General features: G+C 44.1%; 1 long non-coding RNA gene and 2 other non-coding genes across 3 annotated transcripts; 2 read left to right on the top strand and 1 right to left on the bottom strand.

Moving 5' to 3' along the window:
• Positions 1–30,241: 30,241 nt before the first annotated feature.
• On the bottom strand, positions 30,242–71,638 carry LOC126272924 (uncharacterized). Its single transcript, XR_007549278.1, has 3 exons — positions 71,538–71,638; positions 44,479–44,580; positions 30,242–30,689 (listed from the first exon to the last, which is right to left on the bottom strand). It is a non-coding gene; the product is annotated as an uncharacterized LOC126272924 (long non-coding RNA).
• On the top strand, positions 54,294–54,368 carry Trnas-cga (transfer RNA serine (anticodon CGA)). The gene has a single exon. It is a non-coding gene; the product is annotated as a tRNA-Ser (tRNA).
• Trnar-gcg (transfer RNA arginine (anticodon GCG)) lies at positions 55,665–55,741 on the top strand. The gene has a single exon. It is a non-coding gene; the product is annotated as a tRNA-Arg (tRNA).
• Positions 71,639–72,089: the final 451 nt, after the last annotated feature.

Raw genomic sequence — 72,089 nt, 5'->3', positions numbered from 1 at the left:
ACTGCAACAAAATCAAAACGAGGATAATGGAATGTAGTCGAACTAAATCAGGTGATGCTGAAGGAATTAGATTAGGAAACGAGACAAAGTAGTAGATGATCGTAGCTATTTGGGCAAAAAAATTATGATGGTCGATGTACAGAGGATATAAAGTGTAGACTGGCAGTGGCAACAAAAGCATTTCTGAAGAAGAGAAGTCTGTTAACATCGAAAGTACAGTTAAGTGTAGAGCACGTAATTAATATGGAGGTACTGAACAGAACTGAAAAGACAAGAAATTTGTGGCACAAGTTTATTAAAAGATGGGTTCGGTTGATAGGACACATTCTGAGACATCAAGGGAATACCTGTTTAGTACTGGACGGAAGGGTGGGAGGTAAAAATCGTAGAGGGAGACATGAAAACAGTGAGCCGCTTCAGAAGGATGTGGATTACAATAGTTATTCGTAGATGAGGATGCTTGCACAGGGTAGAGTACCGTGGAGAGCTGCATCAAACCAGTCTCGGGGCTGAAGACCACAACAACAACAATAACAACCACTAATTTAACGTTTTGTAATTCATGAAACTCAGCAGCTGCTGAACCGTCAAACAGAATTGGGCCGCTCGCAGCGACGGCCAGACCATCTACGGCCTCTTTTTTGCAGTCCATTCTAGTAGCCTTTAGACTTGAAACTGTGGTGTCACCGCCAGACGCCTCACTTGCTAGGTGGTAGCCTTTAAATCGGCCGCGTTCCGTTAGTATACGTCGGACCCGCGTGTCGCCACTATCAGTGATTGCAGACCGAGCGCCGCCACACGGCAGGTCTAGTCTAGAGAGACTCCCTAGCACTCGCCCCAGTTGTACAGTCGACTTTGCTAGCGATGATTCACTGACTAAATACCTCTTATTTGCAGAGACGACAGTTTAGCATAGCCTTCAGGTACGTCAGTTGCTACGACCTAGCAAAACGCCATATTCAGAAATTAGAATGAATTCTGAACAGACAATATTGTGAATCATGTACTGTCAAGAGCGACATTTATCATTAATGGATTAAAGTTAAGTATCAAACTAATTGCTTCCGCTTTCTGAATTCTAATTCCTTGTCATGTTCCAGACTTCACATCAGTACAGTTCTTCCCTCCTCACGCCAGCTTGCTTGAACTAAAACGGGTGAATTTCGGCCTCCACTAGTAACACGATGCTGGCTGTTCTGCCAACAGAACAGAAACAGTAGAGCTGTTGTCAGTTATGTGAGACGCCAGGGGACAAGAATGCCAGCTGAGGCACAGTAACTCGCCACTTACTCTTCCGCCACAGAAGGCTCCTATGCTGGTGCAGTCCAAAATGTCGGAAACCGACTTTCCACGATGCTGGCTGTTCTGCCAACAGAACAGAAACAGTAGAGCTGTTGTCAGTTATGTGAGACGCCAGGGGACAAGAATGCCAGCTGAGGCACAGTAACTCGCCACTTTTCCGCCACAGAAGGCTCCTATGCTGGTGCAGTCCAAAATGTCGGAAACCGACTTTCACTCTACACCTCCCACATGGAAGAACACATCCGTTTAAATCTGGGTCAGTTTTTAACTGTTGCCATTTTGGAGTGAATTATAACTCCTAACAAAGTGACAGCACCCGAAATCTGTTTACAGATTTCGGTAGGTCAGCGTTTCAACAATCACCAGCAACTTCCCCAGCCCCGATTCTATACAGAATTGAACACCCATATGTGAAACACCTTCAGACTCTGAATACTTTACAAATCAGTGAATGTGATTAATATTTGACGTCAAGCAAGCAAACAGGAAATACTTTAGAAGAGGTTTGAGACTCTGTTTAAAGTTTCTCGGAAGTTGCTAAGTGCTCTCATTGTCAAACACTAGATGAGCATAGTACGGGCAATTTGCCTTCTGTTTTTAAGCGAAAACTATGTTTTCACGCATCTCAGTGTTTACCACGTCATATCTCCCACGTGCACTGCTGAGCCAAAACATTATCAAAACTGCCCACCGCGACGTTGGATGCCTCCTGCTGGTACAAAGATATGTAAGCGGAACAGACATGGACTGCGGATCACCATACCGAAGATACAGACTGCAAATGGGGAAACCCATTGGGAAAGCGACTTCGACGAAGGGCAGATTATTGTTACCCACTGCCTGCAAAAGAGTATCTCTAAAACGGCGGAGCTGATCAAATGTTCACGTGTTACTGTCGTGAGCAACTAAGGAAAGAGGTAGAAGGAAACTATCTCTAGGCGTTAAATGGTTGGTCGTCCACGACTCTTCACAGAACGTGGGGTTCGGAGGCTTGTCTCCTCTTTAAAGTGGGATGGATGGTGATCTGTGGTATCTCTGCCGATAGAGCACAGTGCTGGTGCACGGACAAGTATTTCGCAGAACACTGTTCATTGTACATTGTTGAACATGGAGCTCCGCAATAGACCGACCCGACCCTACGTGTTCACATGTTGATCCATCGACGTCGTCAATCGAGATTGCAGTGAACACGGAACCATCGGCGTCCGACCGTCGATCATCGGAATCATGTCGGCTCTTCAGGTGAATCACATTTTTGCCGGACTAGGTCGATGGTCGTCTCCACAATCGTCGTCATCGAGGCGAACGGCGGATCGAAACGTCCACAGCGCAGAGGACGCAGACCGGTGGGAGCAGTTTTTTACTACGGGAGACGTTCACCAGCGCTTGTATGGGACCTTTGGTAGTAATCAAAGATACGCTGACACCTGCGAACGACCTGTATCCCTTCATGCTTGATGTCTTCGCCTACGCCGATGTCATCTTACAGCAGTACAATGTCCGTGTCTCGGAGCCAACATCATGATACAGTTGTTTTAGGGTCATTATAGCGAACTCACGTTGACGCCTCGGCGATCAAATTTGCCCGATGTAAAACCAATGGAACCCTTCTGCGTCGCTATCTGGTGCCATCAATGAGTACGGAAATCAGCGGCCCGTAATCTACGCAAATTACATGACCTGTGTGGGGACAACAAATGCCACCTACCAATAAGCTGTCGGATCCTCGATACGCAGAATCAGTGACGTATTTCGTTCCAAAGACGAACAAACAAGCTATTACGCAGGTGGTCATAAAATGTTTTGGTTCATCAGTCTACTTATATGTTGTAAAATGGTTCAAATGGCTCTGAGCACTATGCGACTTAACTTCTGAGGCCATCAGTCGCCTAGAACTTAGAACTAATTAAACCTAACTAACCTAAGGACATCACACACATCCATGCCCGAGGCAGGATTCGAACCTGCGACCGTAGCGGTCGCTCGGTTCCAGACTGTAGCGCCTAGAACCGCACGGCCATTGCGGCCGGCTGTATGTTGTACAACGATATAATTGTGCAGGTACATTCTGCGATATGTGTTGCCAATACAGTTAGTAGTAAAGAAGCTATAAATAAAAACGTCATGACTCATGATTAAGTTTTACCAAATGAACAAAGAAAATGCATTAAACGATAAACTTTTTCGCTTTTATTTCTTTGTGGAGCTTTCAGCGAGAAAAAGTTTCGCGAAGCTTTGAAATTACAGGTATGTCTAAAGCTTGTTGGTTGTGCCTAAGTGTATTTATTCTCAAGCACTGGGTGAATATCGACTGGGAAACTTGCGCGCCATGAGTTACAGTGGCTCAAGATATGCAGGGTGTCCCTGGAGGAACTGTCAGTATTCAAAGATACCACATGAGTTGTCACTCGAAACAAAAAAATCTACTTAGCATGGGTTCTTGAATGCATGTCATAAGAACTATAAGCATTTATCTCATCTTAGATACCGTGAAACAAATATCCTCCCTCTTTGCGATCTGTTTTATGACAGGTGGTATTGTGTGCCAAAACAAGGAAAAACTTGTCTTGTAAACATTGGCACTACAATGCATATCTTAAGAGCTACTCGCACTTGTTCAGTAGAAGACGTATGTTTCACAGTAGCGAAGATGAACAAGTGCTCGTAATCCTTAAGGTATGCAAATTCAGATCCTATGTTTACTGCACTGTTTGCTTCGAATGATCGTTCCTGTCGTATCCGTAACTACTGACCGTTCCATCTGAGACACCATCTTGACAATTTCTAAATATAAGACCTGTCTTATTACGTTAAACTTTTAACGTAACAGCATACTTATTAGTGAGCAGATTTTGACAACAATTTAGTTTATAAATTTGGTCAATAATTAATTTTGATATTGAATATCATGTTTTTGTTGCCCCTGAAAGCCATTAAATAGGGCACCGGACTCCGGGTTAGCCGTTTAACAATGTATAATTTAGTTTAGTGATATATAATATCATGACCGACTTCAAATTTGGAGAAGATATAGACATAATACTGTAGACGTCGTTTATGAAGAGATTTTTCGAAATTCCAACTTTACTGGAGTGAAATTGGGATGAAAGTTTTTTTTTAGTATCGCTAATAAGAGAATTTCGATTCTTGACCTACGAACATCGATATTTGGTTTCTCGGTCAGAAACAAAGAAATATGTGTTTCAGGATTTTCGGAAATTTAAACCTATGGGGGCATTTGACTTCTCGGTTAAAAATAAAAAAAATACGTATTTCGGTGGTTTTGGAAATTGAACCCCTAAGGAGTCGGGGGGCTGGAATAGGGGGTGAAACATTATATGACAATATTTCATTGTCGAAGCATTTTTGAAACTAAATCTTTGAAAATTGGTGTTTGGCCTCTGCGTTGGAGATGAAAAACATATTTGTTTTACTGTTTTTGAAAATTTAACCCCTAAGGGGGTGATATAGGGTCAGACTGATAAACTAATTCATCATCGCGCAGCAGAAACAACTAAGGACAGAAAGTTGAAGTCTGGAAAGGGTCTGGATTTTATACACTTAGGCATCGTTTAAGAAAGTGGTGAAAAGCTTTTTGAAGGTATGCCGCTATTTAGGGACTGTTAAAGCTACAACTAAGGAAACTGGTATTTGGTTTCTTAGTTAGGAAATAATAAATTCAAGTTTCAGCGTTTTTGGAAATTCATCGACTAAGGGGTAAATAAGAGGGTGAAAGTTTTTGAAAAATAAATAATTACTGATGGACAACTATAGGCTACATCTGTGACAATTGGTAATTGTATTCTTGTTAGAAATAAAATAAAGGAAAGGAAGCGTGTTTAAGTGTTTCTGGAAATTCAACCGCTAAGGAAGAGCAATAGGGAATGAAAATTTTGAAGAAATTATTTCGTTACATTGAAAAATTTTGAAGCTAAATTTATGAAAATTGATATTTCCCGTCTGGGTTAGACATAAAGAAATATTTGTCAGGGGATGAAAGTTGCTATGGGAATATCTCCACAAGGCATGATTAACAAAAACTTCGTACTCCAGCTACCAGAATCGCTTTGTGGTTAAAAGAACATTCATGAAAGACGGTGCTTAAGTAGCGTGAAAAGCTTGGAAAGTGTGCAATTTGTGAACAACATAAAAAGTCGACTAAATAAAAACAAAAAAGTCTCTGTGGCCATACAGTCTACGCGATCGAAGCTGCGGAGACTAAGCCAGTTATGGAACGCCGGTGGGTTGTTTATTATCGAAGGGTCCTGAATTTATCGCCTGATTCCTTACTTATTCCTGCTCAGCACTCTTTCCGGCCTTGTGCTGCCGATCACGTACGTCTCGCTACGTGGCGGTCCTGCTTGAGGTTCGTCAATCCGACCTCACACGTGACGTGTTTCTCATCGCAGAGCACTCCAGACGTGTTGTCCTCCGTGGCTGCTCCACGGTCTGAAACGACCTGCTACATCCCACGGAACGTGACGTGCTCCTCACCGTGATCTGCGACCAGAGCCCTGTCCAGCGGCAGATCCCGGCTGCATTTGGCGCGCAGATCACACTGTTTATTTACGAAAATGGAGTCTCGTAAGTGTGCTACGTGCACTCTTATAACGACTGACGAAGGAGAGAGGAGGAAATGGCACTGAAGCTTTTAGGCCGACGGGTGGCTTGACTAGCCAACTGTTGGTACAGGAACAGTACATAATGCTCTACGACGACGTGAGAGCCATACTACTAGAAGTTATTCGTAACTCAATGGAATCTACATTTCATTTTGGTTTTAAATTGAGTGTAGTTAACGTATAACGTTTAACGTCAGTTTTCACCTTGATAATATCGATGTTGTAATGACTACCATCACTCTGAATTATCGTACGTCAACGCGTATATTTCAACATCTGGAGATCTGGATTTATTTCGTAATTTCATTTGAATGGAAAAGGAGAGCTTTTTCGAAGGTTCTCACCGTCAATGAAAAAGGTACAAGGTGTTCGGGAATTCCCGTTACAGGCTTCTAGATCTTGTAGAGAAGAGTGAGTACATAATATTTTTAACAGAAACCCATGTCTGTGAAACGTCATCCAATGAAGCTGCACAGAGTCGAAGTTACAGACACCGCCGGCTGTAAATGTGTGTATGTACAGCGCGCTTACGTGGTGTTGTTGCAAACTTTCCAGGATGATGGAGGCGGATAAATGTATAATTTGAGGTAAGAGTCTTTGATTCGGAAACGAACGACTCGAAAGTTACAAGCAAATATCCTTCTGATACCTCTGACAGTTGGATACATGCAACGCTACTGTTATGGCTAAGAATGTAGAGCAGTGAACTTCCGGTGGTGGTAGTACGGGCCAAAACAGTAAAAAATGTCCAGTAAACATAGACCCTAAAATCCGTATCTGAGGAGCTATGTGCACTCGTTCATCTTCACTACTATGTAACACGTGCCCTCTACTGAAGAAGTGCTCATAGCTCTTAAAGTATGCGTTTTAGAGCCCATGTGAACTAGACTTTGTTTCTTGTTTTGGTCCATACTACCAACTCTGAATGTTGCATATCCTACATTCTTAGCAACAACAGTAGCGATACACGTAAGTCACTGACGCAACAGAACTTCTAACTTTCTACTGATCTTTTCCGAACCAGGGACCCTTACCCCAAACTGATACACTGGTCCGTCTCTGTCTTCCTAGAAAATTTGTAATATTATTTTTTTTCCTTTATTGAATTTCAATTTCCCCCGAAGGGGGCGGGCTGGCAGCAGCTTAGTACGCTACTCTACAGCCTACAGACTTTTTAAAAATGTAAGAAGAAAAGAAACAAGAAAAACAGGCCTTAAAACGGTGACTTAAATTGTAAAACGGCGGAAAATTATGAAAAATTAAAACATAAAGCAAAGGGGTTGGCAATGTTAATAAAATACACAGGAATCAGACAAGTAACATAGTAGACATACAATTAAAAAAACATGGCGACAGTCTGGGTTCTATTCGCAAGAGATTAAAAAAAATCACACCCAGCGACAGTATGATGGCCGTTCGCAACACTTCCCAAAAGACACATAACACGGAACACTCACTGTAAAACACTGCACGAAAATGTCGGCACAAAGATGACACTCCCTAGCCAAGGGCAGATGGGGGAGGGGAGGACCTGGATGAGGGGGAAAGCAAGGAGGGAGGGGAGGAAAAAACGAAAGGCAGGGGGGGGAAACCAAAGGAGGGAGAGGACTCATAAGGGGGAGAGGACTCATAAGGGGGAGAAGAGGGGCAGGGTAGACGCGAGAGGGAATGGGAAAAGGCAGAGGAGGGAAATGCAAATGGAGGAGAGAAGGGCAGAGATAGGGTAGGTGGGGAAAAGGAGGATGGAAGGGGGGGAGAGGGAGCCCAGGGAAAGGACAGAGGAAAGGAGGGGGAGTGAGGATCAGAGTTGATAGGAGGGATAAATGGAGGGAGAGAGGGCATCATCTGGGAGGGGGAGTTGATGGAAGCCACCTTGGCAAAGGAGATGATGGGTGTAGAGATGGAGGGTAGGGGGGACACAACAGTGAAGATGTGGCAGCGGGCAGGGATGGGAGAGGAGAGGAGCAACCAGGGGGTGACGGGGATTGAGGCGGTGGGAGGTGTAGAGTATGCAGCTATGTTCGAGGAATAGGAGCAGAGGGGTGAAAGGAATGAGGTCATACAGGATCCGCGTGGGGGATGGGAGACATATACGGAAGGCGAGGCGGAATGCATGATGCTCAAGGATCTGGAGGGACTTATAGAATTTGTGGGGTTGTAATATTATCGCAGAATCACCTTATATATACACACACATTTACATGTGCCAGTACCTACAAATTCGACCCTGTGTAACAACGTTGGATGACGTTTCCGGCTATGTGTTTCTGTTCAAAATATTATGTACTCACTTCCCCCTACAAGACGTCGAAGTTTGTAACGAGAACTTCCGAACGCGTTGTGTCTATCGGCAAGACACAAATAAAAGGCAGTCGGTAGAAGCAAGAGATTAGTATACACAGTGTCCCAGAAACTCTGTGGTTCAAATGGTTCAAATGGCTCTGAGCACTATGGGACGTAAGGACATCACACACATCCATGCCCGAGCAGGATTCGAACCTGCGACCATAGCGGTCGCTCGGCTCCAGACTGTAGCGCCTAGAACCGCACGGCCACCCCGGCCGGATAGCTCTGTGACAAACTTCTACAGCAGTTGGGCACTTCATAAGGATTGAGACTTGCATGCCAACTCATGGCCGCAAATGCCGTAGTGTAGCACTAGGTGATGCTGTACTCGAGAATGCTCGAAGGGCTTTATCGAGTCTTCATTTCGTTTTGTGGGGAGCCATGAAATCTCTCATGTATCGCGGTACATTCAAGTCTGAAATAGATCTCGTGTGCACAGCCGCTACAATCGAAGAAACTCTCAACGTGTTCGAGCGTGTCCGGGAGTCGATGTTCCGACGGTGCCAGGCATGCGTGGCGTCTGATGATGCCGAGTTCTAGCACCTGGTGTAACGTTAGAACTGTATTCGAGCTGTACACCGTCTTTACTCGTAATGTAAATATAACTTTTCTTCAATGGATCACTGTCTTGTTTCCTTTCCAATCTTCCATCTCTGCTACCACCTACCCCTCACGATTGCAGCTAAGGGCTGCTGTGCAATTCTCCTTCTCCCCTGGAAGTCGGTCCCAAAATTTCTGGGACACCCCTTATATATCACACGCAAAGTTTCATAATAATTAAAACTCCCAGTGCGTTAAGTGAGTTTATTTTTTGACATAGACTGACAGTCGCATAAATATACACTGAAGCGCCAAAGAAACTTGTATAGGCATGCGTAATCAAATACAGAGATATGTAAACAGGCAGAAAGGGGCGCTGACTCAGCAACGCCTATAGATACACTTACGCGTCAAAGAAACTGCTGTAGGCATGCGTATTCAAATGCAGAGATACGTAAACAGACAGAATATGGCACTGCGGACGGCAACTCCTATATAAGACAACAAGTGACTGGCGCAATTGTTAGATCGCTTACTGCTGCGGATTTTTCCTTACGACCATTTCAGGAGCGTACTGTGAATATCATGAATCCGGTAAAACATCAAATCTCCGACATTGCTGAGGCCGGTAAAAAGACCCTGCAAGAACGGGATCGACGACGACGAAAGAGAATTGTTCAACGTGACGGAAGTGCAACCCTTCCGCATATGTCTGCAGATTTGAATGCCGGGCCAACAACAAGTGTCAGCGTGCAAACCATTGAACGAAATATCATCGATATGGCCTTTCAGAGCCGAAGGCCCACTCATGTACCCTTGATGACTGCACGACACAAAGCTTCACGCCTCGCCTGCGCCCGTCAACACCGACATTTGACTGCTGATGACTGGAAACATGTAACTGGTTAGTCTCGTTTCAAATTGTATCGAGTGGATGGAGGTGTATGTGTGCCGAGATAACCTCATGAATCCACGGACCCTACATGTCAGCAATGGAGTGTTCAAACCGGTGGAGGCTCTGTAGAGTGTGGGGCAAGTGCAGTTGGAGCGGTATGGGACCTCTGATACATCTAGATACGACTCGGACAGGTGACACGAACGTAAGCAACCTGTCTGATCACCTGTATCCATTCACGTCCATTGCCGTTCCGAAGGGCAATTCCAGAAGGACGACCCACATGTCCACAACTGCTCCAGGAACACTCTTCTGGTTTTAAATCCATCCGCTGGCCACCAGACTCTCCAGAGATGAACATTATTCCACATATGTGGGATCCCTTGAAATTGTTCAGAAGAGAACTCCCTCGTACTCTTTCGGATTTATGGAGAGCCCTGCAGGATTCATGGTAACAATTCCCTCCAGCACTACTTCAGACATTAGTCGAATCCATGCCACAACGTGTTGCGGCACTTCTGCGTGCTCGCGGGGGATCTACACGATATTAGGCAGGTGCAACAGTTTATTTGGCTCTTCAGTGTATCTGGTCACTGAGGAAACACTCCAGCGGTCGGCCCGTGCTAGAAGAACTGCAGCAAATACATTATTTATAATAAATAACATTGACTACAGTAGATAAAAGTACTGTTAAATTAACAAGAAAGACGCAGAATGTTTTAGAAAACACGTTCCTGTCCACGAGGCAAAAATCTGGCATGACAAATTGCATGAAAACAAGCGTTTGGTACAAAATTATTCTGTAGCATTCAAACGGTATAGTTTCACAGCACACAAGTTATAAAATTGTGATCATCAAATGAAAGAAGCATTTAACTGCCGATATATAGTTTCCTAACATTTTGTTATAGTAAGTTGTAACTACTAGTAAGTAACACAACCCTTTTTTCTGAAAGCAGGGAAGTTTTATTCGGAATTCCAATGCACCCTATTATTCCCTTATCCTCGGGGTATAAAACCCTATGTTTCAACGTAATCCCCCATTCAATGCGACAGCCTTACTGACACGGCCTATGCGTCCGCATAGTACCACTCCACTGACCGATGTAGAGGCCAACGTATTGGTGCTTGAGTAACCTCCCAGTCACTCACATACTGCTTCCCGCGGAGCGAATACTTCACTGGGCCAAACAGATTTAAGTCGGAGCGAGTCAGATCCGGGCTATAGAGTAAATAAAGAAGAACAGTCCAATGAAGTTCTGCGAACTCCTCTGGGTGCGCAGATTTGTGAGACACTTTGCATTGTCATGGAGGAGGAGAACTGCGTTTACATTTTCGTGGCTACAAGCACTCTGGAGGTCAACACTGCTGCTGTCACAGCTGCGTGCGGCCGGCGGCACGTGGGATATCGGACAGATTTGCTCGACCTTGTTGCGATGGCGAGAGACGGCTCGGCCAACTACTCACCGTGCTTTTGTTTACTGTCAAGATACCTCTAAGCATTCCGCAAACGCCCATGAATATTTGAGATGCTCTGGTTTGGCGTGAAAAGAAACTAATTGACAGTTCTCTGATTGGAACTGGCCTCCCTTGCAGACGCTATTTTGAACCCTAAGTATAGCACCGCCACCTGTCGGAACTTCGTTAAGACTACAGGGGCTGAAGCGGGAATATTCCACGATGTCCAGCAACAAACTACGCACTTTTTCAACCGAGAAAAGTGTTGCATTAATTATTAAACAGGCCTCTAGAGCGACGCCTTTTCGAGATATCTTCAATTTTCTTGTCCTTTGAAACAGGTTGTGTTCTTACCATTTACTCTGTAATAAGAAAAAAAACACACACGAGAGACGAACTCCACACGATATGTCGGCTCCTATGGTCCGCCTGTGACTTAAAAACTTTGTCGAATGTCAATGGTCACGTTCATCTCCACGAGACAAAAAATCTGCCACGCCAGACACTCGATTTCGTGCTTGACAGTGTAGTGGAACTCGTAATTGCACCGAGGCTCTCGAGCCGTCACAAAGGTAGGCCTGAATTCGCTCGCTCGCTCAGCTCAGCACACAATCTGCGCTTTTAAACCTGTTAACTCGCAACTGGGCGTGCACTTACCAACGAGAGTTTCATTTTCTACTGGAATCTGCTATTATGAAATCCTACTGCTTAACAGTTCTACAACAACGTTTAATTTAAGATCAGTACTCGATATAAATGGCTTGCTTATAGAATTTAGTCTCTTCTGCTTAACAGTCATCATTTCATACAAGAAGTGGTGCCTTATGCAACTGATAATCATTTTGGCATGATGTTAATTTTATTGCACCCCTGTACAGCCGTAAAAATTTATACATAGCCCCATCGACTCGCGAACATTGTAGGACTAATAACAGTGACACTACGTAATAGCGGATTCCATTACAAGATGCAATTCTAGTTTGTACTATACCGTCTCCCTTATTCCTCGTCTCACTGTTTTACTTCTGGAGTTAATTTTATTGGGCTCGTGGTTTTATTTATTTAGATATGATTATATATGTGTAGCAGCAAGTAAGTTGGTACATGGTAACTAGTAACTTTGCTTTACGATATTAAAGTTTGGATTTGCAATGTTCAGACTGATATAAAACTGAAACTAAGAGCTGGGGGCAGTACACAAAATTATTTGTAACAAGCTGCTATGGTTCTGATTCAAGGTTTTTACACAGTCTTTACTTGGTAATTCTTTCTTCATAAAAGCAAGTAACTTTGAGTAATGTTGAGTAAATATTTCACTTTGGCTGTATGAGTCACACTAGCACACATACGTTAAGTTCAGACATGGAGTGGGAGAGGGAATAAACACTTTTATCATAAATTTGGCACACCGTGGATCAAGTTACTGCTTTTCCACATTTGCTCTGGATAATCGTATAGGAAACACTCACTTGCTACTGTAATGTAATCAAGAAAGAAAGAAAACTGTATCTGAACTCACTACCTTGCATCGTATTCGGAAAAGTCAGTAATGAAATTCAAATGATCGTCACAGAGAAAAGGCGCGCGGCTAGCCCGTGTTGCCTTAATCTCAGGGGAAAAAATGTTAAATATTGCTTTAGTTTCACAGAGCAGACCTTGCCACAAAATGTGAAAATGATAAAGTCATAACACAGTTATTCGTTATATTTTTGTGATCGCATAGAACATGTCGCACAGTACCTTCCAAATCAAACTGAGAAATGCACTGAATAATGTAATATAGTCTGCCGGCATTGCTGGAAGTTGTAAGAAAATGTTAAATATTGTTATGATACCTCGCTTTACCGGCGAGACGACTGCGATGCATGAAATAAATATTTCTTAAATGTGCCGCGTCTGCGGCCGTTGCCCTCGCAGATTGGTACAGCGGCTCCCGCTAAATTAAATGCTTTTTTACAACAACTCTCCTAATGGCGGATCTCAAGCTTCATGAACAAAAGACTCACGGCCAGCATATACATTTGCTTAACACGCAAATGTTACTCTTAACGAAACCCAAAGAGAACAGAGAAATTATTACAATGCTTTTTACTATTTATACATGTGCTGAATTGTCCTTTCTATCTGAGGTGCAGACCATAATCACTAATTCATTTAACAAGAATACGATTGTCAAAGATAATAATATGTCATGGAATCAAAGTTAAAAATGCATAAAACGTCAAATAATTATGACTGTTCTACATACACACATAATATATTCGTGAAATGTTTACACAGTCTTGCTTTATTGCTTCACTTGGTCATGTTTATTCGTGTTTAAATTATTTCTCTTTCGCCGTTTGCGTGGCACTATATCGATACATGCTAACTGGTCTTACACACACGGAAAAAATTGTGTGACACGCTTTTTACGACGATTGGCCAGGAGAAGCTACAGTACGTACACACCCAGTTACGAGTTAACAGGTGTAGAAACGTAGTTTGTCTGCTGAGTTGAGCGGGCTAGCGAGCGGAGGCCTTCCTTCGTGACGTACGCGCCACGGGCTGTCTTTCTCCTGGGCCTCGAATTGCACGTCATGGCGTCACCAGCTGATCGTCCGTGTGCATTTTGACGCCGCGTCCGAGAACGGCTCAACACGTGTTATTACGGGGTGTTACAGCTTGATCAGTGCTGTTTGAGACCGGCCGTGACACACTATGTCGGCTCTCCCTGTTGCAGCTGCCGCTCTTCTGCACCGAGGATCTGTGCGACCCGTCGCCATGCAAGCCTGGCGAAACCTGCCGGATGTTTGGCTACATGATGCGGGCGCTGCCCACGTGCAGATTCTTCTGCGCGCCCTCTGCCGTCGCCGGCGGACCGCCTGCGGGCAGCCTCCAGTAGGACTGGAGCTGGAGAGGACTGGAGCTGGAGAGGACAGCGGCGGAAGGTGCGAGCTGCCGGCGGGAGACGCTGGAGCTGGTCTCACTTCCCAGCCATCGCACGGCCCTCTGCTGGTCCCAGGTTACCGACGAAGCCGACTCACTGACAGTGGAAAACATCTCTGACGCCTTGCTCTCTACCTGACGTAATGACACTCGCCTTATAACGTTTTAATTCCTAAGCTCCTACTCAGCTGATGGAAAAAATTATCAGTGATTACTATTGTCATATTTAGAGATAATGACCTTCTCCTTCCTACACTCTTCTTCAGTATTTTCATTGTTATCGTCTTTCTGTATCAATATTAAGTGTGTGGGTAATTTTCTTTGAGTGACTATATACTCGCAATTATATACTCAAATTTCGACACAAAAGACATATCTGTTGTGCACGTCAACACAAACATTAACAGAGTGAAGCTACATTGAGCCAATAAATTCTAAATTTTAAAAGAAAAGGAATTTATTAGTAACTTCTTTGGAACGTCGCTGAACCCAGCTGTGGGTACAGACCTCGCAGGTATGAGCAAACAATCCATCGGGCGTTCGTTGTCTGTAGAAAGTACACTTAGATGCGGCCAGAGACCGTCACACTTTTACATAGGAGGTCGCATGTAAAATTCAAGGCAGTTGTCCACCAGCATTAGAATTGATTTCTCCGTAAAGACACAGAATACAGAGTATACTACCTGTTCTGTCGTACAGCGCAGGAATGAAGGAAGCTGGCTTTAAAAGCACATTGAGGTCATTAGAGGCGGAGCACAGGCTAGTATTATGCCCAGGATGGGGAAGGAAATTGGTCGTGTCGTTTCAAAGGGACCATTCCGGCATTTGCCTACTGAGTTTTGGGAAAATCAAGCGAAACCTGAATCTGTGTGGCTGGACGTGGGTTTGAACCGACGTCCTCCCGAATGTGAGTCCAGTGCGCCACCACGCTCGGTAGTACAACGGAGACCTCTCCTGTATTCCTGGGGAAGATTATTACGTAGAATAATGACTTTTCTAGAAACTAGAAATCTACTCTGTAGGAATCAGCATGGGTTTCGAAAAAGACGATCGTGTGAAACCCAGCTCGTCCACGAGACTCAGAGGGCCATAGACAAATCTCCGGGTGTGTTTCGAATCACATCACAGGCAGCTGTAATTCTGGCAACTAATTTCACCTCCGTATTCACTGGGGTCTCATACATAAGTGACTTTAGACATCCAAATAGGAAGGAAATACTGTATCGGTACTGTTCCATCGTATTGTATTGTAAATCTCTGAATAGCACTGAGTAATTAATGGGTCTGCCGTTGATTCACAGGGCTTTCTGTCGTGGGACAATGTAAATACGATCAAGTAAAGTAAACAAAACCTGCATCATGACTTCCTACTTATCAGGCTCGTCCTTGTTTCCTCCCAGGAAATACGTGTAAACGTGTATCCATGTTAGCTGTAAATAAGCTGAAAAACCATAATTCTAGACAAAGCGGTTGATAAGTTTACTTCCACATCTCCTTAAGCTGGCTTCTCCGAACCCAGGTTTCCTACCACAAATCGTTCAGTGGAGCATTCTCTCTGTCCTGTTACATTTTTGCACGCTCTTACGGAAACACCCTCTATGGGGCGATCAAAAAGTTTATGTTTGAGGACGTTGCCATAGTATATAAGCAATGTAGCGCGACTTAGATGCTGGTATGTATGTACCGATATGTAGGCAAGGGATCTGTGTGGCCTTTGAGTCTTTCCGATGTGCGTGCAGTAAAAGCGGGAAAGTGAACTATAGCGACGTTATTACCAAATGCTTCCAAACAGGAAATCGTGCTGTTATTTTTTTCTTGGCTGCTGATGGACAAACAAGCGTAGAAAGCCAACGGACAACGAAGAATATGTAAGGGACCGCATCTCTTTCAAAAACCACCGTTGTGTAATAGTGTGACAAGGGGTGCTGTAGCTTCTTGGTAACCCACGTCCCCATGTGGCAAATGGCCTAAAGCAGAACTTTCACCAACGCAACTGGGTGACGCTCGAGCACCCGCCCTATAGTCCTGACCTCTACCCATGCGATCATCGCGCCTTCGGTCCCTAAAGAAATACCTTGAGAGATAGCCGATTCCTGTCGGATTGGATGTGCAATACGCAGTTACGGACTTCTTCACGCAGCAGGACACGGTGTTCCACGAAGCATCTCACATGTGTTACATGGGATCTGAGTCAGGGGCCAGCCCATTCCCCGAAACTCCTCTTAGTTCGAGAACTCCTCCACTTACCTTGTTCGATGTGCTCGCACATTGCCATCCATAAAAATGAAGTCAGAACCGAGTGCACCTCTGGAAGGACACACATGATGGAGTACAATGTCGCAATAACGTTGACCGATGGATGTACCGAGTTCAAAGATGTGGTTACCAGTATGCCCATGTAACATTAGACCTCCCCACACCGCAATATCTCAACCGTCACAGCGATTGGGTTCGACGGTGCTGGACACACCCACATTTGGCGAGAGGTCGCAACACGTAATGCATCCAGGAACATTGTCCATCATGATCGTTTTGGTGGTGCAGGTATTACGCAGTGAGGAGGCATAATGTGTCAAGGGCAGGCTTATTCAAAATAAGGATATGCTGGCTACAAGCTGCAGCCGTGGGTTAGTCAAAGCATTGCAAACAAACTGAGAGGTATTGGCAAACGAAATCTGCCACCATCTAGCATTTGAGTTTTCGCTATCTTGTATGGTAAACTTTCGCCAACTTTTGCCAAGGGAAAAGGAAAAAGACTTACGACACTCGTCATACATTCTAACTGAAGACCGGGTGTGCGTCAGCAGCTAGAAAGTGCATAATGGATTTGCACGTCTGTCTCTAATGGTTTTAGGGAAAAGTCATCTTTTGTCAATTTTTCGGTGTTTTCTGTCGCTGGTCGTGCAGATTTGAAACGTTATAAACAGTATTCTGACCCGTTTTTCATTCATATTTTGTGTGCGTATTAAGCATTACGCGGGTTAGATTACTGTGTAGTAGGCATATTTTGTCTCGCAGTATTAGTGTAAAACAATGACTAACCAACAGTCATACTCTATTTCCTTATAACTGTTTATATTTACAAACATAACAGCAATTCTCAAATTCCTATGTTCACTAGAAATGAAATAAGTGATATAAGAGAATGGTTTCCGTCAGTACAGTTAACTAAGAAAGTAGCAAGTACTGACAGGATTGAAGTATTTGAGAGGACAGCAATACGGTCAGTTTTTGCGAACATCCCCTTATAAATGTGTCCACACAATTCTGACAGGCTTTCTGGGTAAACAGAAACGCCTGCCATAAAGATCACTTTCTTAAATTTATATTAGTTTCAGAGAAGAACTTGTTCTCCCTTTTCCGCTTGTTCATCGGAATTCTCAGCAACTTAACTACCAAGTGTGTCACTCCTTTTCTTGTTACATTATGGAGCAGATCATTCGATGAGGCTGCGCCAGATTGGAGTGAAACATTCAGGTACCATGAATTCTTCATGATACTTTCAAGGAAACACTTCGTTGAAGGAATAATGGGCCATATGAAGTACTGACCTACTGAACACCAACCTGGGGAGTGCGAAATACTAGGTTTGAAATTGACACAGTGGTACACTACATTAAGTAAGTTCCGCTGCACATCGTACGTTGATGGTACTATAGCTTAAATGTAAGTGAAAATAACTTTGTCTCCCAATAGGTACTGAATATAATAAATAAGAAGCTCTATTGTCCTGAATTGTGCGTGTCGAATTATTTTGGAACATGTTAGTAGTCCCACAAATAAAAGCTATACAGTGAAACCATTTCCAAAAGGCTGGGGCGAAATATCGCCAGCGGAGAGTGAAACTGAGAGAATCACGTAATAAAATCATGACAACAGTACTTGTGAGAAGTGGTATCAGTTTGCAATGGCACTTGGTATGTCGGCGTACACTACGTGCTTAGTTATCTGTGCGTAATTTTTTACACTTCGTAACGTCCCCTTTGGAAAATTATAAACGACTGTGCTGGAAAACCTCTAAGTTATTTGATTTTCAAACACATGAGTAAAACTGAAAGTACTCAGACATTTCTCTGTTTACTTATTCTGATCATCACTAAACTGACACACAATATTTTTTAGCGCAACGCAATCTGACTTTCAGTAATCCCTACAAAAGAATGGTCATGGCTAACAATAACCTATACCTTTCATGAATCACTTACCTCACAAAAATCTTCGTTACTCGAACTACTGCAATACAGCGAGCGCCAATACTGCCAGCTAAATAAAAGATTCTAAATAATGAAGGCACCAACTATTGATAGACATAGTTAGCAAATGAAAGATTTTGATATAGAACAAACAAAGGATTTAGCTTAATAGTGTTCAAAAGTCATAATGTATATATCAGTTCATGACATCCAATCTTACAATTTTCCTTTTTCTGACGGACACACGCACAGATCGTCCGCTCTCAAAATTCTGCCATTTCTCTCCCCACATCCACCACTGCTGGCGGCTCACCTCCAACTGCCCAACACTACAATATCGAATATTCCAACAATGCCACCCAGCCAGAGACTGCACACAGCGCAGACAGTGATTTTCATACAGAGCGCTACGTGGCGTTACCAACATAAAAACCTTAACAGCCTACTTACAACATCAGAATCTTCAGCTTTCTCTGTATGTGGCATAAATTACCTCTATGAGAGAACACGTTAAGTTTCCGGATACTTTTAATCAATGTTAGCAACCATAAGTTAACCACAGACAATGAGAGGAAGAAGAATATCCAAAGGTTATGAATACGTGATGCGCTTCCAAAATTGATAACTACTTTAAATGTTATTTTAAGTAATGAAGTGTTTCAATTTTAATTATTTGAAGTATTCCATATGTAAAGTAAATGATACATCTACAATCTGTGACGCACGTTCTTGATAACACAGAGATTCTTCTTCTAAATTTCCACAGAGGCACCAAATCAGGAATATCTAGAGGTTCGGATATATTTTACACTTAGTGCGCATGAAGATGCGCAGAGAAAGAGTTACGTAACGCAGCTACAAAGAAAACTGAGCAATTTCATACCGAAATGCTCATGGCGACACAATGAAATGATTTTATCTCTGACCTACAGTTAAAAAATATCTTTGAGCAACAGAAAATAAGTACCACACTACAGTGTGTAACACGCAAAGAAGAAGAGCTGGTAGGTGATGCCTGATTGTCTTAAAAGACACTGAGGTGACAAGCATACCTCCTAATATCTCGTCGGACCTCGTTAGTGCAGCTACTCGACGTGGCATGGAGTGAACAAGTCGTTGGAAGTCCCCTGCAGAAATACTGAACAATTCTGCCTCTACAGTCGTCCATAATTGCGGAAGCGTTGTCGGTGCAGGATTTTGGCCACGGATTGACCTCTCGATTATGTTCCATGAATGTTCGATAGGATTCACGTCGGGTGATCTAGGTGGCCAAATCATTCGCTCAAATTGTCCAGAAATTTCTTCAAACAAGTCGCGAACAATTGTGGCCTGGTGACGTGGCGCTTTGTAATTCATAAAAATTGAATTCCATCAACGGCTGCAAATGATCTCCAGATAGCCGAACACAACCAGAGAACCCAGTCCATCCCACGTAAACACAGCCCACACCATTGTGGAGTCAAAAATCAAATGGTTGAAATGTCTGGGACATATGCTGCGTAGGAATTGGCTGCAACAAAGAATTATGCGTGGAAAGGTGGGAGGAATGAGGAGAAGAGGTTGGAAGAGAATTGGAATGATGGATAACATTAGAAGAGGCCGAACGTACAAACAGATGAAGATGCTGGGAGCAGCACACGATGGAGAGCTTCCAGCTGAAACTTATCGTAAGACAGAACTTGTTAAAATTACTAGACTCCCTGAGGGCACTCCAGTCGCAGGATAAATTGAATTTTCGTTGGACGTCATTGTGGTAGTAAGAGTCTGTTAAGTAGAAGTGTATTGAGGCTTTTGAGGGCATGGATCGGACAGTATGTATTTATCGGGGGATAGTATTTCTTAGACGAAATTGTACTATCTATACATTACAGTTTACTTGAAGAAAATTGAGGAAGAGTTGCATAGCGTTTAAATGCACAAATAAATTCGGGAAGTGAACCAGTATTAACTTTCATGAAATGGTTCAAATGGCTCTAAGCACTATGGGACTCAACATCTGAGGTCATCAGTCCCCTAGAACTTAGAACTACTTAAACCTAACTAACCTACGGACATCACAGACATCAATGCCCGAGGCAGGATTCTAACCTGCGACCGTAGCGGTCGCGCGGTTCCAGACTGAAGCACCTAGAACCGCTCGGCCACCGGCTGTTGTGGTGTCACAAACAACTTGCACAGTACTTTGTTGACAACTTGGGTGCATGGCTTGGTGAGGTGTGCGCCACACTTTACTCCCACCATCAACTCTTACCAACTGCACTGGGAGCGCATCTGACCTTGCCGTGGTTTTCCAGTCGCCTAGGGTCCAACCGATAGGGTCACGAGGCCAGGAGAGGCTCTGTAGGCGATGTCGTGCAGTTACCAAAGACACTCGAGTCGGTCGTCTGCTGCCATAAATTTCGATGCACTGACCTAACCGATAAGTTCATCGTACGTCCCAAATTGATATGAGCAGTTCTTTCACGTAGTGTAGCTTGTCGCTTAGCACTGACAACGTCGCTGCTCTTGGTCGTTAAGCTAAGCCGTCGGCCATTGCGTCGTCTCTGGTGAGAGACAATGCCTGAATCTTGGTATTCTCAACACGCTCTTGACACTGTGGTTCTCGGAATATTGAATTCCCTAACGATTTATGAAATGGAATGTCCCATTCATCTATCTCCAACTATCATTCCGCCTCCAGAGTATGTTAATTCCCTTCATGCAGCCATAACCACGTCGGAAACGTCTACACGTGAATCGCTTGAGCATAAGTGGCATCTCCGCCAATACGCAGCCCTTTTATACCTTGTGTACGTGGTAGTGCTGCCATCTGTACACGTGCATGTCCCTGTCCCATGACTTCTGTCAAATCAAATGGTTCAAACGGCTCTGAGCACTATGTGACTTAACTTCTGAGGCCACCAATCGCCTAGAACTTAGAACTACTTAGACCTAACTAACCTAAGGACATCACACTCATCGATGCCCAAGGCTGGATTCAAACCTGGGACCCTAGCGGTCGCTCGGTTCCAGACTGTAGCGTCTAGAACCGCACGGCCACTCCGGCCGGCTGACTTCTGTCACCTCAGCGTATTTTATCATCTTCAAATGGAGAATTATGCCCTTTGTATTTCGATTATTGAAAGTATCCCGCGAACAAATACATTTCACTTTATTTTCTGGGACAATCGTGAAATATCAATAAACCCAATCTTGTCCGCTTCGTTGTCGTCAGTGTCCAATTCACTGCGTTCAGTACAGCTCTTTGCTACCCTCGTCAGACGAATGTCACATGTAATACGAAATGAACGAATTTTCCTCATGCATTATTTACCACTGCAGGCCTACCAGGTTCCATGTGTCCTGTTCGGTGCGGAGAGACGGGAACATCTTGGCATCTAACTCAGTCTACCGGCCTGTCCCACAAGTCCTCCGAACTTGGCGTTGTGCTGAAATACTACTCGTCGAACGGCAGAACTGTGACGCCAGAAGCGTGCTTACGTTCTCGAGCCTAATGCGGTATGCTTTACGAGAAATACCTCGACAAGTTCTCGAGTTTCTCGAGACATGAGCTCTCATTTCTCATCCCTAAGTGTGACTTCAGACTTCAAGATAAATTTAATAATTCTAGTTCCAAAGAAGGCAGGTGCTAACAAATGTGAATACTACCAAACCAGCAGTTTAATAAGCCATGATTTCAAAATACGACGTGAATTATATAAAGAAGAACTTAAAAAACTGTAAAAGCCGACCTCGGAGATCAGTTTGGGTTACGGAGAAGTGTAAGAACACACGAGGTAATACTGATCCTGCGATTTATCTTACAAGGGAACCTCCCCATAGCACCCACCTCAGATTTAGTTATAAGTTGCCACAGTGGATAGGCCTTGAAAAACTGAACACAGATCAATCGACAAAACAGGAAGAAGGTGTGTGGAACTATTAAAAAATAAGCAAAATATACAAACTGAGTAGTCCATGTGGAAGACACGCAGGATCAAGGAGAAAGAAAGCTCTGGAGTGCCGTGGTCCCGTGGTTAGCGTGAGCAGCTGCAGAACAAGAAGTCCGTGGTTCAAGTCTTCCCTCGAGTGAAAAGTTTACTTTCTATATTTTCGCAAATTTATGATCTGTCCGTTCGTTCATTGACGTCTCTGTTCACTGTAATAAGTGTAGTGTCTGTGTTTTGCGACCGCACCGCAAAACCGTGCGATTAGTAGACGAAAGGACGTGCCTTTCCAATGGGAACCGAAAACATTTGATTGCAACGTCATAGGTCAACCGATTCCTCCACAGGAAAACACTTCTGATATATTCTATACGACACTAGTGACGGCATGTGTGTCACATGACAGGAATATGTTGTCGACCCACCTAACTTGTACACTTGGCGAATGGGTAAAAAGATTCTTCTATCTTGTCCAATTTAGGTTGTCTTGTGGATGTGATAATCACCCCAAAAAAAGTGATGAAAACATAAGAGTTTGTCACATAAAGTGCAACAAATAATTGCAACAGTTTCACAGTCGCACAGTTTTCCTTCTGCTCTGTCAAAACATATGTTTTTAACGTTTTCAAATTTTCCGTGTGTAGACCGTCAAATCCTGCATATGTCCAAGCAAATCTGAACATGTCCTGGAATTTTGGAGAGTGAAGTTGATTATGTGTGAGTGCCTGAACTTTGATAATTGTCTGAAAATAAAAAATTCAACTTTTCACTCGAGGAAAGACTTGAACCTAGGACCTCTCATTCAGCAGATGCTCACGCTAACCGCGGGACCACTGCGCTCCTGACCTCAGATTTTCCTTGATGTTGCCTATCTTTAGCATGGACTACTCAGTTTGTATATTTTGCTTATTTTTTTCATAGTTCCACACAACTTCTTCCAGTTTTCTCAATTGATCTGTGTTCATTTTTTCAAGGCCTACCCACTGTGCCAACTTATAACTAAATCTGAGGGGGGTGCGATGGAGAGGTTCCCTCATTAGAAGCTAGATTAAATAAAGACAAATCTGCGTTAACAGCATTTTTAAGTTGTAGAATTAGTGAAAACACGTATCAGTATTAACCCGAAGACATTCTTTCAAATTCTGAAGATATAAAGCACAAAATACTGGGTGCGGAAGGTCACATACAACTTGTAGGAGACCAGACTGAAGTTATACGAGCCGAAACAGTGGCCGAGTTAGGAGACAAGGTTGTAACCTGCCCCTGATTTTATGCCACCTGTACATTTGCCAAACAGTAAAATAAACCAAAGAGAAATTCGGAAAGATAATTAAAATTCAAGGAGAAGGAATTAATTTTGAGGGTTGTCGATGACATTGAAATTCTGCCAGACAGTAAAGGACATGGAAGAGCGATTGAACGAAATGGATTCTTGAAACCAGCAGTTCCGACAAGAAGAGAATAGAACCTTTTGAAATTTGGTGCAATGGAAGAACATAGAAGATTAGATGGGTAAATCGAATAACTAATGACGATAAACTGAATTGAATGGGGAAAAAACGAAGTCCATGGCACAACTATAGTTAAAGAAGGGATCGGTTGATAGAGCACATCCTGAGGTATCAAGAAATTGCCAGTTTTGTAATGAAAGGAAGTTTGAGGATAAAAATGTAGAGGGGGTCGACGGATGAATACAATAAGCAGGTTCAAGTGGATGTCCGTTACAGTAGTTATTCAGTAATGGAGACTTGCACAAGATAAACTAGAGTGAAGATATGCAACAAACTAGTCTTTGAAATGAAGAGCACAATAACAGAAATACGTATGTCTTGCACTTCCCAGCAATCCCGTAGTGTAACTTGACTCCCTATTACAGTGTGGAGCACAGGCGGATCCATGGAGCGCCGAAGGAATGTTTTCCTGCGTCCACAGCGCGTTGGCAAATACACATTAGAGAAGCCCCTACTTTCTCTTTAAAGTCACTGCCCACTAACCGATGTGATAACAGAGTCGGAACGTTGAAAGCACTTAGTCTCAGATTAACAAAGTTCCGTGGTATTTTTTACAAAATTTACTGTATTGAGAAAAGAGACACTGAAACAAGAAACTTAGCCATTTCCTTGGCAGCAGACTGTAAATCATTCAAATTAATCAACTTCTTAGTAATTTTGTACAACATTCCGTCCAAAAAGAAAGTAGAACTAAAGTTGGTAACTGTCACTCCTCCAAGCAATTTTTTTTATTTCGTCAATCTATGTACATGGAAATAAAAGAATATTCAATGTTCCATCGCATCACTGTAACGTAGGTTAAGTATGCATAATCTGAGTCACGTAGCACTATCCCAAACACGTTAAATCGTTCAAAATGTAAGTGCAAATGTAGAAGTTTTTGACCAGCGCACAAGACGAATGTTGTGTGATCAAACGCAGATAACACGTTACAATACTTTATTTCTCTGATATTTCTCTCATTTCTCTAGCTTTCTCTCAGTACTCCAGCCTGAGGTGGTTTTATCGTAAAATATAACAACTGCGTCGTGCTGTTGCTCCTATGTGAAAACTAAAGAAGATGGAACGCCTATTATGCCTACACAGTCCTTTAGGATGGAACTGTAGTTCAGAAACTCGTTGGGCAGTTATTATAAAATAAAACTATTCTGGCTGAATTTGGAATATTGTTAATTAATAATACCCCTAACCCAGGAATTACTGTCATGGGCTACCGACGACCTACTGTCTATTAATAACACTGATTTTGCCTTACTATTTTTGCTGAAGTTGTAAATCCTCGTCTTTGAGTCCCATGAAACTGTGCTCTCATCATCACTTTCAGATGAATATGTTACAAAGGGAGTTGGCTGCTGCAGCGTTTCCAGTCAGAAACGATGAGCGACTTTCTATTTTGGTGAAGAGGCTGCCATCATCAGCAGGTTTGTACTGTTGTGACGTGGAAATCTTTTTTAGAGTGGAAAGTCTCTTGAAATGTTTCGGTCAGTTGTGGTAGACTTAATGTTATCGGCACAACGTAAGTTGTATCTACATAGCAAACAACAATTATGCACGACCTCGGTACTAGCATCAGAAAGAGACGCACTGGATTGTGTGACGACCGAGAGAGGTGACTCTGTGATAAGCTCTCTGGAGTTACATACAGGAATACTGAGTTTCGATCTCTGTATAGCCATTCAGATATATTCCTGTAATGTTTGTCATTAATCACTTCAAGAAATGGTAAGATAATATTGATTTCAGCAGGCTTCAGCCAGATATCTTAAACATCTTTGTCCAATCGAAATACTGCGATTAATAATACCCAAAATACGAGGGCGTGCTGAAAACTAAAGCCTCCGATTTTCTTATGTGAGAACTCTTAAAGCTTTTCAAATAAACCATACGTTAATAACATTCTAAACCTCTGTTCTTCACGTCTGCTCATTTATTTCTCAACGTAGCCACCCTGGCGACGAACACATTTTTTCCGACGAGAGATCAGTTTCTTCATAGCGCCACTGTAGAATGTTTGACGCTGTTAACGAAGCCACAACGTCACCTCTGTTTGCACTGCTCGACCACTTACCGAAGTGGAGTCCTGCAAGCTGTTCTTTAGGTTTTAGCAGCACATGAAAATCGGATGGGGCCAAGTCGGAACTATATGGAGGACCATCGAGGACAGTGAACTCGAGGCGTAGGATCGTTGCAGATGTGTCAGCGCCCACGTGCGGTCTCACATTGTCATACATTGGCGAAGTCCTCAAATTCGAAAATCCACTGCAGCGTGCTATTTCTCACGACCGGCATACCTACGTTACACACCGCCATGGTAAGCGATACAATTCGGCGCCCTCTAGGGGCAGAGGACAGCAGATAGTGGACTTAAATAAAGATGTGGAGTAGAAATAAGGTTTATTTTCCGGAATGAGATTTTCACTCTGCAGCGGAGTGCGCGCTGATATGAAACTTCTTGGCAGATTAAAATTTTGTGCGGGACCTTTGCCTTTCGCGCGCAAGTGCTCTACCATCTGAACTATCCAAGCACGACTCACGCCCACCAACTGAGCTACCCAGGCACGACTCCCGCCCCGTCCTCACAGCTTTACTTCTGCCAGTACCTCGTCTCCTACCTTCCAAACTTCACAGAAGCTCTCCTACGAACCTTGGTAGAGCATTTGCCAGCGAAAGACAAAGGTCCCGAGTTCGAGTCTCGGTCCGGCACACAGTTTTAATCTGCCAGGAAATATCACGGTTTATTATATTCAAAAAGCTTTAACAGTTTGGACATAAAATATACGGAAGCATTACTTTTCATTACGCCCTCGTATATCGTGTGTTAATAATTGTGGTATAGAGGCACGATGCATGGCACTATGTTAATGGCCAAAAAGTACGTTATTTCGAACAAAATAATACAGGGTGATTCAAAAAGAAAACCACAACTTTAGGAATTTAAAACTCTGCAACGACAAAAGGCAGAGCTAAGCACTATCTGTCGGCGAATTAAGGGAGCTATAAAGTTTCATTTAGTTGTACATTTCTTCGCTTGAGGCGCTGTTGACTAGGCGTCAGCGTCAGTTGATGCTAAGATGGCGACCGCTCAACAGAAAGCTTTTTGTGTTATTGAGTACGGCAGAAGTGAATCGACGACAGTTGTTCAGCGTGCATTTCGAACGAAGTATGGTGTTAAACCTCCTGATAGGTGGTGTCTTAAACGTTGGTATAAACAGTTTACAGAGAATGGGTGTTTGTGCAAAGGGAAAAGTTCTGGACGGCCGAGAACGAGTGATGAAAATGTAGCACGCATCCAGCAAGCATTTGTTCGCAGCCCAGGAAAATCGACTCGCAGAGCTAGCAGAGAGCTGCAAATTCCACAACAATTCATATTTCAGCAGGATGGAGCGCCACCACATTGGCACTTATCTGTCCGTAACTACCTGAACGTCATCTACCTGAGGCGATGGATCGGCCGCCAGGCAGCCCGTGACAGAGCACTTCATCACTGGCCTCCAAGAAGCCCTAATCTTACCCCCTGCGATTTTTTCTTATGGGGGTATGTTAAGGATATGGTGTTTCGGCCATCTCTCCCAGCCACCATTGATGATTTGAAACGAGAAATAACAGCAGCTATCCAAACTGTTACGCCTGATATGCTACAGACAGTGTGGAACGAGTTGGAGTATCGGGTTGATACTGCTCGAGTGTCTGGAGGGGGCCATATTGAACATCTCTGAACTTGTTTTTGAGTGAAAAAAACCTTTTTAAATGCTCTTTGTTATGATGTATAACAGAAGGTTATATTATGTTTCTTTCATTAAATACACGTTTTTAAAGTTGTGGTATTCTTTTTGAATCACCCTGTATTTCATTGGATGCATCTGCCTGTTGCTGAGGCGCGCCAGTGGTTGTCAGTCCACCAGCAGACGTGGAAGCTCGGTCCCTCCAATGTTGGTGTTATGTCTCCAGGCGGACGAACCATCATGATGCCGAGCCCCCAGCACCAGCAAAATGGTGTCACGTGGCCCAACCTTGTGATATAACAACTCACATGATGTTAATTCGCCAAATGGTAAGGTTCAGAAGCCACTGACGGCAATGCTCCTTTCTGTATTCGATTAGTTATGCGCAATGTGTCCGACTGCCTGGCCTCTTTACGACTGGATTAAGCCAATGGGGCATCAACACGTTACCCTAGACTTGAATGGAACTCTAAATGCCAGTGTTTATCCCTGACGTATAATTATTCAGGTTCCGTTCGTCTTCTTCTCAGGCGTTGTGCTTCATCTCTTGTTGTGACTGTGAGTCAGAACAAATAGTCGAGTGTAATTTACACAGAAAGGTACAAGTAGTTGTAGGTTACAAGTGTAAAAGAGATACCAATACAGGGTGAAAAGTATTTAAACCGACAAACTCTGGGAGGTTGTAGGGGACATCAAATCAAATATTTTTCCCTAATGTCATTTTTTTTCCTATGAGGAGTATTTAAACCAGTAGGGGAAGATTTCTCTGGCGGCAAATTAATTAAACCAACAAACACTTTTCCATTTTTTTATGATCAAGAGACGACACATTAACACAACCCAATTTCAATTACAGTAGATTTTCAAACATGTCTCCATTGACACGTAAACAAAGGTTACACCGTCGGATCATGTTCTGTCTCGCACGGGTCAAAACCCCAGGAGTATCCTGAATTGTTCCTGCTGCTGCTACTATCCGGGCAACCAGATCCTCTTCTGATGCAACAGGAGTTGCGTTCACAAGGTTGCGCATCTCTCACCACACAAAAAAGTCCAGAGGGGACATATCTGGGAATCGAACAGGCCACGTTACAGAACCACCTCTGCCAATCCACGTTTCTGGGAACCGTCGGTCCAGAATCGACGCACACGACGACTGAAATGTGCCGGCGCCCCGTCATGTTGGAACCACATGTGTTGTCTTGTAGGGAGCTGGACGTCTTCCAGCAATTCTGGCAATGCTCTGGCGAGTTAATTGTAATAGTGCCTGCCATTTAATAGCCTAGGTAGCAGATACGGCCCAATTAAACATTCCCCAACAACTCCGACCCACACATTAACGAAGAACCGCACTTGATGAGCACTAGTAACTGTGGCATGTGGGTTATCCTCACTCCAAACATGCGAATTGTGCATGTTGAAGACTACATCACGCCCGAACGTTGATTCATCGGTAAACAACACAAAGGATAGAAATGTAGGATGCATTTCACACTGTTCCAGGTACCACTGTGCTCTGGGTGGATAATCAACTGGTTTCAGGTTGTGGACACGCTGTAAGTGAAATGGACGTAACGATTGCTCTCGAAGGACTGTTCTTACATTCGTCTGATTGGTCCCCATGTTTCGTGCAATTGCACGAGTGCTGATTGAAGGATCCCGGTCCACATGCTGCAAGACAGCTTCCTCAAATTGCAGCGTTCTTACCGTGCGACGGCCTCCCTGTCCAGGTAATCTGCTAAATGACCCGGTCTCACGCAGACGTTGGTACACAGCAGCAAAGGTCGTATGGGATACGGCGATTAGGATATTGTTGTTGATAAACCGGCTGTGCAGCTAGTCCGTTGTGTTGCGCTATGTAGTACGCACCAACCACATCAGTGTACTCACTCCAGGTGTATCGCTCCATTAGTAAACAGAGACAATGCACTACTACACTGGTGGAGAGCAGTTTTCTACAACTGAAGAGCGTAATACGCACTTTAACAACTGAAGATCGTAAAATGGACTCTTAACAACCGAAGAGCGTAAAACGGCTTCCACCAGTTTAAATAATCCTCATAGGAAAAAATGATCTTAGGGAAAAATATTTGTTTTGATGTCCCCTACAACCTCCCATAATTTGTCGGTTTAAATACTTTTTGTGGTGTCGCCGCCAGACACCATACTTGCTAGGTGGTAGCCTTTAAGTCGGCCGCGGTCTGCCAGTATACGTCGGACCCGCGTGTCGCCACTATTGGTGATTGCACACCGAGCGCCACCACACAGCAGGTCTAGTCTAGAGAAACTCCCTAGCACTCGCCCCCGTTGTACAGCCGACTTTGCTAGCGGTGGTTCACTGTCTACATACGCTCCCATTTGCCGAGACGACAGTTTAGAACAGCCCTCAGCTACGTCATTTGCTACGACCTAGCAAGGCGCCATATTCAGTTACTACTCTGAACAGATAATATTGTGAATCATGTACCGTCAAGAGCGACGTTCTTCATTAATGGATTTAGTTAAGTATCAGACTAATCATGTCCGCTTTCTGAATTCTAATTCCTTGTCATGTTCCAGACCTCACGTCAGTAGAGTCCTTCCCTCTTCACGCCAGCCTGCGTGAGTAAAACGCGTGCATTTCGGCCCCCACTAGTAACACGGTGGTGGCTCTTCTGCCAACACAACAATTTTCACCCTGTATACATGTTTCATATTGATTGCAGAAGTTAGTGCAACTTTTGTCAATCTTACTCCTGCTTCTCAGTAAGAATTAGCTAAACTATGGGCAGAAAATGCAAAAATTATTATTCCAGAGCTCACTGATTCTTAAATGGTTTATTGAGATAATAGTAGTAAACTGAAATTGCATATCAAACACAGACAGATACTATAGAAACAAAAACAGTTATGTAAATGTTTACACTAACATCTAAATATTAAAAAATTCTCTAGTGAACAATTTTGAACTCTTTGAGACGAAAAGGCTGCGTACGGAAGGTGTATAGTGAAGAATCGAAAAACAATAGCACTGGTAATGTCACCGTCAAATGCCTGTCAAGAATGTGTACAGGGGTAGTGGTGTCACAGGCGCTTGGACATGTAGTCGCTCCTGGGATCGCAAACCGCCGGCGGGCAGCAGATGCCTGGTCTCCCGGGCATAGGGATGCATCTGGAGGCGTCCACCCGACACCCGGAGTTCACTGGACACTGGAATTTGTCGCACATGTTGCCGCAGGCAGCGTGCACGGCGAAGCCGGGGAATACCTGCAGCAGCCAAGCCGTGGCACACACACATCTCAGTACAAGCCGTAGCGCGGACAGGAGGTGGACAAAAATATGGAAATGGCACGCTCGAACATTAAGTGTAGATCCTAGACGAGCCTGCAGGTTGCGCTGTTGTACTTGGCCACAGACGGAACCTTTGCAATGACCTCAATACGATGTCGTGGTCAGAACACTGTTCTGTGTACTTCTGAGGGCAATAAGACGGATTTAAATATCTTCGTATGTGGACACGTGATTGGTGTTCGCGTAGTGAACGATTCTGTAACCAAGGTGGCTGAGGTGTTTGGTGCTTCAAGGGACACGGTTTCAGAGATTTATGTGGCATACAGATAAAGCTGAAAACCATCATCCGCTAAGTTACAACGCGGACGAACGTGGGTTTTCAGTGATCGCGGCGGAGGACTGTGACGAAAAATAGGAAGGCGACAGCTGCGAAAGTCACTGCAGAAGTTAATTTCGCACTTGGGATCCCTGTCAGCACCAAAACAACACGAAGGGGACTCCACAAGCAGGTCATTGTAGGACCAGACGGAATTCCAAAATCACTCATCACTGACGCAAACGCCCTTAACAGGAAAACTTGGTACCAAAACCGTAAACCTTGACTATGGAGCAATGGAAGAAACTCTTTTGGTCAGATCAGTCTTGTTTCATATTGTTTCCAACTCCTGTCCGAGATTACGTTCGAAGAGTGAAACATGACTGGGGTTTGGTGATGATTTGAACAGCCATGTCCTGATATTCCATGGGCCATATGGTTACTCTGCGAGGCTGCATTACTGCCAAGAATTATGGGACTATTGTACAACACTGGGCATTAAAATTCCTACGCCATGAAGATGACGTGCTACAGACGCGAAATTTAACCAACAGGAAGAAAATGCTGTGATATGAAAATGATTAGCTTTTCAGAGCATTCACACAAGCTTGGCGCAGGTGGCGACAACTACAACGTGCTGCCATGAGGAAAGTGTCCAATCGATTTCTCTTACACAAACAGCAGTTGACCGACGTTGCCTGGTGAAACATTGTTGTGATGCCTCGTGTAGGGAGGAAAAATGCGTAAAAAATGCGTACCATCACGCTTCCGACTTTGATAAAGGTCGGATTGTAGCCTATCGCGATTGCGGTTTATCTTATCGCGGCATTGTTGCTCGCGTTGGTCGAGATCCCATGAGTGTTAGCAGAATATGGAATCGGTGGGTTCAGGAGGGTAATACGGAACGGCTTCGTATCACTAGCAGTCATGATGACAGACATCTTATCCGCAAGGCTGTAACGGATCGTGCAGCCATGTCTCGATCCCACAGTCATCAGATTTGGACGTTTGCAAGACAAGATCCATCTGCACGAACAGTTCGACGACGTTTGCAGCAGCATGGACTATCAGCTCAGAGACCATGCCTTCGGTTATCCTGGAAGCTGCATCACAGACAGGAGCGCCTGCGGTGGTGTACTCATGGACGAACCTGGGTGAACGAATGGCAAAACGTCATTTTTTCGGATGAATCCAGGTTCTTTTTACAGATCCGTGTTTGGGGACATCGCGGTGAACGCACACCGGAAGCGTGTATTCTTCATCGCCAAACTGGCGTATCACCCGGCATGATGGTGTGGGTGCCATTGGTTACAGGTCACGGTCACCTCTTGTTTTCATTGGCGGCACTTTGAACAGTGAACGTTACATTTCAGATGTGTTACGACCCGTGGCTCTACGCTTCATTCGATCCCTGCGAAACCCTACATTTCAGCAGGATAATGCACTACCGCATGTTGCAGGTCCTGTACGGGCCTTCCTGGATACAGAAAATGTTCGACTGCTGCCCTGGCCAGCACATTTTCCAGATGTCTCACCAACTGAAAACGTCTGGTCAGTGGTGGCGGAGAAACTGGCTCGTCACAATAGGCCAGTCACTACTCTTGATGAACTGTGATATCGTGTTGCAGCTGCATGGGCAGCTGTACCTGTACACGCCATCCAAGCTCTGTTTCACTCAATGCCCAGGCGTATCAAGACCGTTATTACGGCCAGAAGTGGCTGTTCTGGGTACTGATTTCTCAGGATCTATGCACCCAAACTGCGTGAAAATGTAATGACATGTCAGTTCTAGTATAGTATATTTGTCCAATGGATACCCGTGTATCATATGCATTTCTACTTCGTGTAGCAATTTTAATGGCCAGTAGTGTAACTTCGTACGTGGGCACGTGGTTGGTGTTCGCATAGTGGACGATTCTGTAACCAAGGTGGCTGAAGTGTTTGGTGCTTCAAGGGACACGGTTTCAGAGATTTATGTGGCATACAGATAAAGATGAAAACCATCATCCGCTAAGTTACAACGCGGACGAACGTGGGTTTTCAGTGATCGCGGCGGAAGACTGTGACGAAAAATAGGAAGGCGACAGCTGCGAAAGTCACTCCAGAACTGAATGTCGCACTTGGTATCCCTGTCAGCACCAAAACAACACGAAGGGGACTCCAGAAGCAGGGAATTGTAGGACCAGATGGAATTCCAAAATCACTCATCACTGACCCAAACGCTCTTAACAGGAAAACTTGGTATCGAAACCTTGACTATGGGGAAATGGAAGAAACACAGATCAGTCTTGTTTCATACTAACTTCTGGCCAAGATTATTGTCCAAGAGTGAAACATGACGGGGGTTTGGTGATGATTTGAACAGCCATGTCCTGGTATTACAAGGGGCTATATGGTTACTCGGCTAGGCTGCATTGCTGCCAAGAAGTATGGGACCATTGTACATTATACAATGCTCGTTCCCCAAAACTGATGCTGTGTTCCAAGGCGATAGTCTCCCTATTGAAACACTTCACATGAGTGTGAAGTTTTGTGAACACGAGGACAAATTGTAACATCTCCTATGGCCACCACAACCACTAGATGCCAGTATTGAGCCTCTGGGATCACCTTTGGAGAAAAGGATGCGTGATCGTTATCCCTCTAAAACTGCCACTATTTTTCAAGAAGAATGGTGTAAGATTACATTGAAAACCGCACATAACTTGTACTGATCCATTCCGGGACGACTCGAAGCTGTTTTGAATTTGAATGGGTTTTGTTGTATCCACAGACCCAACCAACCAACTCGTGACATCGCTGGCCACAGTTCCTGTCGCGGCCGTGTCGTCTCAGGGCGTTTCTAGCCTTTCGTGGAGTTTATAGCGGAGCCATTGCAGTGTGACATTTGCTATTGTATTCGACTAGGCTCAGTACACTATTACTTGTACTTGTATTATTGGTGACGTTTCGTCAGAAATAAAGATAAGTTATCGCTTCATTCTAGCTGGCGCAATTCTTGTCATTAATTATTTTTCGGCCAACAGACATAGCTGCATCCTGGCCACTACCCACGATTTTTACAATTTGTGGTGGCTGCCCGAAAAGTACCGCCGAGGACCTTGGGTTTGGGAGCCGTCACAAAAGGTTTCCTTCACAACAGACATGGCTATGTGCTGTCTTTCTTATGTTTCCATGTCTTTGTCCACCCCCTGTATCTTCTGGATCGTGACGTCCCAATAAACGTATGTCTTAGTTCGCAAAATAGAGACAAAGGCATGCATCGCGCAGACGTAATTGATAAGAGCTTTCAGATTTTTCCACTTATTTATTTGCTGATATGAGTAAGCTAGGAAACTGGTACTATGACCACCCAGGGGAAGACGAAACGTCAGGAACTTCATGCACACTATGCAGTATAGGCACAGTGGACCTAACATTTGTCACCCTCAGGAGACACCACGCTAGCACCGTCAAACAAAGCCTCTAACCTTCATAATGACCTCAGTTTGGCGAGTCACGTGTTCACAAGTATGGTCACTTCCAGATGAAGCAATTCATTGATGAACATATCGCTTAAAGCTATCAGACTGAGGGAGTATTGACTGCTACGTTTCAATCGCTGTTCCAAACTCAGCAGACATTTTCTACTAGACTAGGATCACACGATTTAGTGGGCCAGTCGATGATACGGTTAGGTTCAAATGGTTCAAATGGCTCTGAGCACTACGGGACTTAACATCTGAGGTCATCAGTCCCTTATAACTTAGAACTACTTAAACCTAACTAACCTAAGGACATCACACACATCCATGCCCGAGATAGGATTCGAACCTGCGACCGTAGCAGTCGCGCGGTTCCAGACTGAAGCGCCTAGAGCCGCTCGGCTTGCGCTTAGGTGCCTGAGTGTTCACCAAAACAGCAATACACGCGTGCACAGAAGTTATCATCTTGGTAGAAGAGAGTGTCCCAAGCATACTCATCTTGTAGATATAAAAAAGTCATCATAAAGTTTCCTTTTGAGGCTGTTCAAAAAAATAGTTCAAATGGCTCTGAGCACTATGGGATTTAACATCTGTGGTCATCAATCCCCTAGAACTTAGAACTAATTAAACCTAACTAACCTAAGGACATCGCACACATCCATGCCCGAGGCAGGATTCGAACCTGCGACCGTAGCAGTCCCGCGGTTCCGGACTAAGCGCCTAGAACCGCGAGACCACCGCGGCCGGCTTTTGAGGCTGTTGCTACAATGTATATGCAACACGCCGCGAATACGATGCAGGTATATAGGTACCGACATGTAGGCAAGATTTTTGTGTGGCATTTGTGTTTTTCCGATGTGCGTGCAGTCAGTGGAGAAAAGTGAAATGTGGTGACTTTATTTTCACATGCGTCCAAACAGGATCACAAAGTGTTGTTATTCCTTTCTTGGCTGATGAAGGACAAACAGCAGTAGACATCCATCGGAGAATAAAGACTGTGTACAAGGCAGCATATCTGTGTGTTGTGGGATGGTGCGCCAAGTTTGGTGCCGGTCACGCTTCCACACAAGATCCCAATCTCGACCACTACGGACAACAAGAGTCGTGCGGTTGATGATGCAATTATGGTAGACTGGCATATAACCATTCGTGCGCTAGCAAAGTAGCTCGACGTCAGCTTTGATAGCGTGCAACACATTATCCTGTACTGATTAGGCTATGAGCCGTGCTCGTCTTCATGCCATTTATTGTTTGTCAACTTCTTTTACAGTACTGCCGCCTCGTTTTCTTATTCCATTTACTAGTGTCACTAACGTCTGCCTTACTTGACAATGAGTGACAGCAGCAGTGCGTATCGATAAGTGCACTGTCGTTCCATCTCTGGAGCGAACGACTTTATTCCCGTATTGCCGGGTGTCTGAAGAGTCACTTGGAGACGGACCAGGAGTGCAGTCGGCACGCGGCAGCAGTTCAGTCAGGGACGCTGCGGTGTCGCCGCCAGACACCACACTTGCTAGGTGGTAGCCTTTAAGTCGGCCGCGGTCTGCCAGTATACGTCGGACCCGCGTGTCGCCACTATTGGTGATTGCACACCGAGCGCCACCACACGGCAGGTCTAGTCTAGAGAGACTCCCTAGCACTCGCCCCAGTTGTACAGCCGACTTTGCTAGCGGTGGTTCACTGTCTACATACACTCTCATTTGCAGAGACGACAGTTTAGCATAGCCTTCAGCTACGTCACTTGCTACGACCTAGCAAGGCGCCATATTCAGTAGTTAGAATGCATTCTAAACAGACAATATTGTGAATCATGTACCGTCAAGAGCGACGTTCATCATTAATGGATTAAAATTAAGTATCAAACTAATTCCGTCTGCTTTCTGAATTCTAATTCCTTGTCATGTTCCAGACCTCACGTCAGTATAGTTCTTCCATCGTCAGGCCAGCCTGCGTGAGCTAAAATGCAGCATTCCGGCCTCCTCTAGTAACACGGTGTTGGCTCTTCTGCCAACGCAACAGACGGAGCACCACTGAGGTGCGCACAGCCAGTACTTGCCGACCGATGGCGAAACACGTGCACTTTCCAACTGGAGCGGGAACTTCCGTTGGCTGGTCGTTCGGTCGGTCGTCCCATTAGCCGACGTCTGTTTGGTCCTTTTGACCGTTTCCGTGTGTGGCAGTCGGTCGGTTGGCGCCGAGCAGCGAGGAGGTCCCCGTCTCGCGGAGTCGGGTCGGAGCCGCTGGCGGCGTGCACGCGCTGTTGCAAGTTGTGAGGCGCTTCTTGCGAGGATTACGAAGTTTGTGGCCCACCGATATTGCACTCTAAAGTTGAGTGCTCACTTGACCTACTTACTATCAAGCCTCAACTTCTATCCCTTCTCTTCGTTTGATCCTGGTTGTTGCTTTCTGCGAGATTCCCACGAGCAACAATGTGTGCGCACTGAAATCGGCTACAATTGCAACCGTTTTCTTGGATGTGGTTTAACTTAATTTAATTCACTCCTTCATTAATGAAGTGCACCAGCGGTATCTTCTGCCTTGTGGCCGTTAACTTTCCGATTACCTGCCCTGGGCGTTGACGTAGCTTTTGGCAGGGTATTTTCCTCGTCGTGTTGTTGCTGACCAGCACGGCATGTAGTTCGACAGTCGAGGTGTGTTGGTGGTTTTGGGCGTTTATTCTGACTTGACTGGATTGGGCACCAATATTCAGAATGTTGTGCTATTGACGTCTTGTTGACGTTTTGCTCGTTGGGTGGAGCAGAACTGATTTTGTTGGTTGGTTTGTCGGCTGGCCTTCAGTTGGGTTGCCCTGCGATTAGGAGGTTGTTGCTCTGGCTGCCTGTCGCACATAAACATGCATCACTGTTACTTCCCAGGCCAACCCTTGGAACCTTCTAAGCGCCGCTCCTTGTGTTTTACATAGTGATTTCCTTTTAGTCTTAAGTACGCTGTGTGGTCCTCAGCCAAGTTTCAGCTTATTAAAATTGTAGGTTTTTTCCTCTTAAGGCATTAAGGAGTGAAATTGTTTTGTCCTTGGTGTGTGGCTTTCTCTGTAGCTTACGCCATAGTCCCGCAGCGATCGCAGGTTACAAGGGATTCGGCAATGTTAGTGTTGGGATGGCCAGATTCCCTTCCTGCCGCCACCCCGTGCCTCCGTAGGATGGAATCAATGTACCCCAACTGTCTGCGTTTAGTGTAAATCGTGAAATAGTGCGGACGTGTTTCAGATGTCTGCGATGTGAGTAACAGAGGCGGAACGTGGGGACCAGCCCGGTATTCACGTAGCAGGATATGGAAAACCGCCTAAAAACCATATCCAGGCTGGCCGCCACAGTGGCCCTCGTCGTTAATTCGCCGGGTGGATTCGATCCAGGGCCAGCGCACCTACCCGAGGCCAGGAAGCAGCGCGTTAGCGGTCTCGGCTACACTGCCGGGTAGTTTTCATCTCTCTTAAACTAAAAATTTAAAATCTTGGTCTTGCCTTAAGCCATAACATTGTTATTCTTTAGTATGAGACCTTCAGCTGAGTTTGCTTGACATGTTTTAAGCTAAAGCCCTCAGCCTGTTTAATTTAAGGCCCTTTTCGTAGGCTTCAATCTATTATATTGTTTGGCTGATACGCGACCTTCAGTTAGGTTTCATCCTATTTAGAATTAACATTGAAAATCTTTGTTTTGGCCTTAAGCCATAACACTGTTCTTGCTTAATGTGTGGCCTTCAGCCTATTTTTATTGAAGTAAAACACTTTTTTGAAAGAAGTGAAACTTCCAGAAGGATCCCTGTACCTCAGTTCCTTGCTAAGGCCTTAGACCCTGGATTTTCGTATGTGGCTTTCAGCCGATTTAGATTAAATCAAAGGAGCTCTTTCGTTAAAACCTTCAGAGTTTTTAATTCTTGCTTATGTTATTGTGAATTGTAACTAATCAAATTTATATGTTGAGTGTAACTGGCAGCAACTTATTTTGGCCCCTTTCCACAAATATTAACCTCATCCACTCTGTCCTGCTAGTACAGGGATTTCAGGCTACTGTAAGGTAGCATTTCCGAAATGCCTCTGCAGCAGCCGCTTCATTGACTGTGCAATGTGCGGAGTTGCGTCATGTTGCATAAAAATGATTCTACACACAAATCCAGGATGTTGAAGGGTTCGTACGACGTTGGTGCACAGAATACACTCATAACGCGTACATGTGGTGGTACAGGAACAGTACCGCCAGGTCTCATATCTTCGACAAAACACGGTACTACGATGAACGATGACGTCAATCCGCACCACACAGTCACATTGCAGAATGAAATGGTACCAGCTGATGTGCGTGCGGATATTCCGTTGCCCGTATTCAGCAGTTCTGCGTATTGACATGTCTTTGGAGATGGAAAAGGGCTTCTTCCGCCCACAAAATATTTCATGCCCATTCATTGTCCACAATGAACTTCGAAAGAACTTGTCTTTTGGAATTTTGTAATAATTTGCTCCAGACCGTTAGAGACATTGGACCAATGCCTCTCTCCCCCCTCCCTGCGCCAATGATAAGCCGTTCAAACCTGACGTCATTCTAAGCAGTGGTTCTCTTCTTACAGCGTTTTGAAACTGAAACTTTAATTATAGGTAACGTGTACGTTGTATCAAGGTGAGGAAACTGTTCATACAGCCAGCAACAGGATCAGAGACACCTCAACACCTGTTGTGAACAGTGATATTCCTACCACATTACCCTGAAGCACGCTGAACTCTGCTTCCGCTACTGACGACATATCTCCATTAAGAGAAACGCACCACGTTGGGACATCAGAAGCCTGTAGCAATTCTGTCTGACGTCCCCAAAAACTGGGTGTTGTTGTATGTTTACAAATGTACATCCAACAGCGACGTAATCCGGGTTTCCACAAGCAACTAAAGTGACGCCACTCTATTGTCAGCGAAGTTGTTTGTCGTAGAAACCAAATTGTGGTCGCTCACTCGAGTGACGTCACTTTTTGCTATACAGCTAAAATTTTAAGTCGTTTCACTTTGTAATGCCTCTAACCTTCCCTTGCCACCCTCTCATTCGACTACCACCTGCTGTCCCCATTTCGAAAGACAGTCAATCAGTTTGTTTTTTTCCGGATACTACAACAAACGCGCGAAAAAATGATTTATCTACTCTAGCGTGAAACTAAACTTCAAGCTGCCTTTTTAAGACAGCTACATACAGAATAAATTATACGCTTAGGTTTACCTGAGGCTCTCTCTTACTTATCTATGTATTAGAAAATTTTAAAAACACAAGTGGGACGAAACGCGTGTATGGCATTATAGGCCGGGAGACCGCGTCAGGATTTGCTCGGCCATCTAGTGCAAGTCTTTTTATTTGACACCACTTGGGCGATTTGCGCATCGATGATGATGATTCAGCTATGGAAGTGACCACAAGTGAGATAGTTACTGTGATGACGTCATGTGGTATAACATACCAGCAATCACGAAGGTAAAATAACGTAATGTATGTTAAAAAGAAGCATGGTATTCCGTATCTGTGTATCGGCTCACCGTCGAAATTGCAACGCCACTTAGGCGGCATGAACAAACGTCACATTCGCATAAAGTGCGCTCCACGCGTGGGTATTTCGGAGTACATTCTCCCACCACACTCCAGGTTTCAGGGTGTTGGGGGAGCCATCAGTTACAACTCGCAGTTACATGTGATGTTTCTGCAGGGTAAAGTAAACAGTACTCACTTCATAATACAGGTTGCTTATCCCGTGCCACTTGCATTACCGTAGCAGGAAAGTGTTATGTAACTTTAGTAGGATTGACGTACGCCCACACGCCGCTGCTGCAATGCAAGCGTGCTCTTCACGGTGTACGATAACTGTCCTGGCCTGCAGGATCACCAAATCTCTCGCCAGTCGAACATTTACTCACTGTAGAAGCCTACACAAACCATTGCTGAACTGCAACTAAAGGAGCAAGGTGCTTGGGACAGTCTATCGTAGGATAACATTCGGCAAGCTTACAACAGTTTCCACACGAGCACACTCACGCCTGCGTTGCCGTCAGAAGCGGCTGCACATTACTGATACGATTGTCTGGACAACCTGTACTGTGGTATGTGCCCTTTAGTGGTCTTAATTTATTACCATCGACTCTTACAATTATGAATTACACTCACATCACTCGCCAACAAAATGGCCTTGTCCCTGAGGGTGATGCATTTTCTCTAGCAGTCTACGGTGGGCGTGCAATATGTAATGCAACACATTTCTTTCTCGAAAGTAGGTTGGTTTTATTTAGGATTCCAATATACCATATTATTCCCCACTCTTTAGGCTACAAAACCCAATTTTTCACCATAATTTCCGTTTAATGCGACCGCCTTACACCACCTCACTTGGAGGGCACGGTACAACTCTACTGGTCGACGTCGGAAGCTGTGTCTTGCAGCATCAATAATTTCCCCGTCATCCACCTACTGCTTTCCGTGGAGTGCATCCTCCGTTGTCCTTTTGTAGTACTATATTAATCGGCCAGGAACCTAACGGGTACACACGTTTAAATATCCCAACTGGTGGACGAGCATGTCAGCACTACCAACAGAGACATCTGAACAGTGTCCGCGCGTCCCAACACTGCAGGAGCCACAGCTGTGTGCGCGGACGGGCAGTACGCAAGAGAGTGGACACGTTAGCGAGACCTTGATGCGATGCTTACAGGCGGCCCGCCCAACGAGCCCTCGGGCTTTTGTTCACCTTCAGGGCTCTGTAGACATTCCGGGAGCGCCTCTGAACATCTGCGATACTGTGGTTCCCCGCAAAAGAAACTCATTGACAATCTCTGGTCGGAACCATGGAGTAAATACCTCTGGAATGAGCATTGCGTTCTGCGCATGTTGTCAACATTAAACCAGGATAGTCACGTGTTTTCGGGACTTCGCTGTGCGTGTGTGCTTTCCGCAGAGTCTGAAATTTATAATATCAAGAGTTTTTGTTGTGTTTTCACCGTTTGTTGATAGTGTAATAGCTACGGTGAATTACTGTTGTTGCTACTGATGCAAAGAAAAATATGTGAAAAGAGGGATAGTAACTTTACATGGGTCCTATGTTTAAAAATTTCGAGACTCATTATAATTAAGGCCTGATTCTGTAGACCTATTTTTCTACGATTTTATGACTATATAATTGATATTACGGCTCGTACAAAAGCTTATAAACAATCGCTTCCTCTCGTAAATTTGCTAGTGAAACATGAAAGGGAATGGTTAGTTGTTTCAGCAAATACTATCCTCCATGCATTTAGCGGTGACTTGTCGGTTATGTATATAAGTTTGAAAGGTGGGAGACAGATGGATTCAAGAGAGTGGGGGTCTGTAGTTGTCTTCGTACAATATATGTGTCCAAACCTTTTTGTTTACTATAAAGTTACAGTAGGAGACCATGTTAAGTGTGTCTAGGACATGGAAAATGATTATGTGTGATTTATATTTTACTTTCCCGAAGGCTGAACAACGAGTAAAGATGTGGCTCCAGAAAATGAGGAGGAGTAATTTTGTCCCCACAAAATATTCCGAAGTATGTTCGAAACACATTGAAGAGCGATGTTTAGACACAGAAAACTTTGGGCGTGTGTGGCTGAAGGTAGATGCTATACCAACTATTTTTAATTTTCCACAGCACCTACTACCAATTTCTGCATTCAGCTTAAATACATTTTCTGCACAAATCAAATATTCAGCGTAAATACATTTTCTGCACAAATCAAATAAAAGACACAATAGTGTAGCTAATCAAAGTACATATTCATCTTCTTTGGTGTATTTTGCCTTCAATTTATTTTCTTCACAATTTGATTAAGAAACGTAAAATATTAGTAAACATGTCCCAAAACTCTTTCATTTGTGTCACTTTCAACTTTCCATAATGGTGTTACATGGGTTGACTGTTACATGACCAACTGTATTTGCTTTACAGTACATTTATTCTCCAATCGCCTCCCCCCCCCCCCCTTGTTAGTCTACTATTTATTTAATGAACTGGGAGCAAGTGCGTAAAATAAACACTTCAAAGTGTCACCAGTAAGAAAAATTGTGCTTTAGGTCTCAAAAACGAGAAAATAAATACGCAGAAAAAAGGACGAATTAGCATGGAAATAATCGCTAATGTCTACATCTACATCCATACTCCGCAAGCCACCTGACGGTGTGTGGCGGAGGGTACCCTGAGTACCTCTATCGGTTCTCCCTTGTATTCCAGTCTCGTATTGTTCGTGGAAAGAAGGATTGTCGGTATGCTTCTGTGTGGGCTCTAATATCTCTGATTTTATCCTCATGGTCTCCTCGTGAGATATACGTAGGAGGGAGCAATATACTGCTTGACTCTTCGGTGAAGGTATGTTCTCGAAACTTTAACAAAAGCCCGTACCGAGCTAATGAGCGTCTCTCCTGCAGAGTCTTCCACTGGAGTTTATCCATCATCTCCGTAACGCTTTCGCGATTACTAAATGATCCTGTAACGAAGCGCACTGCTCTCCGTTGGATCTTCTCTATCTCTTCTATCAACCCTATCTGGTACGGATCCCACACTGTTGAGCAGTATTCAAGCAGTGGGCGAACAAGCGTACTGTAACCTACTTCCTTTGCTTTCGGATTGCATTTCCTTAGGATTCTTCCAATGAATGTCAGTCTGGCATCTTCTTTACCGACGATCAATTTTATATGATCATTCCATTTTAAATCACTCCTAATGCGTACTCCCAGATAATTTGTGGAATTAACTGCTTCAGCTGCTGACCTGATATGTTGTTGCTAAATGATAAGGGATCTATGTATTCGCAGCACATTACACTTGTCTACATTGAGATTCAATTGCCATTCCCTGCACCATGCGTCAATTCGCTGCAGATCCTCCTGCATTTCAGTACAATGTTTCATTGTTGCAACCTCTCGATACACCACAGCATCATCTGCAAAAAGCCTCAGTGAACTTCTGATGTCATCCTCCAGGTCATTTATGTATATTGTGAATAGCAACGGTCCTATGACTCTCCCCTGCGGCACACCTGAAATGTGTGGCAAATTCGGTGTTTTTCGGATACTTGCAAAAGTACTAGCGTACTATCAAGTCGTTTTGCAAGACTATGTACGTCAGCCTCTGTAATACTATAAAGTGCCGTATCATACCGAAAACTACCAAAATCGAGTGCATCTGAACTGTGACACCTATCGCAAAGAAGCTGAATGCAATATCACTTGCCCTTAAAAGTTACGTACCTGGTTTATTCCCGGTATCAAATGGATACTGATAAAATGTCTGCGCAACATATATAAATAATCCACGACACGTATGAAAAGAATCCGTCTAACCTAGGGATGTAGTGACATTCAAATTATACAGGGCGCTATACGGACAAACACACCAAGTTATCAATCTATGTTGACAACACAAAATCTGTTCTGCGCATGTGAATGCTCACTCCAGAGATATTTACTCTATGCTTGAAACGCACCTCCGCTACATACGCCATTTTGAAACGACACGTACGAAAAGAATCCGTCTGTACTAGGGATGTAGTGACATTCAAATTATACAGGGCGCTATACGGACAAAAACACGACGTCCAGATAACACGTGACCAGGCCGGCAATCTATGTTGACAACACAAAATCTGTTCTGCGCATGTGAATGCTCACTCCAGAGATATTTACTCTATGCTTGGAACGCAACCCCGCTACATGCGCCATTTTGAAGGCTACCTATAGCGCCGCCACCTATCGGAACCACATGAAACTATAGGGTCTGAAGTGGGAATATTTCACAATATACCTCAACAAATGCCGCATTTTTTAAACCGAAATTGACCGAGAAACGAAATCTGTTGCATTACTTAACGAACCCCTTCGTATGTAGGTAGTCCAATACCCAAGATACTATTTTGACCCTCGGATTACGGTGGTGACTTTTCGGACACACGTAGGTGAGAAACCTATATCAGAGCAGCAACAATACTTACCTGCGGACGAGCGATCGCACAAGCAAAAAACGTTGCCAACAGTGGCAGCCAGAGTTTCACCACCAGTGCCATGCTTATATCGTTCTCAGGTCTCCTGGCACCCTGAAGAAAACAATACTCTTGTTAATTGGCATTCACAGGCGCGGAAAAACCGTGTAGGACGGAGAAAGTGAAATTGTGTTATTGAGATGTTACGTAGTTGCATCACAATAAAAGAACAATCACATCGAACCAACGTCGAAATTAAATTAATTTTGCTAAGGTCTACTACGGCTTTCGGGGCAACAAAGTGTCTGACAGTCTAGCAACAAATTCGATCATCAAAAGTAGTCATAAGTATGACAACGTTCTGAATATTGTTAGACTGTTTTGTGAGTTCAGAGAGATGGAACTTACATCGAAAAGGCAAGTTAGACGACATACGAGTTTTTGTTACAATCGTCGAAATATTGTCTCTACCGTGGTCAGAACTGAAAAAAAAAATGGCTCTGAGCACTATGGGACTCAACTGCTGTGGTCATCAGTCCCCTAGAGGTTAGAACTACTTAAACCTAACTAACCTAAGGACATCACACACATCCATGCCCGAGATAGGATTCGAACCTGCGACCGTAGCAGTCGCACGGTTCCGGACTGCGCTTCTAGAGGTCAGAACTGAGTCTGACTCTGGACGCGAGGAACTGTCCTGGGAGAAACCAAGTTCTTCATTGGATGTACTTACAGATGTTTTTTAACCCGATTACGCCGTAACATTGGTAGAATCATAAAAAGAAACTCTACGCTCAATAGTATCCGATCTTTTCACAGAAAGTGAAAGTAGGCAGTTGCTAGCAACGTAGATGTCATTTTTAGACAATTAATCGACGTCATCTACTTTATATATGGTGGACGCAGCGAAATTATGCGCAAAGTTTGCACTGATTGTAAATCGAGCTGTGGAGTAGTTGCAAAGGACTTTTCTATTTAAAGTTTGGCTTACTACTTCAAAGTAAACCCGACACGCGCATTAGAGGGGCTAGGCAGCTTTCGTGACGAAGGGGCCCATTGTTATCTTATTTAAACAAACAGGACACTCGTTCTGGCTCCCCTTATTTAAACAAACCACTGTTTTGGTCTCATGTTTTGTTTATTTACGACGTAATCAATGGGCAATAACTGTCACGGTCGTTACGATTGATGGTCAATAAGTATCATCATTAACATAATTTATAGCCAAGATGGTGACCGGTTAGCGCGAATACGAGTACATCCACGCTGTAGGGTTGGTGTCCAATCGAAGTGACGTGAGCTCTATTTTTATTCGATGTTTCATACTTCATGTCAGTGCCTGGAATTTTTTCAGACAGAAGTCCTCTACAGTCGATATGTTACACCACGTAAGTTCTGAGTAAAAGCAATGTGGTCAAATGCTTTTAGCCAAAAGAGATAACTGTCGTCAGAAAGATCTTAAACGGTGACCCAAATATGGCGTCACTGCTCCCCTGCTGGTGCAGTGTGCTTCTATTGGCCCCTCTTAGTGTCCCCAAACTAGCATTCTTAGTCAGTACCTCGCTCGAGCAGGAGAAGCAGCAAATTCGGGTGATATTCGCAAATTTCCAGCTGAGTATGGCACCCAGAGGTATTGGCTTAGTTTTCGCGAATTTTCAACAGTGTGTGGCACCAATGCTACTTTTGGCAACATACGACGCTGTTTAAAGTTTCGTGGCTACTTTTACCAATTTTTTAAGGAGAGGCAGGTCAATATGGATTTCAATGCTATTTTACAGATTTTCCCGCACTTTTTAAGAAGATAACACGTAAATGTAAGTTTCGTTCTTATTTTCTCACAAGTTTTTGTGAAGCTTCACATAAATATATGTTTCTTGGCTAATTTTACCGATTTTTCAAGAATACGCCCGTAAATGTACTACGCTATTTACAGTTTTATGGTAGTTTTACCAATTTTTCGAGAAGACTGACGTAAATATTTAACTGCGAATGTTTAAATATTTCCGGAACGTACCTTCTCTAAGCACACCTCTACTATGTATAGTTATACCGATTTTTCCCAGTATCCCACAAATGGCCACTTTTTTCAGGAAGACAAATGTAGAAAAACAGGGATCAAACAATAGCCACATCGCGATAATTTAAGAAGTTCCGCGGATCTACAGCGCTAAACAACTTAAATTTAGCAACAAATATGCACCAGGCCTGCGTTTCGCTTAAACAAATCTTTTCCCCTGCACTTTTAGCGGGTGATGTAACTATCAGGATCCCTAATGTCATATGACTAATCTGGACTTTTAAATAATACTGGGGGGAACGCTTCTACAGAGGAAGATATCTGCATTCCCGAAACCCGCACTCGGCCGGGGCAGTGTCATGTTTCTGCAAGACACTGAGCGCACCTGGTGGATAGACGTCACCTCCACCACACCAGCGCCGCTGCCGTTGCTTTATCTCAAGCTGACGGACTGGATTGCGGGCACGGTAGTAAATACATATCTTTCTGGAATCTGGCTGAACTATTCCTCGAGCATGTTTGTAAGGTTATTTTTTTTATTTTAGATTATTCATTAGTTATTGCAAAAAATGTGACCAAAATACCCGACAAAAACATATCTTTGTTTAAAACCCCCACCACTTAATTATTTTTTTTCAAATTTACAAAGACTGTGCTATTACTCCTTACGCAATATCCTAAAGACTAAGAAAATGGTTTCCTTTTTTTTAAAATTTCAGATAAGATTTGCAGACCACAGGACCTCCGTCATGGATACACTTTATTTTGCATGAGGCAAATTTGACTCCCCGGTTGGGGACCTTAATGAAAACTGGAATATGTTGTCCAAGAATCAATAAATAACGTGCAAAAAGAGCTACATTAATTGTTTCATTAGTTTTTCCAAAAAAAAAGTCGCTTATTTTATAGGAGAATGGACGCTTAAGTGATCTATGCCCCACAATGTCCATACTGTTATCACAGACAATCGAAAGAGCTTCGAAACAAGGTCATTTTGCTTTGATTTGAATGCTTAATATGTCGGTTGGTTAACTAATCCTCAACTTTATTTGGAGACAAAGAATTTGAATAAGTGGTCTTCACATACCCAGGCAAGTAGTTTCTGCAGTTTACGTTAGAAATCGATTGAAAACTTCTTTAGTAAAAAGGTTTCGAACATTTGGCTATCAAGCCTGACAATACGTGGCTGCACCACCACTTCACTTACTTTTGACATTTTAGGAGTCCGGGCAAATGTAGAGGATGAGTGTGGTAGTCATTGGGAGCTCCGACACTTGATGGGTAATAGAGCCTCTCAGGCAAATGGCAGGCACGTCGGCAAAGAAAGCCGGTAAGCACTCGGTATGTTTGCCGAGAGCTCCCGTCCGAGACTTGGGGGAGGCTCTGCCAGGAGCTATCGAACGCACTGGGTGCGATTGGTTGCAAATCGTTGCTCATGCACGCATGAATGACACCTGCCGTTTAAAGGAGACCTTCCGCTCTCGGAAATCCAGTTCAGTATGAGACTTCGGACGTTAGTAGTATACCTCTAAAGAGTCCGCTCATAAAAAGTCTTAAAACGCACTATCCAGAAAATTTCGAAAAAAAAGCTTTGAAGCTTTAAACATACAAAACACACATAATGATCATAAGTAGCAAGTTAGAAGGGTGCTGAAGTAACCCCTTGAGTAGTTTACTACACTGTCATGTGGCTGATAAGGGTGAGATACTACCTACCTGCTGGTACGGTTTATTTTGTTTTCTTTAATTGTTTTAAAAATCACAACAACTGTTACAGAAAGTTAATGATCTAGAGTATTATCAATTAAATCATAAATAATTTTGTTTTGCTTATGAAATGGCTCTCACAGATACTTAAAATGTGAGTTACGCTCACCAATATTTTCTTTTTAAAAAGATGAATAATTTCAAATGGATTTATAATGGAGGTAAATTATTTACCACCGTCAAAAATTCTGGGTAGTGTTTCAATACATAATATTTTTTCACAATATCGTGCGCATTTGCCATTTTTATATTCATGTGCAAGCACCAGAGTTATCACAAAAACATTGGAGCCAAAAACATTTTGGCTCTTGTACAATTTATGAAGGACGATTGTTTGCAGGAACAATGTTTTTTTTAAAAACCTGTTGAAAAACATACTTCGTTGGCATTTCTGAAAACTTCTCTTTCATCATAACGCCAGGAAGCTTACTAGGCATATCGGATCGTTTCTTCAAAAACGGACGATGACAGCTGATCATATAGATTGTGTTTCTATATAGTCTTAAGGAGAATTTATTTGTCTATTACACTGAAGAGCCAAATAAACTGGTACACCTGCCTGATATCGAGTAGGTCCCCTCGAGCACGCAGAAACGCCGCAGCACGACGTGGCATGGAGTCGACTAATGACTGAAGAAGTGATGGAGGGCATTGACACCATGAATCCTGCACGGCTGTCCATAAATTCGTAAGAGTACGACGCAGTGGAGATCTCTTCTGAACAACACGTTACAAGGCATCCCAGATATGCTCAATAATGTTCGTGTCTGGGGAGACTGGTGGCCAGCGGAAGTGTTTAAACTCAGAAGAGTGTTCCTGGAGCCACTCTGAATCAATTCTAGGCGTACGGGGTGTCGCATTGTCCTGCTGGAATTGCCCAAGTACGTCGGAATGCATAACGGACATGAATGGATGCAGGTGATCAGGCAGCAGGATGCTTACGTACGTGTCACCTGTCAGAGTCGTGTCTAGACGTATCAGGGGTCCCATATCACTCCAACTGCACACGTCCCACACAGTTACAGAGCTTCCACCAGCTTGCACAGTCTCCTACTGACATGCAGGATACATGGTTTCATGCAGTTGTGTCCATACCCATACACGTCCATCCACTCGATACAATTTGGACGATACTCGTCCACCAGGCAACATGTTTCCATCGTATCAATAGTCCAAAGTCGGTGTTGACGGGACCAGGCGAAGCGTAAAGCTTTGTGTCGTGCAGTCATCAAGGACATACGAGTGGGCCTTCGGCTCCGAAAGCCCTTATCGACAATGTTTTTTTGAAAGGTTCGCGCGTTCACACTTGTTGATGGCCCAGCATTGAAATCTGCAGCAATTTGCGGAATGGTTGCACTTCTGCCACGTTTAACGATTCTCTTCAATCGTCGTTGGTCCCGTTCTTGCAAGATCTTTTTTACGGCCGCAGCGATGTCGGAGATTTGATGTGTTATCGGATTCCTGATATTCACGGTACACTCGTGAAATGGTCGTACGGGAAAATCCCTACTGCATCGCTACCTCGGAGATGCTGTGTCTCATCGCTCGTGCGCCGACTATAACACCACGTTCAAACTCGCTTAAATCTTGATAAGCTGCCATTGTAGCACCAGTAACGGATCTAACAACTGCGCCAGACACTGGGTGCCTTATATAGGCGTTGCCGACCGCTGCGCCGTATTCTGCCTCTTTACGTATCTCTGCATTTGAATGTGCATTCCTATACCAGTTTCTTTGGCGCTCCAACGAATTTTCAATAAGATAAGTTTTGTATACGCTTTATCAGATTTTTTACTTGTCTATAAAAATAGACGTCACATGGCTGAAAAAGTCAATTACATTTCGGAGAAATGACTTAAATCGTATATGTTGGTGATTTCTCGTGATCCTCAGACAATTCGTCGTATAAATCGAGCTTTGCTTGTCCACCACCAAGAGTCAACAACCAACAGAAACCATTCTTGACCCACATAGGACTTCAAAGACCAGTTGGGAAAGTCAGTATACAGTTCTGTCGTTATCTTCCCAGATCTGGAAGACGTTATTACAACGTTTTTATAATTTAGCTCATATTCTTTTACGTTTTTTTTTTAATTTGGGGACCAAAGTTACCGGTTGCCTCTTGTAAACAAACGAACACTTGAGGTAGGATGCTTCTGGAAAGAGCACATTGAGCGATGTATGAATGCGTCACTTTATTATGTCCAGTCTTTTGGCGAAAAAAGTTTTATTTCCTTTGACAGCCGGAGTCCTATTGTAGACCGACTGATACTGTCATCCTGGAAAGGAAAAACAACCCAATTTGAAATATTTTGTGAGAGAATTGTAAAAATAGGGAGTAAAATGAATTTTTAATACCCTGCAGCGAACACCTGTCTTTTCCGTGTTGATAGCAAAATCTTTTTTGAAATTCGGTATCAGTTTTAACGCCTGGGTTCGAAAAGTGTCTGCAGCAGCCAAGATTTCCTCGACTGTCACTGTGATGTCACCGCCAGACGCCACACTTGCTAGGTGGTAGCCTTTAAATCGGCCGCGGTCCGTTAGTATATTTCGGACCCGCGTGTCGCCACTATCAGTGATTGCAGACCGAGCGCCGCCACACGGCAGGTCTAGTCTAGAGAGACTCCCTAGCACTCGCCCCAATTGTACAGCCGACTTTGCTAGCGATGGATCACTGACTACATACACTCTCATTTGCAGAGACGATAGTTTAGCATAGCCTTCAACTACGTCATTTGCTACGACCTAGCAAGGCGCCATATTCAGTTACTACAAATGTATTCTGAACAGATAACATTGTGAATCATGTACCGTCAAGAGCGACGTTCATCATTAATGGATTAAAATTAAGTATCAAACTAATTACGTCCGCCTTCTGAATTCTAATTCCTTGTCATGTTCCAGACCTCACATCAGTACAGTTCTTCCCTCCTCACGCCAGCTTGCGTGAGCTAAACGCGTGCATTTCGGCCTCCTCTACTAACACGGTGTTGGCTCTTCTGCCAACACAACAGTCACTGTTTCTTTTCTCGAAACAAATCTCGTCACTTTTCGCTGACAAAACCGTAGTTAATTTTTGAACCTATGAACCCAGCTGTCAGAAGCTTTAAATTCAAAATCTGTCAACTGTTGTGCTGCTGCTAAAGCCCACTGTTGTAATTCTCTCGGGCTTCAACAGAACGAAACTGATTGCTGCGTACCTATTAAATTGATTGGCTCCTTTTTTTTATTTCTTCTTCCACTGGGTTAAATATTCCTTCTTTCTTAACCGGCCACATACCTTTTTTTTGTAACGTTTATAGTATCCACGTGACGTGAGCTTTGCAATATTAACAACGTTAATTTTGTAATCCAAAGAAAGAGGGTTCACTTCTCTTGTCTTCTTTTCTTCTGGTTCATATTCGTCCGATGAGCTGTGATCTTCGCACTTCTCGAAAGGTTCGCCTTGGCGATTTTAATTTTAGTGAGGAAGTTCGTCATCAGTCACGTGTTTTTCCAGCCAACATGTCCATAATACGTCTGGAAATTTCTTCGCCCATCAACATTGCTTCACGAGAAATTGTCGTTGAAGATTCCCATGGAATCGAATTGTTTGCAGCAAACAAGCTCTCGTAATAAACAACCGCACCTTATAACGTCACCTGTATGACGAATCTGAAAATTCTGATACTTTCGCAATGTCTTCAGTGGCAGACATTTTTAATTCACAATATTGTAAAAATTCCGATACGCTCCAATCTCTGCGAAAGGCAGGAATGAACTGGCTCTGTAGCAGGTAAGGCCCATTGGACTGTTAGTTCCGTGCGGGTCTTGACGCTTCCTGACCGCATGCCTGTTTGTATATACGGTAGGGCAGTAGCTGTACTCTGCCTTTTCACGAAGACATCAGTTCCTCGCATTTACAACCAATATTTATAATCTTGCCACAGCTTATAATGTAGTCCACTTTGTAATGACATTGTCATGATAGCAATTAATAGTTTAATTTATCTCCATTAAAAACCCATTTGAAATTATTCAACTTCTTAAAAAGAAAGTGCTGACGACTGTAATTCAATTTTAAGTAGCCTGTGACAGCCATTTCATAAACAAAATAAAATTATTTATGACTTGACTGATAATATTTCAGGTCATTTATTTAAAAGTTGCTATAATTTTTAAAACAAGAAAATAGAATAATCTCGAGTTGGAAGGTACGATCGAACCTTGATCCGCCTTATGACATTCTCGCATGCAACTTGTGGTGTCACCGCCACACACCACACTTGCTAGGTGGTAGCCTTTAAATCGGCCGCGGTCCGGTAGTATACGTCGGACCCGCGTGTCGCCACTATCAGTGATTGCAGACCGGGCGCCGCCACACGGCAGGTCTAGAGAGTCTCCCTAGCACTCGCCCCAGTTGTACAGCCGACTTTGTTAGCGATGGTTCACTGCCCACTTACGTTCTCATTTGCCGAGAAGATAGTTTAGCATATCCTTCAGCTACGTCATTTGCTACGACCTAGCAAAGCGCCATTATCAGTTACTATGTACCGTCAAGAGCGACGTTCATCCTTAATGGATTAAAGTTAAGTATTCCAACAGATACGTCCGTTGTTTCTAAATTGTAATTCCCTTGTTCTGTTCCAAACTTCACGCCAGCCTGCGTGAGCTAAACGCGTGCCTTTCGGCCTCCTCTAGTAACAAGGTGTTGGCTCTCCTGCCAACCACAACACAACTGACTTAGCTATTTCTACGTACGAGCAACGCTGAAAACTTTACAGGCCCTTTTTTCGGAGTTTTCCGGCTATTGCACTTTTAAGACTTCTGTACGTGGACACGCTTGAGGTATACTACCAGCCTGCGAAGTCTGATCCCCTACTGAATTTCCCGGAGCGGAAGGTCCCCTAGTTCGATTCTGAGGCCATCTTAGCTGTTCCTTTCTGCGGTTGGCGGAAGTGGAGAAGGGAGCCAGCATCGCACGCGAGGTGCGAGGTCATCTCTCTGTTGTCAGCGTCGTACACAGAGTCGATCATGATCCAGTGGTCTGGAGCAGAGGGGAACGTCTAAACAAGCGGCTCAGCCGATTCTTCGACGATATCCGATGCGAATATCTGGGCCTCCGCTATCGTGTGGAGAGTTTTAGGTCCGCCTCAACAGGTCTGGCGTATACCTCACACACAGAAAGCGATTATGAGGGCAGCGGAGCAGGTTTACCATGCTCATAGGCGAACCCCCACCCCCGTCGGATCAAAAATGGTTCAAATGGCTCTGAACAGTATGGGACTTAACATCTGAGGTCATCAGTCCCATAGAACGTAGAACTACTTAAACCTAACTAACGAAAGGACAGCACACACATCCATACCCGCCCGTCGGATCAATGATCAATTGCCTGACGATATCGAAGACAGATTAACCACATTATTTTTGTGAAAATTCCTCCTTGCAGATTGGAAATAGAATAGGTTAAAATGATATTACTAAACTGCAGAACATCTGTAGTAAGGTCCTGGTATAAGTTTTGCTCATTAAAGGTAATAACGTCCTGATGGTGTTAGGAAGAGAAACTTAACTGAAACAGCGAGTAGCAACGAAATACTAAACGCAGATTGGAAAATATAGGGTTGCAGTTATTGAACTATATGAAATAAAAACGTCATCGCTTCTGAATGGTTTGCGTTAAGACTTTCAAACTGCAAGTTTGGCCGCGGTACATATGGGAATTAACATGCGCATGCATGGTTTGCAAGCCCACTTTCAATTGGGTGGATCGGCAATGAGTAAAATTGGCGCCTTTATGGAACTGACAATTCGCATTTCACGATCTAGACGTCTCTTCACCCTCACCGGACGACTGTGTGGTGTGCAATGTCCAGCCACGGAAAAATCGGTGTGATATTCCTTGATGGCACGGTGACTACCGAGAGATACGTGATGGTTTTGGAAGATGATTTCATCCCCATTATCCAAAGCGACTCTGATTTCGACAAGATGTGCTTCTGTGAAGTTTGGAAGGTAGGAGACGAGGTACTGATGGAATTTAAGCTGTGAGGACGGGTATTGCTTGGGTAGCTCAGTTGGTAGAGCGCTTGCCCGCGAAAGGCAAAGGTCCCGAGTTCGAGTCTCGGTCCGGCACACAGTTTTAATCTGCCAGGAAGTTTCATATCAGCGCACACTCCGCTGCAGAGTGAAAATCTCATTCTGGAAGATGTGGTTCATTCAAGACGGCTCGACGCCAGTGAAGCAGGAGAGTGTTTGATGTCCTGTAGGAGCACTTCGGAGACATCACTCTGGCCCTGGCGTACCCAGAGGCTCCTGGCATGGGTTTCGATTTGCCGCCATATTCTCTCGATCTGAACACATGCGACTCCTTTTTGTGGCGCTTTATTAAAGACCAAATGTACAGATATCACACCAAAACCATTGGTGAGCTGAAAACAGCAACTCAGGAGGTCGTCGGCAGCATCGATGTTCCGAGACTTTAGCGGATCATGCAGAATTTCGCTATTCGTCTGCGCTACATCATGATGGCAGGCATATCGAAAATGTCATAACCCCAAATCCGAATATCTGTAGTGACGTTAACATGTTGAATAAAGTGTGTGCACGCCGTAGTTTGTAACTACGTTTCTTTCATATAGTTTAATAATTGTCACTCCGTACATTGCCTGACAAAAGAAGTGAAACATCTAGAAGAAATGGTCCGTGTCACTTCGTATGTGTACACATCAGCAGGTATGTAAATGAACAGAGTTCCAAACTTGTTTATGATGTGTAGAACGGTCACCAGAGTGCATCAGTGTTGTTCGTATTTGGTGTTGTTGCTAAACCTGGTAGCATATATACATATAAGGGGCGTGAACAGCGTCAGACATTGAGTGATCATGTGGTATCGATAGTAATGATGCCACGGCGTACAAAAGTTCTTAGGTTGGCACTACCACGCGACACCGACGACAGCGCCCTCTAGCCGGTGCTGATTCTGCCTATTTGATCAAGAGCAGACGGCCGGGATACTTCGCTTCAGCTTCGCATCTCAGGGCAAAGTTATGTATTACTATTGTTGCTAAAGTAAAGGTGATTTTAATTCACACTGCAGTACCGAGAGATTTTCACATTTTCCTGCTCCTACCCACGCGCAGCCTTCCAGACGGGATACAAAAGATCAAGTGACGGACACGAAGATCTACAGTATTTGTGTGCGACAGCATTATCAGCACCTAGAATGAGATTTTCACTCTGCAGCGGAGTGTGCGCTGATATGAAACTTCCTGGCAGATTAAAACTGTGTGCCGGACCGAGACTCGAACTCGGGACCTTTCTTTCAGGAGTGCTAGATCTGCAAGGTTCACAGGAGAGCTTCTGTAAAGTTTGGAAGGTAGGAGACGAGGTACTGGCAGAAGTAAAGCTGTGAGGACGGGGCTTGAGTCGTGCTTGGGTAGCTCAGTTGGTAGAGCACTTGCCTGCGGAACGCAAAGGTCCCGAGTTCGAGTCTCGGTCCGGCACGCAGTTTTAATATGCCAGGAAATTTCATTATCAGCACCTGTTTGAGTTTCGAAGGGGCTTCATTGTGGGTCTCCATTTGGCCAGTTGGTTGAATCGTGCAATATGCAAATTTGTGGGATATTCCGATGCGACAGTGCTCCAATGATGGACTGGATGGGAACGTAAGGGCAGGTATATTGGTTGTCAAGTTTCCAGTCGACCACCATCTCCGACGACCACATGGAAGAATCACCATACTGTGTGCCAACAACATCGTAATCCCTGTCTGACATCCGACAACAAGTACTAGACTCCCCACAACATTCTGTATGATACCACACCATTGGTCAGAGAACAGCAGCATCCGGACTAGGGAATTACCGTCCCATGCGTACGCCACAACATGAAAGGCTTTGTCTGGAGTGGTGCCGTGACTGGGAAGTATGGATCGCTGATGATTGGCGCCTAACTGTCTGCAGAGAGGAACCGCTGTACTTCTCTACCCCGAATGATCATTGCCGACGAGTATGGTGGTGATCTAGGGAGATGTCCCAATCTTCAAATGTTGCGGAGAGACACAGGGAAGTTACTGATGACGTCACGGTTTGAAGAGCCGCCAGATATGACTTCAGGTCACGGCTACTAGCGACTCAGGCAACTCTGACAGCACAACGGTACGTCACGGACATCCTGCGTCCTCATCTGTTTCTTCTCAGGTGGCACTATCGAATGGTTCAAATGGCTCTGAGCACTATGGGACTTAATATCTGAGGTCATCAGCCCCCTAGACGTGGAGCTAATTAAACATAACTAACCTAAGGACATCACACACATCCATGCCCGAGGCAGGAATCGGACCTGCGACCGTAGTGGTCGCGCGGTTCCAGACTGAAGCGCCTAGAACCGCTCGGGTCCGCAGCTCGTGGTCGTGCGGTAGCGTTCTCGCTTCCCACGCCCGGGTTCCCGGGCTCGATTCCCGGCGGGGTCAGGGATTTTCTCTGCCTCGTGATGACTGGGTGTTGTGTGATGTCCTTAGGTTAGTTAGGTTTAAGTAGTTCTAAGTTCTAGAGGACTGATGACCATAGTTGTTAAGTCCCATAGTGCTCAGAGCCAAGAACCGCTCGGCCACACTAGGCGGCGGTGGCACGATCATGATACCGATTTCCAACAGAACAATTTTCGCCTATAGTTGGCACCGGTGTCTATGAGCTGTGTGCGTGACATTGAGGTTCTCCTGTGGCCAGCAAAATCCAGAGTTCTGTCTCCGAAAGAACATTTGTGGACCATCTCAGATACCAACTTTGTCCCATAGCCAGTATCAGGGATATAAGGCCAGTTACAAAAATTGTGGGCCAGCTTTCTCAGGAGAGGAGAGAACGGGTTACTGACACCCTTCCCAACCGAATCAGTGCATGCATCCACGCCAGAAGAGGTGCAACGCCGTAATTAAAAGTGTGTTCATACTGCAACTTCTTTATCAGTTTGACCCTATTTTGTTATTACAGCAGTAACATCACATACCCTCTCAACATGTGAAGTTCAATTTCATTTCCTCCTCCTGAAATGCATAGTACCCTTGTTAGGCAGTGTATATCGCAAGGATACGTCAGACACCACTGATTCCGGAGTGTTTATTGCTGTAAAGAATTCAATAATGTCTAGCGCTGTTACTGCGGATTTCGAATGTGAAATATCTGCAGGAAGCTACGCTTCAAAGTTGGGTCGAACATGGTTATCAGATGCTTTTATAAATCACGGGCGTCAGGAGCTGTGGCAAAGCGTTTCGGATAGAACTTGCAAAATATAGAGAATTTGTTATATGTCAGAGTAAGGGGAGACTTTCATTTGCCAACTATAGAAAGAGGGTCATGCGATCAAAACTGGTGCCACAGAGAGGAATTCGTGTGAGATTATTTTAAATGTCTTGTCTGAAAGTTATTTCGAGCAGATAGAGAATCAACTCGTAAGGGTAACGTCTTAGACTTCCTAACAATAAGCGGACCTGAACTCTTCGGATCACTTCATTTAGAGGAGGGCGGCGGTGATCATAAAGCTGTGATGGCATTAATGACTACAGGTGTTGCAAGGAATGTTAAGAAAAGTAAAAGTATTTTAGCTTAGCTAGAATGACAGTATATCTGATGAGTCAGCATCAGATATTCAGTTTTGAGGACGACGATGCAGAGCATAAACGGATAAAGATCAAAAGTATCGTTCAGCACGCCTTAGACAAGTGTTTTCTGAGTAACGTATAAAGTGTTGGGAGAGACCCACCATGGTTCAGCAGCCGTCTTAGAGAGTCGCTACGTAAGGAGTCAGAGGTTAATCACAGATTTAAGCGAACTCAAAACCTTGCTGACAAATAAAAACTGAACGAAGCGAAAATGAGTGTTAGGAGGGCAATTAGAGACGCTTTCAATGAATTGGAAAGTAAAATTTTGCCAACAGATTAAAAATCTTAAGAAGATTTTTATCATACTTAATATCAGTAAGCACATCAAATTAATCTATTCAGTTGTTCAGTAACCATACTGGAAGCGTAACGGATGATAAGAGCAGAGAAGACGCTGAGCTACTGAATTCGGTGTTACGAAACAGTTTCACACCAGAAGGTCGTAAAACAGTCCTTCCGTTTCAATCATCACACGATGCGGAAATAGCAGATATTGAGACAAGTGATCACAGAACAAAAAAGAACAAAAATCGTCTAAAACTGGAAAGGCATCTGCGTCACATGATACACACGTAAGATTCTACACGGTTAATGTTAAAGCACTTGCTCCCCTTCCATCAGCAGTTTATCATAAATCGCTGGAGCAAAGATGATAATACAGTCAACAGGTTATAATGGATGTAGGGTGCAGTAGTTTTTCAGAAATGAAGATCGTTACACTTAACAGACTAGCGTGCACAGGTGCACTGAACCAGTTTTCGAACTAGAGACGACAACAACAACAAAACAACAATTGAAGGACGATACTGCATGTTTATACTGCTGTGTCACAGGTTTACGCCTAGTCTGCGAGCATGGCACTTTACATCTAAGTTACGTAGGCAGCCGCCTTCCTAGCAGACCGTCTATGACACCTGCCACGCTCCACACGGCCCTGGACGACACCCAAGAACTGTGAGAGGTCGCCGAGCCAATGGACCTTTTCCTTACGCAGCACATTTGACAAGAAGTGGACCCAGCGGTATCTTAGAACTGAGCGGCCAATTTAATCCGAGCAGGCTCTCTGAGACAGGTCCCGAATTTATCAATACCTCACTCAGAGCCACCGTGATGTCATCACCGCCGCCCGCGCCGATCTTCCCTACACAAAACCTATGACGACACCTTCAGAGAAAAAGATGTGAGCCCGACATCCTGACTGAACTATGGACTTGTAATATTTATGTGTTCCACCTTATAATTTGCTTCATCAAACTCCTTAAAAACTATTGTTGTGAAATTTAACTCATCATTCGCTCAAGACTTTACATTTGGCATATAGCATGCAAGGACTTCAACTTTTCTATATTCTCATTTCATTGGCAATTGGCGTCGAGTGTTGTTCCTGTTACAAAAGCAAGAAGGTTGCTTTTGCTTATGACTGTTTTCAAACCAAGTTCAATCGAAGAAGATAGTGTTATTTTGATTAAAATAAACTTGAAACTGATTCTATACACGAGCTTTCTTCTCTAGACCGTCTGCAGCGGATACGTTAATTGTCAACGAGGTATTTTTTTTTTTATAAGTCAGTGCTTAGGTGTGTGCTCCAGTACAGGTAGACACTCCCTTTACGTGTGTTTTCATATCCATATTTGTTCACTCTGGCTCCGTTGCTTCCAGTATGGTATCTTCAGGGAATGTCTCTTCCTAGGTGTAGTAGATGCAGAGACGACCTCCAGTGCCTGGAGGTCCTCTCTGTGTCGTCCTTGGAAGTCTTCAAACGCCTCTTCCAGATTCACACCATGGTCAAGGGATTCCACCTCCACAGTTCCCAACATTCGACAACATCTTCAAGCCATTAGCAAACTACATAGTCTGCCTGGAGCAACACTTCCTGCTGCATGGAATATAAGGTGATACCCAGCTGTGCACCTTCATCCTGGGATATGCAGGTCCAGAGATTTTACCACCTCCTGAATTTCACCCAAAACTGGAGCCACAAGCTGTCCTTACAGCCATGTCTATTTTGATTCTCAGGCGCATGTCGTGACGACTCATCATAAATTTTTTTGCTGCCACAAGTTGCTGCGACAGCCTTATTCTGAATGGATCACGCGTCTCAGGACTGCTATTTTTGTTGTGTAAATAGTCTCATGCAGCCTTCTTCGTCAGTGACATGGTCCTTGTTCACACCTTCAAGTTAGAGGACGCATTACTGGGTACTTGCCTCCTCATCATCAGTGCATTCCACCACTCTCTTAGGTCGCCAGCTACTCTGGAGGGCTCCTGCACCACATGTGACATCCAACCACCATTCCACCTTCTGACCCAGGCACACATGTCACCTTGTCAGGATGCTGGCTAGGAGAGTGTTCCCTCAGCCACCCAGCACTCCCCATAGCAACTTCCTTCATGTAGCTAATGTTTCACTAGCCATCAATGTCACCACTGTCCTTCCCATCGTGCTAAGTGCTCCACCTGTGGGAAGTCTGACCGCCAAGTCAAAGTTTGCCAGGTGTCACTCAGGATACTGATGGACTTTGCCCATAGGGTTCCCTCGGAAATGGAAGGACATCCAGCAGTGCTTCGCCACACGGGGAATTCGCAGCCCACCACAGCACTCATCAACATCCTCATCCAGCTACAGATTGATTCAAGGTCCTCCGTGGCCATCACTGCTCGGACCTTATAGCCCCCAGACAGGGTCTCTTCCTCTTAGCCGTTTTTTGACCCCTCTTGCACAGTTACAGCAATGTACTCATCAAGGTTTGCATGTTTTTTGCAGCCCATGTAAATACCATTCGAACTCTCTTCAGGCCAAGATTTTGAGCATGGGCATCCTGGACCCTATCAGCGTCTTGGGAATGGATCTCAAAGGCTGGCTTTGATGTTCACGATTCTAGCTGTGTTGTCAATTCCTTGTGTATTAACACTCAACTGAAAGCTCTTTTCCCAGAGTTTAGTGCGGTTTTCTCTGACCACACCTCGCCGGTCAATGATTTTGACTTGCATATCACCCTCTTTCCGTCCACAATCCTGAAAATCCACAAGGCCGGGAATGTTCCATTTCTGCTCCATAAGAAGCTTTGACAAGAACTCCAGTGACTCATGCATAAAGGTAGCCTCTGGTCCTCAACAGCCAATGAGCCTCCCTCACCATCATAACTGAGATGCCCAATGAGGCGTTGCACATATGCAACGACTTCAGTTCCACCATCACTAGACAGTCAGTTATCAAGGCTTATCCCATTCCTCGGGTAGAGGATATACTCACCTGCCATTCCAAAGGCAGGGTGTTTGTTGTAATCCACCTCAAAGATGTGTTCCTCCAACTTCTGCTTGCTGCAGGCTCCCATTGCTTTTTGGATATCAACACCCTGTTCAGTCTCATCCTACACAACAGGCTTCTCTTTAGCATCGCGAATGGCCTGGCGATTTTTCAGCAGTACCTTGAGCACCTTACCCACCAGATCATTGACACAGCAGATCATTTAGATGACATCTTAGTGGCTGGCAAGGACAAATGAGACCTGGCTAACAACCTCTAAATGCTCTTCAAACTTCTTCAGGGAACAAACCTCGAGTGGAATACGGATAAGTGTTGACGTTTCATTCCCCAGGTGCAATACTTCGCCCTACCCCTCAGTATGTGGAGGTTATGCAATTCCTCTCTACCTCCACCCTCCCCAATACCAGTCAGCTGAATTTTGTGTCGAGGCACCTCACCTATTACTGCAAAGTTATTCCACATTCTGCAGCCATTTTTGAACCCTTATATCACCTGCTCCACAAAACTGTCCACTGGAACTGGACTCTGGAATGTAAGACAGCGTTTTGGGATTTGCAATGTACTGTCCTCCACCCTACATTCTTGGCAACCTATGAAACTCTCTGTCTGGTAGCAGATGTTTCTGACTATGGACTGGAGACTGTCTTATCCCATGTCATTGGTGGAGTTGAGCGTGCATCTGTTTTTGTCTCAGAGATCTCGTCTGTGGCCCAGTGGAGTTACAGTTAAATTCAAAGACAAGCACTGGCCATTATGTTTCAGAAAATTCCGGAATTATTTTTATGGTCCCCTCTTCAAACTTTTTACTGACCAAAAACTCTTACTCCCATATTAAAAGAGTCTGTCGCTATTCCAACACAAACAGCACATCACTTTTTCAACGTCAGGCACTGTTTTCGTCAGGATACAGCAATTACATCCTATTCCAATATATTTCTCATCATGATAATACGGATCTTCTCTCCCATTTGCCTCTCGAATAGGATCCGTCCATTGACACAATCTAAAGTCTGCTTCCATCTGGACATCACTACCAGAGACACAGTGGCCAGTCTGCCATTCGGTGCCAAGCTCGTTGTGTGCCACAAAACTGAAACATACTAATCAGGAAATTCTCCACCTGGTTCAATACAGTTGGCCACAGGACCATCGGCGCCTTCAACTTCCTGCGGTCCAGGCGTATTGGCATTGCTGACACGAGCTTTTCACACTAAACGGCGTGCTCTTGATCCAGGGGGACGACGGCTGCACCAAAGTAGTCATCCCAGCAGCTCACGCGTAATGGTCGTGCGATTTGAGGCGTCATGTCACGGACTGCACGGCCCCTCCCGCTGGAGGTTCGAGTCCTCCCTCTGGCATGGGTGTGTGTGTTGTTAGTTTAAGTAGTGTGTAAGCCTAGGGACCGTTGACCTAAGCAGTTTGGTCCCTTAGGAATTCACACACTTTTGAACATTTTTCCCCAGCAACTCTCCAACAGCATAATTTGTCCTTACTATACTTCAGGCACTGGTATGGGGCCACCAGCATGTATCTTGGACGGGAAAGAAAGCTGCCATTACCCACGAGTTCGACGCCAACAACCTGTCAGAGCAAACAAGCCATTTTCCCTGTAACGTCTTTCCTTGGCTGGATACATCGGCCTCTTGGTTCCCCCACATCTAGACTTCATTAGACGTGTCTTGGGCCGCTCCTGGCTGATTTTTGTCGACACAGGGATTGGGTTTCCCTATGCACCCCAAGTGACAAACACTTCTGCTGGGCAAACTACCCTCACCATATGTCGCCTTTTCGGCGTTGAGGGGCTCCCAGAGACCACCGCCACTGACACTGGTCCCCAGTTCGCATCTTTCAAGTTTACCACCTTCTGTGAATCCAATGGCATCAAGTTCACCTACGTGACCCACTCGAGCAGCTGAATGCTTCGTTTATGCATTTAAAACACAACTCTCCGTCACCTTGGAGGATGCTCTTACATTGTTTCTTGCATCTTATTACTCCACCATTCTGGAAGAACAATCCCAGTCTAACGACTTCACAACCACCCTCATAGGCGAGAACTCTCTACACTACATTCTACTCTGGCCCCATCTCCCTCTCAGCAGTCAGCTCGCCACAAATATTCCTTGAATTGGTAAGGGATGTTGTGCTTTCCTAAGGCTGGCACCATTTGCACTCAGATGTTGTTTTCTTACTTTTGGGACGCTCTGAGGCAGAAGAGAAGTTATCTGGTGGTATAATTTGCTGTAAACACATTCCAGACTCACCAAGGTCCACTTTTCAAATCGACAGGTTTATATCCGTCTTCTGTACCATAGGTGGGATCTTCGCTTTTCAAACGGACCGGTTTGTCTCCCTCTTTTGCACTAGAGGTGGGACCTTCTCAGCCTCTCAGATTGGAAGGTACTTATACAAATACAGTTGAGCCCTGCTCTCCTGTCCTCTGTGTTACGGGGAGGGGGAAATATACTGTACCAGAGGCTTATGCCTACTGTGCCAGTAACACACAGTACATCCAAGTTAACACAGGCAGCCAGCTTCCCAGCAGACGACCTGCGACAGCTGCCACGGTCCACCTGGCCACAAGACGCCAGCCAAAGCAGAGGTTCTGGTCCCACCAACCTTTTTCTTACGTCAGCCAAGAGAGAGGACCAGCGGCATCCTGCCGCGCAGAGCCACACCTCGATTGCTGGGGCCTTGGGGGGCCAGTTCACTCCAAATGGGCTTCCTTGGCCAGGCGCCAAGTGCAATCGCGTTTCATCTACCAGGAGCAGACACGGAGCCACTGCGACGCTGTCACAATAGTTTGTACCAGTAATCGCGAATTGAATTCTACAGCGGGGCCTTCCCAGAAGAAGATGTGGCGATGACGTGGTGACGGACTACGAACTTGTATCATTTCTGTATCCAACATTATAATAGGCTTCGCCAACTTCTTAAAATTTATTACTGTGAACTTTGGCGCTGACCAGTCCCTTCAGGACTTCCGATTTGTCACTTAACTTGCAAGAGCTTCAGAGAAACTTTCTTTGATTCCTATTTCAAAGACATTAGGGCTACAGCACTGTTTGTGTTAAAACGAAACTATGTTCAATCGAGTAAGATTGCGTTATTTTAACTAAAACAAACTTGGACCTCATTGTTTATCTGGGTTCTTTTCTTGACTGCTTGTGGCTGACACTTTATTTATACGTGATCCATTGGATATCATGTGAGCTCTTAACTGCCACGAATTGTGGATAGCGTGGATAGCGTTCTCGACATAGCAAAGTTGTAAAGCACATTGTGGTGCCAATCTTGCATGGCATTAGTTGAACGGCGTATCAGACGATAATGCTTGCATACAGGCATACAGGCAGGCGAAGAAAAATATAGAGACAAGAAAAAAACAATACATTATAACGCCTAATCGAGTGTAGGGAAAGCGTCGACATTCAAAACAGCTGCCACTCTCTCGGACTTGATAAATACAGCTCCTGTATGGTTCCAAGCAAGTCTCACACCCGTCTTCCTGCAAAACAGTTGTAAGTTCCGATAGCAATGATGAAGACCACAAAGATTAGATTAGATTAGTACTAGTTCCATGGATCATGAATACGATATTTCGTAATGATGTGGAACGAGTCAAATTTTCCAATACATGACATAATTAAGTTAATTTAACAACATAATTAAGTTAATATAACAACTTTTTTATTTTTTTGTTTTTGTTTTTTTTAATTTTTTATAATTTTTTTGTTTGTATGGTTTTTTTCTTAATTTATATCTAAAAATTACTCTATGGAGTAAAAGGAGTTGTCATTCAGAAATTCTTTTCATTTCTTCTTAAATAATATTAATAATATTAAGATCTGGTGACTGTAATGGCTATGGGAGATGCGACAATTCAGCACCATACTCAGAAAACCAGTCCTGGACGACCCGAGCTGTGTGAACAGGAGCCTTGTCTTCCTGAAAAACAGCATCACCATTCTCCTTCTTCTTGTTATTCTTCTTCGGCACTACTCTCTGTTCTCAGTTCTGCCCTCCACTGATCCCCATCTTTGCAAGGTCAACCAGCACATTGTCCATCCGTCTAGCTCTTGGTCTGTCCTTCTTTCTCGTGAAATGCAGTCTGGCATTCATTATTCGCTTGGGCATCCTGCCTTCCGTCATTCTCTCCATATGTCCTAACCAACGTATTCTTTGAGATTTCACTCTACCTTTCCCTCGTCTTTTCAGGGTCGTATCTCACATTCCAACATTCTGCCTCTCTCACAGGCCCATAGATTTTTCGTAAGATTTTTCTTTCAAATGCCATTAGGCTGTTACTGTCTGCTTCTGTCATTGGCCATGTTTCGCCGGTCGGGGTGGTCGAGCGGTTCTAGGCGCTACAGTCTGGAACCGCACGACCGCTACGGTAACAGGTTCAAATCCTGCCTCGGGCATGGATGTGTGTGTGATGTCCTTAGGTTAGTTAGGTTTAAGTAGTTCTAAGTTCTAGGGGACTGATGACCTCCGAAGAAGTCCCATAGTGCTCACAGCCGTTTGAACCATTTGTCCATGTTTCTGATCCATGTGTGACAACAGGTCACACAAGGGAATAGCATACTCTCAGTTTAGTTGTTCCTATGATTAGAGAGTTCTAGAGTACCTTTATGTTTGCTTAATAGGCTTTGTTTTTCCTGCTTGTATCCTTACTGTAATACATTGTCTCATACTATTATCATTGGTTAGGAAGACACCTAAATAATGGAAGCATCTAACAGATTCGAAACATTTATCAGAGATCTTCAGGTCCTGTGGTGTTCTTCTAGCTTCAGAATTGGACATAACCATATATGTTGTTTTGCTTTCATTTACAGTAAGTCAAATTCTTGTTCCTTCTGCTTCCATTTGTTCATATATTTCTTTAAGCGATGTTAGATAGCCTGTCACGATGCAATATCATCTGCATATCCGCATATCTGGTTGGACTTCATCATAATTGCTCCTGTTTTATCTATTTTTTGTATCGCACTATGCAGTGCTAAGTTAAACAGGACTTTACTTTTGCTTCAGTATCCTTCATTGTTAGCTCGATTAACCTTCTCAGCTTATCACAGACGCCTAATTCTTTCATCCCTTTATACAATGCTGCTCTAATAACACTATAGAAGGCTTGTTTAAAGTCAAAGAACAGGAAGTGGAGATCTATATCATATTCATAAAATGTTTCCATTATTTGTCTAACAACAAACAAATGGTCAGATGCACCTCTGTTTGGTCGGAATCCACACTGGTATTTCCGAGTACCTTTTCTGGCATTTCTTTATTCTTTATTCTTTCGCACTCCAGAGAAAATCTTATATACTGTATCCCGTAGAATTATGCCTCTATAGTTTTCACTAATGAGCTTTTCTCCTTTCTTATATATTGGGCATATTATTCCAGTATTGCACTCCTCCGGCATGCTTTCATTTACCCATATGTTCTTTATTAGTTTAAATATTTCACGTCTTAGAGGTTGCCCCCCCCCCCCCGATTTTATTAGTTCTGAAACGATCCCATCTTCACTGGGTCCATTGTTATTTTTTAGTCATTTATGACCGTTTCCACTTCTTGTGTGTTTTGTCCCTGTTCCTGTGTACCTCTTGGGGCTGATCTGAGGTTTTGCTTAGCACATCTTTAAAGTATTCTGCCCACCTCTGCAATATATTGGGTTTTGTGATTCATACCTTTCCATTGTCTTGTGTGTTCTCTCCCTGTTCCTGTTTACCTCTTGGGGCTGATCTGAGTTTTTGCTGAGCATATCTTTAAAGTATTCTGCCCACCTCTGCAATATTTCTTGTTCATCTCTTATTATCTCGCCGATTATCTCGCCGTTTTTGTTTTTGCATGTATTTTGTTTGGGTTGAAAACTTTTTTCATGTTTCCCACGGCTTGATAGAATTTCTTCGTTTCATTTCATTCCTTTAATTCTTCTATCTCTTTAAACTTTGATTTCAGCCATTCCCTTTTCTTTTTCTTGCACTTTCTTCGGGCATTGGATCTTAATTCTTTGTACACCTCCACCTTTCTTCTTGTTTCTCCCTGTATCATTCTCAGTCTCGCTGCATTTTTACATTCTATTACTAGCATCACCATTTGGGAACAAATATTGTACCACGGAATGGATCTGATCAGCCAAAGTAGTCACATTAGCCTTGGCAGTAACGCGACGTTGCAGAGAAATCACGGGGCTTATGAAATGCCACGATAGGACTTCCCAAATCGCCACAGAGTCCCCGCCATGGTTCACTCTTGGGAGGTAATCTCGGACAGACGTTGTAAACAGTGCGGAGCAAGACTCATCCGATCAAATGCCTTTCTTCCATTCCTCCACAGACCAAGTTTTATGGTTTCGTCACCACGTTTCCCTATTAGGGGGATCTGCATCACTGATGAGTGGTTTCGGTTTTCGATCCCGCCCTACAGTTTCCAGCTCATGGAGCTTCCTTCGTGTTGTTTTGGTGCCGCCGGCGCTCGAGAGTGCGACATTCAGCTCTGCTGTGACTTCTGCAGTTAACGGCCTATTAGTTTTCGTCACAGTCGTCTCCAATGACAGTCCGCAACGACCACACAACACACATTTTTCTTCACGTGCTGACCTAGCGCACGACGTTTTTCAGCTTTCCCTGTATATGCTATAAATCTTCTATATAGTCCCTCTTGAAAAACTAAGTAAGTCGGCTACCTCTGTTACAGAGGCAGTCACCATACAAGCAACAATTTGCCCGCGCTACAATGCAATGAGCTCCGACATCACTCACAACTACGCACAACACTGTTCTTGCCACAATTGATACTTGCAAGTATTGAGGACATGGCACAGGTGTTATACCTCATGAAATACAACAGTGCAGCCTGCATGTCTTGGGGTGTTTCCGTATTTTGTCCATCCACTGTGCTCGTTACTTATTTTCTGTACGACTGATTTCTTTTTGTTTGCTAACATTAAATGAAGTTCGTTACTTTCGGAAGCCGATCCGTTACTTTTGGAAGCCGATATCATAGATGAAAAGTCGCACGGGGTAGCCGCGTGGTTTAGGCCACCTTGCCACGGTTCGCGCGGTTGCCTCTGCCGGAGGTTCGAGTCCTCCCTCGGGCATGGGTGTGTGTGTTGTCCTTAGGGTAAGGAGTATGTAAGGAGTATGTAAGCCTACGGACCTATCACATTAGCAGTTTGGTCCAATAGAAACTTACCACAAACTTCCATTGATGAAAAGTGAGGAACCATTCATAGCTACTTTCACTTATATCCAACCTGGGGATCGCCGAGGTTGGCTTCTACTCTTCTGTAACACTCGACTACCGCTCGTAGGGAGGTTATTCACCATCGGTTGGATTTTATTCGATTGTTGAGATTACTCATACTATAAGTAATGGTGAAATACTTTACTTCTGTTCCTCTTACATAAATAGTATTTCTGCTCACCGTAGGTGCAAGGTCGGTCTGAATCAACATTAAAATGACATGTAAGCCATAGCCGAACATTTAATTAAAATCTTGAAGTGTGCAACGAAAAAGAAAACTTTGGATCCTTTGCGACTGTAAGGTGGCGAACCATTCTTTATGGACTCATTACTCATATCGAGACTCAACACGCCTCTCAGATACTTTGACTGTAAGATATCCGCTTGGGAGATCAAACCTCGTGAATATAAATACATGTGAAATATTAAAGGGAGTCGAGCGTGTAAAGAGGGCGAATCAACTGAGGTCAGTTGCAATAAAATCGACATTTACAGAACTCCCCTGCCGGACACAAAAACAATCATTATACCGCGAACAAACTGTAGTTATGATGCATTATGATGCCTTACACGCACAAAATATTCATCTAATAGGTTAAGTTAATCAGCAAGAATCATCCTCCGGGGGGGACATGATACATGCTGCTATAGCATTAGTGAACTAGGGATCGCCCCAATCACACAAGGGGAAGAGATAATCTAAGTCTGGTACTAAAGGTAAAACCCAATCATTCCGATGAAATCTGATCCAGGGAAATATCATCATGCATACAGGAATTCATTATAGCACGCGAACGTATAAGGGAACCAGAGCCAACACCCAAAAAAGACATGAATTCAAACAAAATCTGTTGCAGGAAGTTATTATCATGGCTGTAGGACTTCATTACACTCAGTGAATTGAGCTCTCTCAAAAAGAAAGGATTTCAAACCGAAAAACACATTCGAAATCACGTGGTAGTGAAAAACAAAGTACAGTTTTTACCTACTGAACATATAGCATGGAAAGCAAAACACAAAGGATCAGTCTTGAATGATGATAAGAAATCTCGCCGAAGAAGATTAAATCAAAGAGTAATAAGTCGAATTTAACTACAAGGAAACAACACACGCGACAATCATTCATGTTACATGCAAGTCCGCTACACTGGAATAGTTCGAACATTCATGTTGATCACACTCCAGATCAACACTTCACGAAACTGAAGTTATTAAATAATCATATCAAGATACAAAACACTGAACATAGCAACAAACTACATGAGAAGCTCAAGTTAACAGATATTGCCTAAGGTCAAAGTACAATCACAAACCCCATGTTGTACCCTAATTCACTTAGATCAACTCGAAAATCGTTAGAAAAAACATTATTAATTACTAAATGGACATGAAAAGGCAGATAGTCCCACTTCTAACGACATCCTAATCAACACAAAGCAACGCATCTAACACTAACCCACGTTCCAGTGGAACACCTTGGTGACTGCAGCATAAGACTTTCAAAAACCCAGTCTCCAGGCGTGCGTTGGAAACAGAACCTCCTTTTTCCCGTGGAGAGGAAGGACACTGCGCGGCTAGCAAATGTGCCACCTGTCACGAGCCTTTTGTAGCGTCAGACTTTCTGGAAGAGAGTGAATAGGGTTCTGGAAGATACCGGCGGGAATGTGGAGCCACGCCGACTCCATCGCCGTGGCCAGCAGTTGAGGATCCATGGTGTGAACAGCCAGATCGAGGTGGTCCCACAGATTCTCCATTGGGTTTAAATCCGGGGATTTTTGCGGCCAGTTGAGTACTGCAAACTCATTCTGGTGCTCTTCGCACCACGCACGTACACAGCGAGATGTGTAACGCATTGCATGTACGGATGTCCATTGTCACCAAGGACAAATGCATTCTTGTGTTGATGCATTGTACCTTCCAGAACGACGAGGTCATCCACAGAATGCCACGGAAACGTTCCCCAGACCACAAAGCTCCCTCCTCTGGCCTGGATCCTAGACGATTGTTGCAGGGCTGTACACTCCAACGGCCAACATCCAGTTGCGGTACTGGGTGCAAATTTTACCCTTCGTCGCCGATTAACAGTACTGAGCATGGGTGCATGAACCAGGGGTCTGCTGCAGAGGCCCACACGCAGCAGCGTTCGCTGAACGAACATTGAGAAGACGTTGTAGTAGCCTCGTGGTTCATCTGGGAGGTCGTTTGCTCAACAATTCCAGGTCTATTCCTTCTTTTACATTTCAGCAGCCAATCGTAGACGGCCTTGGTGCGCCATCGTGGACTCAGGGCCGTTTTTGGATAGCACAATTTTGACACACACTTTATGCACTAACCATAGCGGCACGCGAACAGTTTAGAAACTTAGCCGTTTGGAAAATGGTCGTGCGCGATGTCCGCAAGCCAGTGATCGTGCCCTTTGAACGTGAGGCAAACAGCCCCGTTTCCGCACTAAGGACAACGACTACACTGTTCTACCCATCACCCCCTCCCCTTCCCCGACGCGCTTCACATACGCCGTCTGTCATGGTTACTGCACGTTGACGTCGAACTTCGCCGGTAGTCACATTACTGTGACTGGACTGCATAGTGTCTTTTTTGCAGTGACAAGAACTTTTAGAGACGAGTTATTAACAAATAATTGGTGTAATAACTACATAAGCTTGGGGAGTGCGAAGAAATGACCAAGGTCAACTAAAATATACTGGAAGTATCAGTGACGAAACGGAAGTTCAAGAAGAAGAAATTCAAGAAGTAGAAACAAAGAAACATGAAGGACGAGAAACAACAGAAATAAACTCTTTTAGAACAAAATACTAAATTTAGAAGACATTCGAGGTAGAACAAAGAAGATAGCACGAAGAATATAGACAGAAGGAAGGAAAAGACAGCATGGGGAGAAGATGAAAAAGTGTTGGAAAAATAGGAAACAACAAAGGAATCTGAGGACTTGAAGCTGCTATGTGATCCCAGCTGATCTATAAGCAGATAAAAAAGCATGACTATTCATTTTCATCCAAATTCGATATTTCTTCATTGTCACTATCACATTTAGAGATTGACGAAGTACAGAGGCAACAGATGCATTTGCAAAATCAGTAACTCTAGAACTAAAAATCTAAAAAACTTACCTACAAAGTCTCCTTCTTAAACTACAAATTCTGACTGTGCTTGCGCCTGTAACTGTTCTACACGTTCACGCTCGAAGCTAGTGGTGAAATCTTTCACAACTAATTCACTTGCTACAGGTACTCCAGCCATTATGCGTTTGTTGCTGCATGCATCTGCAAATGACTCGTATGTTCAGAGAAATATGCAGCTGTTGTTACCTCCAGTCACGATTTACGTATGAGGTCGGAACACAATGGAAGGCATGTGCTAACGAAGTCTCTCTTCCTCTCTCTCTTACTGTTAAGTCACGTACATTTCACCTCGGGAGAACGGTTGAGTCATTTCGCCACAAAAATCTGTATTTTCCTTTGTACATGTTTTAAACAGTACCCCTTGACTGCTAGTCAATGAGAGTTTGTGATTTTGTATTTCTTAGTCATTTTATCTTGAAAGGGGGGGGGGGGGGGTCACCTTAAATTACAACTTTAGATGCAGGGTACAACGTGTGTGCTCAAGCTGCTTCTGCTACGGCTACTGAAAAATGTGGCTTCTTAAAAAGAAAGTATAAGGAT

The sequence above is a fragment of the Schistocerca gregaria genome, chromosome 5 (genome assembly GCF_023897955.1).
Source record: "Schistocerca gregaria isolate iqSchGreg1 chromosome 5, iqSchGreg1.2, whole genome shotgun sequence".
Taxonomy (NCBI): domain Eukaryota; kingdom Metazoa; phylum Arthropoda; class Insecta; order Orthoptera; family Acrididae; genus Schistocerca; species Schistocerca gregaria.
Note: the sequence above shows the minus strand (reverse complement) of the source record. Positions and strands in the feature narration are given on the sequence as shown.